The following is a 72,089-nucleotide window of genomic DNA, read 5'->3' as shown; positions in this document are numbered from 1 at the left end:
AACGAGTTGTTTTAAAGTTGTTTTTGTGTGTTTGTTTGTGTCTTAGGATACATTCCAACACAATGATGAGGATTTGGTTTTTAATTGCATGGCTATTAAAGAATGTTGTAAACATGGATGAAAGTTTGATTTACGCTTTGGTTTATGCTTGGTTATAGTTATAGTTTACAAATTCACAGTAATCACAAAGAGAAAATCAGTTTTTGTAACATGCTTGAAGGAAAAAACTCAAACTAATGCTACATCCCTGAGAGACTTGAGCCTAAAACGTTCTTTGGAGAGTATAAATCTGTGATTTTTGTTTTCTAAAGTCGTTGCATGATCTCATCATTCTTTGCTTGGTTGCTACTTAGAATGCATTTCATCATTATAGTTCCAAATACTAGAACTCATGCCCATTTCATTCAAAGCATGATATTGATTGCATAACATACAACAAGATGAAGTTGTTAGTTAAGCTAAAGCCAAAAAGCCTAACCCGTTTGCATATGTATTGTAGGATTACCTCTTTTGAGCCTTTTCAAGCCTATTTTCTTTGTTAGCCCCATTATCCTTACCTAGCCTAGATTAGGACTTACCATACCCTTGTTCTTAAAGGATAGTGAAGTATGACTTAGAATGGATTCCTTTTGATCAACATATTGCAGAAAACAAGTGTGGGGGAAGGTAATAGGGCACGGCAAAGGAAGAAAATAAAGAAAAAATTAGTGGAAAAATAAAAAGGAAAGAGAAAAGTTGTAAAAAGAAAGAAAAAGAGTTGAAAAATAAGTGAGAATGAACTCACAAGTGTTGATTGTTGAAGAAAGCGTCCAAAAGTGTGAATTTGACCCTAAATGTTGTATGAATCTTTCCTTGTGTTTAAAAGTTAATTTCTGCCATCAAAAGTGAGTTTAAGTGTCAATTTCATTACTTTGCTTCCTATTGTTTTAAGAACCTTTGTTTATCCTTTACCTTTCTTTGTTAGCCAATACCCTTAGCCCCATTACAACCCTCAACTTCTATCTTGATGTTATGTGTTCAATATGTGGAGTTTGAATTTGGTATGAGCATATGGAATCACTAGTTCTCATTCTATGTAGTAGCATTTCATTCATGAGATCATATACATATCATTGTTATACTTCCAGAAAATGCTTTCTTTGTTATAACATATGTGAGTGTTAGTCTCCATGTTTAAATCAATCTTCTCACATATACCTAGTGTAGGGAGTGTAGTTAGAAAATCTGTGTGAAAATAGAGAGTATTCTAGTGAGGAATTGAGGAAATTCTCTAAGGCATGTTACTACTTCCAAAACGTTGTTTTAATTGATTAAATGTGAACTAGTAAGTGGTAAGTATGGTTAAGTGTTTGCTCAAGTGTAAAGAAAGCTAAAAACCGTGGGAATGATGTTTTTTAATGTGTCATGTTCATTGGAAATCCCTAAGGTACATGTTGGAAGGTCTAGAGTTTGTTTTGTTTGTTTTCTTTTGTTTCTTTTGTTTTGTTTTGCTCGAGGACTAGCAAAAGCTAAGTGTGGGGGAATTTGATAGGAGCATATTTAGGTGACTTAGTTAGCTTGTTTTCTTACATTTAGGTTTTTAGTTCATAGTTATTTTAGTATTTTAAGCTATTTTCGTGTGTTTACAAGTTCATATGGCTAAGGAAGAAAAAAGGTGCATTTTGGAGCCTTTTAGAGCAAAATTGGACTTGGAATGGATAGTGCTTGGAGCAAAAGGAATGGACGGAATTGAAGACCTAAAGGTGTTAGGATTCCTAATCAAAGAAGGATTCCTAATCAAAGGAGGATTCCTAGTCAAAGAAGGTTTCCTACTTGAAGTAGGAAAGTTAAGCCAAGGTTTCCTATTTTGGTTTGACCTTTCCTAATCCTGAAAGCCCTATGTTCTAGCAACATTAAAGGATTCTCATGCATTTTAGGACACAAACCAAGCCTTCCTTGCAACCTAATTGCCCTTGCCGTGCATTCCATAGACTTCCCTTTCATTGCCGTGCAAGGGAAATGCATATTTCCTATTTTGTGTCACAAGATTACATTCCTTTTTCATCCCATTCTCAGCCGCACCTTACATACCTATTCTATCCTAAATCCTTGCCTAATTTCAGCCTTAAAACACATTCCTTTTCTTACAATTTATTACCGCAAGTTTCTTTCCCTTTCCCTTAGAATTTCTGACTTTATGTCTCCTTTTCCTTGTGGATTTGGGGTCTAATCCTTTCCTAAACTATGTAATAAAAGTTAGGATTCCTTCCTTCAAATAAATACCCAAAGCCGCACCCTTATTCAACCCTAATCACTCATCCATACAATCTGCCATCCTTCACCCTGTCTCCCAACCTTTGCCGCATCTTTCAACCTTTCTTCCACCATTCACAAACTTCCATACCTTTACCCAAACACCCATACATCATCCCTAACCTTTGCCGCACCACCCTACCAACCTAAATCCATTCACAACCCAGAAATCCATCCAAAATCACCCAAGAACTCTTGTGCCGCAGCTTTGCAAGGAAGAATAAGAGAATAAGAAGCCTTGGATGTTTGTGCATTCAAGTTAGAGTGTTGGAACGTTTTTAGGTGTAATCTATCTTTTGTTTTCAATGTTTAATTCAAGTTTTCTTTGTTTTGTTGTGAACATGAGAGGCTAAACTCGTTTTAGCTAGGGGAGGCTCTGAAACCATGATTATGTTTATGATATGAGTTGATTAATTCCAGTTGTGATTTCATAAATTGTGAATGTAATTTACTTAACCGTTTGATGGATAACTTATTCTTGTATGTTGATTAGGGAGGCCTACTTAATTTGCATGCTTGAATTTGGTGCTAGAATATAAGGGAGTTTCACATAATCGTTACAAACTTATATTCACAAGTAGTTAAGGTTGTTTTCACAATTATGTTAAGTAAATTCCTAGCATGAGTATCATGATGTCATAGTTACAAGTGCTTTGTCAATACTTATGATTTTCATTGAACGTAATGATCTTTGATTGTATCTCTATTATGATGTCATGTAGGGAACTTTTGAAGAATGCTTTGGGTTGTCGTATGATGTCATCCAATCCAATAACTAAAGGAAAATCTGAGGGTTAATTAGTGATGTCACGGTTAATCTGGAGTGTTGAGGTTCATGGTTTATCCAAAAAGCAACTGGAAATCAATTTGTGTTTGAATGTATTATGTGTGGAAAAGTATCCTCTAGCTATCTAATCATCCATCGTTTTTCTCAAATTTGTCCAAATTGCATTTAAGTCTTTTAGTTACTTGTTTTTCTCTTAAATTTGTCCAAAAACCCAATCCTCTTACTTACTTGTTTCAAATCTGTTCTAAAGTGTGTTTTTGAGTCTTTTGAGTCAAAACCAATTCTATTTTCGTCCAAATTGAGTCCTAGAGTCTAGATTGAGTCTTGTTGATTGTTTTGTGTTGTTTTGAGTCTTTTAAGTTTGTTTTGAGTCATATAAGTTTAGTTAAGAGTCTTTAAGTTTGTTTAAGTATTTTTAAGCATATTTTTGTATATTTGAGTCAGTTTTCATTAGATTAGCAATCCCTCCTAATCTCCAGCCTAGAACGATCCCTACTTATATCTATACTACAATTGTCAAAAAGAGGGTTTAATTTGAGTGTTATTATGTACCACATCGTATATAGCAAGTAGATGACCTGGGTCTTTATCTTGGAATTCCCTCAAACTGAGGCAGGTCTAAATGCCATGCACTCGCATTTGTTAAGGGCTGGATTCTAGGAAAGCTTCAAGGATGGAAGCAGAACCTTCTCTCCCCGGTTGGCAAAGAAGTTCTTATTAAAGTGGTGGCCTAAGCAATTTTGACTTACCCGATGAATATCTTCAAGTTATCAGTCTCCCTTTGTAAAGATCTCGACTCATGCTTACCCATTTTGGGTGGGGTCAGAACAATGCGGAACGCAAGATTTCATTTAGTTGGGTGGGAAAATTTGGGTTATCCAAAGAGTGATGAGGGTTTGGGGGTTTCGGTCTTTCAGGAATTTAAACTTAGCACTCCTAGCTAAACAATGTTGGAGGACAATTTATGAGCTTGATGCCCTACGAGTGTTGTTTTTGAAGGCTCGATATTTCCCCCATATTTCACCTTGGGCTTGGGCGAGCCTTCTTATGGGCCAGAATATCATTATGGGATGAGCCCATTGGTAGGTCATGAATGGGAAGAATATTAAACTCTGGGTGGACGGATGGTTACCTGCGCTTCCTACGGGACACCCAAGCCTTTTAGCGGGTGTTTAGTTTGACCAAAACCAAACGGTGGACTCCTTAATTTACCAACAATCCTTCTCGTTGGACTTAAAGAAAATTAGACTAAGCATTCTCTCGGCGGATCACTTAGCAATCCTTGAAACCTGCATTGGTGTTTCTTGGGGTTGTGCTCGCTTGCTTTGGCTTTGGGTTAATGGTGGCATGTTCTCGGTGCGCTCAGAGTACCACTGGAAATGTTCCCATGGGGTGCCAAGTACTACAAGGCCTTCTTCCATACCTCAAAAAGTAAGAGAGTTCAGTTGGAATGAGGTATGGAAGATGCATATTCCACCAAAGGTTAAGTCCTTTTTGTGAAGGGCTCTTAAGGGTGCACTGGCTACCAAGTTAGCCCTGTTCAAGCATATCTCCTCCCTCTCTCTGATTTGTCCTATTCGTAATAGGGAGGATGCGTCTGTGGAACATATGCTTCTTTTTTGTCCGAGGGTTGGGCCTATTTGGTTTGGAGGCTTTCTTAACTATCGGGTTCCCAGAAGCCGAATCACTTCCCTTAATGGTTGGCTTCAAGCAATGGCTTCAATGCAGGCGAAGAACAAGGAGTAGAGAGGTAGGGTGTTGTCGGTGATAGGTTTTACTTTTGGGAGATTTGGAAGGCCCTCTGTGTTGCGACTTTTGCTCAAAAACCTCCTACTCCAAACCATGTTATTCACTCTATTACCTGTTTGCAGATAAGGAACACTTTTGTGGCTACTAATCTTAGAGCTTAGGTTCCTTCTTATCCCGATGATATCCCCAACAACCTGATGCTACTTGGACCCCTCCTCCTTCTCATTTTCGGCAAGTTAATGTAGATACCGGCTGGTGTGTGGTGACGAAGATGGGATTCTTGGGGATTGTTATCAGGGATCACTCTGGGTGTTCGTTGCAGCTCGGTGAAGCCCAATTTTGGCGTCCTCGGTGTTGGCTGTGAAGGCACTGGTAGTGGCTGGAAAGTGTTTCTTGGCTCGGGAACTGGGGTTTCCTAATATAATGGTTGAATCAAATTCGAATGAGGTTATCTCCTCTCTGCTGGGCTCAATTCACCTTGGCGGCTGGGAGGCTTTCCCGACCCTTGCGAGGGTTGTTCAGCTGGGAGAGTCCTTTCAAGCCTATCATTAATCTTGGGCTCCAAGAACAGCCAACTTGGCAGTAGACATGGTTACGTCGAGATCGTTTCAGCAGATGGATGCTGGCGTTTGGGTCGTGAAACCTCCATTTTCTTGGGTGCATCTATGACGTCTACCTTGTCCTCCTTCTAGTTAATCCCCCTGGATTGTTGAAGGGGTGACGCTATGCACTCAATGCAGCGTCTAGGTCTCTTTATCCCCTCAACAATCCAGTTGTTGTTTGTATTATGTTATGCTCTCTATTAGCCACATGTTTTCGGCTTTCTTTCTACTCAATTGGCTTTAGCCCTAGCAATGAATTTACCAATTTCACAAAACTAAAAATAAAAATTTAACCTCATTGATTGTTTCCCTCTTGTATCTCCCGAAAGAAAAAAGGAAGAGCTTCTAGTCGTAAGAGCAAGATATCAAATATAATACATTTGATACCTTCAGACTTCAATGTAGTTACAATCCAAAGTTAAATAACTTTATTTTACCTTCTTATCTAATTATTAGTAAGAGCATGGAAACGTTTACTGATCTACACATATAAAGTATACAAATATACAAATAAACACACACATTTATATAGCAAGATACTAGAGAGACCAAATTTTTAAATCATCTTTTGTAGACCACGTGATGTGCCGGTTGATGATTGGACTCCCTTTTTGATGATCTAAAGAAGAAATACTCCAATCATGAACCACCACATTATATGAACTACAAAAAATAATCTAAAAATTGGACATTCCTAGCATTTCCTTCATATATATATATAGGGAATTGTTATTGGCACTCCAAAAATCTCATTCTACACTCCAAACTTTCTATATTTGGAAAGCAAAATATACTTATGAGAAGTGTGGAATGAGATTTTTAAAGTACCAATAACACTTCCCTATATATATATATATATATATATATATATATATATATAATGATTTACAAAAATTAAAACCGGATCCGAACCCAACCAAACCGTGGCTCAGGCAACTTGATGCCCACCTCGTAATTTACTGTCTAAGGTCTTTGCCTCTTTGTCTTGGTTGAAGCAGTAAGCAGGTGCTTGAGTGACTGTATCTGGTAACACTGCACCAACCTCAAATGTCATTACCTGAGAAGATATTCCTACAAAATAATCATACAAATCATCAGCAGTAACATATTGATGACTATTTATTTGAGTCAGGTTAATTAATTTGTAATCTAAAAAGTTGCATTAAAATCAATACTTCATACTAACAGTCTAATAACATAACAAATCAAACTGTCAAACAAGATAAATTTTTTTTTTTTTTTTTTTCAAAAGTTAAAGCAATTTAATCGATATAACCGTTGATTTCGAACTCCCAAAATATAATTGCTAGGGAATTAAGAAGAATGGCATACATACATACCATCATAGAAATCCCAACGAACTGGCCTCTTGGTGTAAACATCCTCATAGTACCAAATAAAATCCACCTTCTCCCACACATTGCAAAGAAACCCATCTGTGACTTCCGTCCCTAGATACTCTGCTCCTTCAAGAAAATCGGGCCTCGGAATGCCGACTTCAAACCCCATAACCTCACAACTTCCGTTGTCACCGACGGTGTAGTAAAATGATGTGCCGTTGTTCCACTCTATGTCGTACAAAACCTCACCCAGCTGCTTCTGAAATATGTTGACGTTCCTGCCTCTCGGCCAGTCGTACCAGAGGTCGCTGAGCTGGAGGTGTGTTGTGGTCAAGTTCATGAATAGAAGTGCATGGAATTGCAGTGGCCATGGCGACGGTGTTGGGTTCGAGTTTGAGCAAGTCAGTACCTGCAGTATTATGCAGGTTGTTAAGCATAGTTGCAGTGGTAGTTTGAGCTCCTGCATCTTGTCTCTCTCTCTCTCTCTCTCTCTGTGCTTCTTGTGGTGATGTTTATCAACTTGTTTCGGGAAGGATAAAACACAACTGAACTGAGCGGTTGAGAAACAAAGGCAGTAGTACTGCACCTGTCCCACCTCATATATGTGTTTCATTGTGATCAGAATACAAGTGATAAATCATATGTTTTTGTTTAAGTAGTGGGAAATTTTATGTTGGGATTTTCTAACTTTAATCCTTGAAAAATATAGAAATTTAAAATAAACCTGATATTAGATTACATATTGATTATAGCTCCCTGATGTGTCCTTAATTCAAAATAATTAATGTGTATTTTATTCAATGTCTTCCATTAAATATTTAAATTTATTAATATACACATTTTAATATTTTTTTTGACCAAACCAAAGTTTTTTTAATTTATTAATTTAATTTAATATTCTTCAAACTTGAAAAACTTAATTAATGTACCTCAATGTTAGTACCGAAATGTATTATATTGAGTTAATGTATTTAAATGTATGTATACAAATATATGCACTAAAATATTAAACTAATGTTGTGACAGCCCGTCCCGAATTAATTGTACCGTAGGTGTGAAATGACGATAATGCCCTTGGTGGGTATTTGCCATTTTGGTGTGTTGTTTTGTTGTTTATGGTGATTGACTCTACAGAACACACACATACACCCATACCATACACTCCCGTGACTCCCTCTCTCTTCTTTCTCTCGGATTTTCTTCCATTTCCTTTGCAAGTGTACGGACGAACTTCAAAACCAACCTTTCACGCACGGATCGACGTCTAGAAGGTAAGATTCGAACTCCTTGCAAACTCTTAAGTTCATCCGTACCATTTTTAGAACTTGAAACCCTCGAAAACCCTAGAACCCGAGAACCCAATTTTCATGCATTGTTCATGCACTAATCATTGCGAAAGTTTCAGTGGATTTTAAGGTCTTAGGGAGCTTTAGAATACTCACAGGAAGCTCGGGGAACAAGTTTGAAGGATTTTGGACATTGGGATAGCAAGTTCTAAGGTTGGCCAAATTTTGCGAGGTTTCTCCGGCGAGATTTCATGAATTTCAGGGCTTGAAAGTGGTAAGGTTTTGTTCTACTTGTTGTAAGCTTCATTTTGGTACCAATTTCATGGAATTTGGTTGAGAAATGAAGAAGATATGAAGTTTTGAAAATTTTTCAGTTTCCGGCGAGAATTCGAGTTGCAGACAACTGCGCTGACGGCAGCGGCCAGCGAGACTCACCGGAGAAGACAAAGAATATTCTCTCAATTTTGACGGAATATACTAACGGCATTACTAACGGCATCAAGTATATATAACGGTATATTCCATTTTTGGAAAGAATATTTCCTAACACCATTAGGGTTACCATACGTGTGCCAGGCATGTGCCCACGCGTGGCCGGAGCGTCTGGCCATGCCTTGGCCGGCGCATGGGAGGTCAAAAAATTATTTTAAAAATATGGGGATGTTCGTGAGGTTGAGTAGATCACGTTGGTGTATCCAAACACCCCATTTGAGCATTGTATGAGAAGTTATTACCTAGTTTTGGTTATGTGCTTTAAATTGACTTTTTTATAGTTGTTTCGCATATAGGTGAGACTTATCTTGAGGACGAGCGCAGTCACTCAAGGCTCGGGGGTTACGACCCTTCCACATACCAGTGAGTGGGCTTTTGGTTTTCCGTATATACCTATATACTTGTGGGTTTTCCTAGAAAATGAAATTGAATGTTTATATGTTTTAAATACCATGCATAGTTTTTGCCTACTTTAATTATGCATTAGTAGTTGCATATATTTATGATTGGTGCTACGGACGCACAGGTGATGCGAGATTTATACGCACACAAATTAAACCCTCTTTTTGACAATTGTAGTAATGATATAAGTAGGGATCGTTCTGGACCGGGGATTAGGAGGGATTGTTAATCACTTGGATTTGACTCAAAAACGTAAAAACACAATATAAAACACTATACTAGACTCAAAGAATTCAAAAATACTTTAAAACATAAAATAAACAGATTCTAAGCATTAAAGAACAAGAAAGTAAAGGGGGGGTTTGATTTGACGAAAATTGAAATAACAAAACAAGTAAATAAACTAAGCAGATTGTAAAACAAATTTGGATTTAATGAATGGAATGAAGGCTAGCTAAGGGGTTCTTCTCCACACATGTTACACTTGCGTACAAGATTGATTCTCAGTTGGTCTTTCGATAAATTATGAAACTCAACACCCTGGGTCAATTAGGTTCGCTTAAATTAACCGTCATGTTTTCCTTAAGTTAATGAATTGGATGGGTTTGCGCAACGCAATTCACAACATTCTCCAAAAGTCCTTTACGTGAAAAGCACAATAAAGATACAATCAAAGATCATTAAGCATTATGAAAACTATAAGTGTTGACGAGGCATTCGTTACTATGATGAGCATGAAACTCGTGCCAAGAATTCATTTAACGCAATGGTTTATAAGCAACCTCCACTACTTGTGAATATAAGTTCATAACGATTAGGTGAAACTCACTTATATTCTAGCGTCATATTCATGCATGAAAATTAAGTGCGCATTCTCAATAAACATACATAAATAAGTTATCAATCAAACGGTTAAACAAATTGAATCCACAACTTATGAAATTCCAACCAAAGATAATCAATTCATATTGCAAGCATAAACATGTATTTCGAATCACCCCCTAGCTAAAGGGGGTTTAGTTCCTCATAACATTGAAATCAAAGAAACACCTAAACATTCCAACAACTCAAACTTGAATTGTATGAACGTTTAAGCACTCTTTTCTTCCATTCCTCATACGTACAAAACAAAGAGAATTGAATTTAAACATTGAAATCAAAGAAACACCTAAACATTCCAACAACTCAAACTTGAATTGTATGAACGTTTAAGCACTCTTCTCTTCCTCTTTGTTGTGGCACAAGGTCTAAGGAAATGTTTAGGGCTTTAGGTGTATGTGGAATGGAGTGGGGAATGGTTGGAGTGGCTGCAATGGAGGAGAAGAAATGGTGCAAAAATGGAAGGGGATTTGCATGGCAAGGGGAAGTGTTTGTGTTGTGTGTTGTGTTGTGAATGGAATGAATTATATTGTTGGGAAAGCATGTGCAATGGCTGGAAATGAATGTGTTTTGGACGGCACAAGGGTGGAAAATGAATGTGTGGCTGCATGGTTAAATGATTAAGAGTGAATGCATGTGAGTGACAACTAGATTTGCTTGGTGGAAAGCTGGAAATGAATGGGAATGTGCACGGCAAGGGAAATGGAGAATGAATGTGGCTGCATGGTTGAATGATTAAATGGTGCATGTGGGTTGGAAATGTGGCTGCAATGATGAAGTGGATGCATGTGAATGCAAAGGGAGGCCACGGCAAAGGAAAGTGAATGAATGTGTGGCTGATTTGTTTGTTGGTTAAAGATGCATGTGGATGAATTATACAATGGGAAAGTATGTGATTGACAACTAGGATGAATGGTGGCTGCAATGATGAAGTGTAATGGCTGAAAATGGGATGGATTTGCAAGGGCCACGGCAAAGAATGGGTTTGTGTGCATATGGCTGAAATTGGTGGGTTATGCATGGGTTAGGCCCTTTGTTTTATGTCCTAAGATGCATACAAGGCCTTCAATTTCATCCAACACTTGGGCTCCAAGCATAAGCTATCCATCCTTAGCCCAATAGTGCTCCAAAAGACCCCAAAACACTCCACAATGCATCCTTTCGTCAAACACGTCTTATGATCCTGAAAACACACAAAAGAAGCATAAAGGACTAAAATAACTAAAGAAACATAATGTAAATGTACGAGAACAAGCCATTTAAGTCGCATGAATATGCTCCTATCAACAGGTAAGTGCCAGGTAAGTTTATAGATTATGGTTGTGAATTAGTGGTTATGTGAGATGTATTGAGAGCTCATAAACCTACACCCCGGTGTTAGTGCTCACGCCCATTGTAGGGCACAGTCCTTCACATGATGTTCACCTCCCGTACCATATGCTCATCTTGGATCCAAGTTAGGTGCACAGTCTTATCGTCACTTTAGGTGGTTCCGACTCGTAGGTGACCTGCAATTATTCGCACAGTCTTCACGTGATCGTAGCACTTAAGCGTATTTATTTACACCCAGTCCTGTCGTACAGACCACTTTAGGTGGTTCCGACTCGTGTGCAGGTGTAGTGATTGAGTTGTGGATTTGAGCTCTAGATTCAGCCGTACAGGTCACATTAGGTGACTCCGACTGACATATATTTTGCATTGATTGACATTACCTAGGTTACTTACATCATATGCTGAATTAGTTGATATGGCTTACATACATACATATTTGTGAATGTTGCTACTCTGAGCATGGTTGTGATATATCTATATATTCTATTTTTTGGGAAATTATACAAGTTTTACGGAGAGGGGTTAGAATTTTTGAGAATGAAATGATTTTGAAAAGTTTTGTTTTTTCCCACTCACACTTTCTGTTTTGCACCCCTCCAGGTTCTAGTTAGAAGTGCTTTGGTGGCTCACGAGGACTTGACGGTGGTTCTGACAGAACATCACAAATGTAGGTTTAACTTTCGGTGTTATGTAATCAGTATTCATTCTTCTGGACTGCACTTAGGCTTTTTGGTGCTCTGATTATGTTTATCACACTTGATCTTACACTTGTGTATTACTTTAACTAGTTTATCTAGTGGTTTGGTTTTTATTTATTCGTAATTGTTTTTATTATCTTGCTTCCGCACTATGCACATGGCTACATCACCCTCACATGATGGCCAGCACGCCTTGATTTCGGTCGGGGTGTGTCAAATGTACCTAAATGTATGTACCGAAATGTCTTATATTAAACTACTGTACCAAAATATATTATATTGAATTAATATACCTAAATGTTTGTATCAAAATACATGTACTGAAATGTGTGCACCTAAATGTATGCACCGAAATGTATTATAATGAATTTAATGTACCTAAATGAAGAAGACAATGTATATCGAAATATATTGTAAAATAAAAATTAGTTTATCTAAATGTTTACAACAAAATATATTAAGATGAATGAAATGAAAATGAAAATTATAATGAAATAAAATTAATACATTAAAATTAGGAAGAAAAAGAGAAATAATTAAAACATCAAAAATATAATTAATAAATGAGGTGAGTTGACACACCCCAACCGAGATTAGGGCATGCTGGCCATCACGTGGAAATGACGTAACCATGTGTACAGTGCAGAAGCTAATAAATAATAATAATAATAATCGTACGAATAAAATACAAACCTAGCTATACACAAAGTAATAACATACATGTGCAAGCGTAAGTTGAGAAACAAAGTTCAGAGCACAGAAGACTTAGTGCAGTCCGGGAGAAACAACACTAAATAAACACACCCAAAGGTGGTCCTACACTGGTGATAATCTGTCAGATAAGCTGGGAAAATCCTCTGGGGAGCCACCAAAAGAGCTAGCCAAACTAGAACCTGGAGGGGCGCAAAACAGAAAGCGTGAGTGAGCAAAAATAAAGCTTTTCAGAAATCATTTCATAAACAAAGTTCTAACCCCTCGCCGTAAAACCTGTATACTTCCCAAAAATATAGAATATATACATATATGTAAATCATGCTCGGAAATATGCCATGCCAAATGCCTCGAAATAAAATGTAAGTACTCAGGTAATGCCAAACAATGCCATGTAATTTGTCAGCCAAAGTCACCTAACGTGACCTGTACGGCTGAATCTAGAACTCAAATCTCCAACTCACTAACTATACCTGCACACGAGTCGAAACCACCTACAGTGGTCTGTACGATAGGACTGGGTGTATAATAAGTATGCTCAAGTGCTACGATTACGTGAAGACTAGGCGAATAATCGCGGGTCACCTACGAGTCGGAACCACCTAAAGTGGTCTGTACGACAGGACTGTGCACCTAACTTGGATCCAAGATGAGCGTGCGGTGCAGGAGGTGAACATCACATGAAGGACTGTGCCCAACCCTGGGCGGGAGCACTAACACCGGAGGTGCAGGTTATGAGCTCTTTATGCATCTCAAATCACTACTGAACATAAACATAAACCATAACTTACCTGGCACTTACTTGTGCGTCCACAGCACCAACGCATGTATATATATGCAACTAATAATGCATAATTAAATGGGCAAACCTAATGCATGGCATATAAACGTATAAACGTTTCATTTCACTTTCTGGGAAAAACATAAGTATATAGGTATATATAGAAAACCAAAAGTCCACTCACTGGTATGTAGAAGGGTCGTAACCCCCTTACCTCGAGTGACCGCACTCGTCCTCGAGATAGGTCTCACCTATATGCGAAACAACTATAAATACGTTAATTTTAAAGCACATAACCAACATTACGAAATAACTTCTCATACAATGCTCAAATGGGGTGTATGAGTACACCAACGTGATCTACTCAACCTCATGAACATCCCCATATTTTAAAAATAATTTTCTGACACCGCACGTGCTCCCACGCGCCGGCCAAGGCATGGCCACATGCGCCGCCCATGCGCAGGCATGTGCCTGGCACACTAACGGCGTCAATTAACGCCATCAAGAATATTTCGTTAAATCTAACTGATTCCGTTAATGCCGTTAGGAATATTCCGTCCAAACTGACGGAATATTCCATCATCTTCTCCGGCCAAACTCCGGCACCGTCGCCGGTGCCGGAAAACCAGGAAAATTTCAAAACTTGATATCTCACTCGTTTTTCAACCAAATTTCACAAAATTGGTACCAAAATGAAGCTTACAACAAGAGGAACAAATCCATACCACTTTCAAGCAATAAAACCCATGGAATCTTGCCGGGAAAACACCACCAACTCCGGCCAAACCTGCAACTCACGATCCAGACGTCCAAAACCTTCAAACGAACCATCCCGAGCCTCCTAAGGACCTCACCAAGCTTCCTACAAGCTTGAAATTCCCAAAAACACAAGAATTAACGTGTGCATGAACGGTGACCAAATCAGGGGATCCCGAGTTCGACATGAAAACGAAGGTATCCTTACCTGAAATGGGTATGGTTGGACTTCTAAGGACCTCACGAGCACGAATATGTAGTTTGTTTCCTCGATCCGTGACGATTTCAAGGGTTTGTGGTGTTGTCCGTACGAAAAGGATAGGAAAGGGAGAGAGAGAGTCTCGGGACAAGGCAGAGAGAGAGAGAGGAAATGAGCAGGGTATGTGTGTGGTCCAAAATCAACCAACCAAAGCCCAAAAACGACCACACAACGAAACAAACATATTAGGGGCAAAACCGTCATTTCATCCCTACGGTACGAAAAGTCCGGGACGAGCTGTCACATGATTAATGTATCAAGGGACTAAAATTAGATTTTGGTCTTACTCATGGTTTTAGTCTAAAAGTTATCTTTACCAAGTATTAAAATGAAGTTTCCTATTTTATGTTTTAAGTTATTAATTTTTTAACACATATATTCCACCATTTGTACAGTAACATGTGGTGTACCATCTCGTGTTCCAGTTACACTGAAAAATCTCTCTAACTATAGCTACCTCTACGCATAACATATATATGAATAAAGTTCTCATTTAAGGGACACCTTGTTTGCCAGGGGTAGTCATTCATTGTTTTTACCGACGATTGTGAGATTGTTTCCTCAATGGTGCCGTGACGGTAGTTTTCTTGATTGTAAGAGTCTTATTCTTCACTAGTGTCGCAATGATGCTTACCTAAGGTTCTCATTTTCAGAACATTTGAGGACCTCTTTTATATGAGTTTTTGGATTAATCTAACGGTAACTAAGCTTATTAGCTATAATAAGTCATTTTGTACCTAAACAAACTCTAGCACGGAACCATTAAAAAAAAGAAGGGATCAATCTCTTCCAATCAACGAAGAATAGGGTGCTATCGTTCACACTCTAGCTATAATAGTAATTTCCATTTTACTATTTAAATCGAACTTATAACGCTCGTAACTTCTTCTTTGTAGCTTTGATCTGCGAACGGTTTTTGCCTACGTGTTCATGGAATCGACATTCATTCGAAAACATTAATGTGACCTCGAAAAGTCTATGGATTTTAAAAATTAATTACGAAAATTCATACCTTGTAACTATACAATTCAAATTCTAAAATTAACGGAAATAAAATAAAAATAGCATAAATACAGAATTAATGTAAATAAGATACATAATTAAATAATGAAATACCGGGGACGAGATTTCACAGTTGTGGCCCACCACTTGCAAAAAAAAGAGTAGGGAATAAGGCACACCGAAAGAGAAAAATACAACTAATCCCACCGCAAAAAATACAGATTGTAAATCCAAATTGATTTTGGAGTATTTTTATCAAAATAACAATAAAGTAATTATGTATTGCCCTGCACTATTAGAAATGGAAAATATAGCATTGCACTACACATTAAAAATTAATAATTTGGAGGGCTATAAAAATGGCATAGGGGCTCCATTTAACCAAACCATTTGAGATGGCCTAATGGCCTTGTACTAGTAGTATACGTCTTTTCTCCTGAAATGAGTTTTAAATGCGAGATATTGGTATTAGTATGTTTGTTTTGTAAAAGCTCATGAACAACTAGTATTTTTTTACGAGACAACTAAAATTAGATTCTATTAATTTGGAGGGCTATAAAAATGGCACAGGGGCTACATTTAACCAAACCATTTGAGATGACCTAATGGCCTTGTACTAGTAGTATAAGTCTTTTCTCCTGAAATGAGTTTTAAATGCGAGATATTGGTATTGGTATGTTTGTTTTGTAAAAGCTCATGAACAGCTAGTATTTTTTTACGAGACAACTAAAATTAGATTCTATTAATTTGGAGGGCTATAAAAATGGCACAGGGCTACATTTAACCAAACCATTTGAGATGGCCTAATGGCCTTGTACTAGTAGTATAAGTCTTTTCTCCTGAAATGAGTTTTAAATGCGAGATATTGGTATCGGTATGTTTGTTTTGTAAAAGCTCATGAACAACTAGTATTTTTTTACGAGACAACTAAAATTAGATTCTATTAATAAAATATGCATGGAATATAATATCATGTTTGAGATTCGGTTTTTAGTGTTATCATCAATTTGAATTTCTTTAAAGACGAAATTGATATTATGTCCTCTGTTTTCTTTTGTTTTCAAAGAAATTACAAGTGGGATAGTAAATTAGACGAAATTGATATTATGTCCAACCATACATCTAGATTAAACATTTTTCAGATAAAATGTGTTGTTCCCGGGCATGTAAAAAAATGTAATTATACATTCCTACCCCATCCCTTGGAAGGAAAATGATAACAATGAGAAAACAGACCGAGATGGTGGTTTTTGCCTGCGAAGCGAAGAACATTCTCCTGGCACTAACACTTTGGCTGCATTAGGGGAATGGTTAAGTGAAACTCTTGATGTAGCCTCCCACTCGTTTCAATCATCAAAATGAAAAAACATGTTTATGTTTGACTAGTATTCTATTGAAAATTTTGTGTTGTAATGTTTTGTATATTTATTTTTTAAGTTGTGAGGCCAAGTTGTGAACTTTTCGTTATGAAGTTCAACTATAGTAAAACAAGTTAAGCTTTAGCAAAGTGATAGTCAATTTAATTCAGCTCGTTCACAACCTAGATTTTGGTGTTTAGACTTTCTTTCATCCAATTTGGTTACAAAATTTTACTCCTTCCTTTGGTGCTAGTCGGACCATTAACCTCAATGAATGTTTCCCTCTTGTATCTTCCAAAAAACAAAAATAAAAAATAAAAAATAAAGAAGGAAGAGAGAAGATATCAAATATATTATATCTGATACCTTCAGACTTCAAAGTAGTTACAATCCAAAGTCCAATAACTTTATTTAACATTTTTAACTGATCATTAGTCAATGCATGGACTACACGTTTACCATCTACACATATAATGTAGAATACTATAAAAATAAACGCACGCGCGTGCACATATATATAGATGATGTTAAAGATATCAAATTTTAAAATCATAATTTGTAGATCACATGATGTGTCGATTGACAATTGGACTCTATTTTTAATGATTTAAAGAATGGTACTAACATCAACCACCACATCCTATGAACTACAAAAAAAAATAGTCTAAAAATTTGACATTCCTAACATTTTCCTACGTATATATAATGATTTACAAAAATTAAAATCAGACCCGAACCCAACCGAACCGTGGCTCGGGCAACATGATGCCCATTTCGTAACTTAAAGTCTAAGGTCTATGCATCTTTGTCTTTGTTGAAGCAGTATGCAGGTGCTTGAGTGACTGTATCTGGTAACACTGCGCCAACCTCAAATGTCATTACCTGAGAAGATATTCCTACAAAATAATCATACAAATCATTAGCAGTAACCTATTGATGACTAATTACTTGAATCAGGCTTCTTCAGTAGCGAAAATATAATTGCTAGGGAACTAAGAAGAATGGCATACATATACCATCGTAGAAATCCCAACGAACTGGCCTCTTAGTGTAAACTTCCTCATAGTACCAAATAAAATCCACCTTCTCCCACACATTGCAAAGAAAACCATCTGTGACTTCCGTCCCAAGATACTCTGCTCCGTCAAGAAAATCGGGCCTTGGAATGCCAACTCCAAAATCCATAATCTCGCAACTTCCGTTGTCACCGACTCTATGTCGTACCACCTAGCTGCTTCTGAATTCTGTTGACGTTCCTACCTCTCGGCCAGTCGTACCAGAGATCGCTGAGCTGGTGGTGTGTTGTGTTCAGGTCCATGAATAGAAGTGCATGGAATTGCAGTGCCCATGGCAACGGTGTTGGGTTCGAGTTTGAGCAAGTCAGTACCTGCAGTATTATGCAGGTTGTTAAGCATAGTTGCAGTGGTAGGTTGAGCTGCTTCATCTTGTTTCCTTTCCTCTCTCTCTCTCTCTCTCTCTGCTTCTTGTGGTGATGTTTATTAACTTGTTTTGAGTAGTATAAAACACAACTGATCTGAGCGGTTGAGAAGCAAAGGCAATAGTACTGCACCTGTCCCACCTCATATGTAACTATAGCTCCCTCTATGCATAACATAAATATGTATAAAGTTCTCATTTAAGGGACACTTTGTTTGCTAGGGGTACTGCTACATTGTTTTTACCGACGATTTTGAGAACATGCGAGGATCTCTTTCATTTGAGATGTTAGATTAATCTAACGGTAGTAAGCTTATTATATATAAGAAGCCATGTTGTACCTAAACAAATTGTAGGATCGTAACCAATTAAAAAACAAAGGCTTTTTAGCCAAAATGGTCCCTGAAATTGTCTACCATCCATTATTTTGGTTTTTCCGTTAAAAACTCCGTTAAGTGTCGCAGAGCTCTTGGCCGAAAGTTTGGGTAATTTTCAAATCTTTGTAACTTAATCGTTTTTTAACCAAATTCGAGCCATAATATATCAAAATGAAGATAGGAAAGTGTAGAACAAGATTATACCTATTTGGAAGCCCAATGGTTACTGGAGATGGCTGGAAAAAATAGCCTAAAAGGTGACTGGTCTGTGGGAAAAATGGAAAATTCGCCGAAAACTAGGTAAACTTAAAACGTTCATAACTTCTTCAATACTCAATGAAATCAAGTGATTCGAAAACAAAAATCATACTTCTCAACGAGATGAAGAGAATGGTACCTTCCTCGACGGCTAATTCATCTTCTTTTTTTTTTTTTTTTTTCAGGAAAATGGCTCGAAAGTGGCTAACTCGAGACTAAGACAGCCAATTTCGAAACGTTTTCCAGCCAAACCACGGCAATTTAGCCGTCGAGAAAGGTACCATTCTCTTGGTCTAGTTAAGAAGTATGATTTTCGGTTTTGAATCACTCAATTTTGTTGAATATTGAAGAAGTTATGAACCTTTAAATTTTATCCAGTTTCCAGCAAGTTTTCTAGTTTTCCCGTGGATCAATTACACTTTAGGATATTTTCCGGCCATCTCCGGCAACCATTGGGCTTCCAAATAGGTATAATCTTGTTCTACACTTTCCTCTCTTCATTTTGATATATTATGGGTCGAATTTGATTAAGAAATGATTGAGTTACGAAACTTTAAAAATTACCCAAACTTTCGGCCAAAAACTCCGCAACACTTAACGGAGTTTTTAACGGAATGACCAAAATAATGAATGATGGACAATCTCAGAACCATTTCTATTAATTTTCAATATCAAGGATAAAGTGATGTATTATACAAATCTCAGAAACCATTTTAACTAAGCTAAAAAAACAAATGAAGAGTAAGCGAAGAATAGGGTGCTATCGTTCGCACTCAGTTGATGATGGCCAGCGTCGATCCCTTCCCCTCAACAATCCTTTCTCCACCTCAGTTTTTCTTTTTCTTTTTTTCTTTTTGCCTAGTAAAAATAAGGGCCGATTGGGATTTTCCATCGTCTTCGTCCGAAAATTTGAATTCTTGAATTGTTGAAGCAATTTGTGGAATTGGATTGGCTGGAATTGGTTTGTAAAGTTATTAGGGTTTTATGTAATTGGATTGTTTGGTTTCTTTGATCTGGTTCGTTCAAATTGTATTTTGTTGAGATACACGATGAAGACGACTGGGCTTTGTAAATGGAGGGATATGTGAAACCTCAGGGATATGTGAATTCTCCTTTTTTTTTTTTTTTTTTTTTTCAATTGATATTTTGTTTAGTTGTAACATGGAGTATTTAAAGTAAATAAGTCATTTAGTACTACGGTTTAGTAGTATTTCTCTTCACTTGTAAGTGAGGTCTTAGGTTCGATTCTCATCAAATGCGAGTTTGAACCACATTATTGCTCCCTCATTGTGAGGCTAAAACCACCTCTTTCCCTTTAATGCAAATAATATCGTTTTTCTTGAAGAAAAAAGAGTAATAAACCTAGCTACCGTTAGATTAATCTAATGACTTATATAAAAGAGATCCTCACAAGTTTTCACAGTGAGGACCTTATGTGAGCAGTACTGTCCTTGTTGGTTGTATATAAGTCCTCTATGGTGAGGAATTATATTCTATTTCCGATGAATTTGTAATTGTTGAGTTGTGAAGTTTTTTTAGCATATGGTAAGGTTTGATTTGAGGCCCTAGTTTGACATGCTTGTCCTATATCTTCAATATAATATGACGTAGGAGTTAAGAATCGGTTGTTCCCAAACTCCTAGGTCTTATTGTTCCCAGACTCCTAGTTTGAAATGCTTGTCCAATATCATTTAATGTGAGATTCATTCTTAACACGTCACCTCACGTGTGACAAATTTTCAAGCCTAACATGTGAACAACACAAAAGAGCAATGTGGAGTGCGTGTGGCCATTCGACTTCACACGTGGAACAACCTGCTCTAATACCATGAAATTTCTTAAGGGGCCTTAGGCATGTGCTAGCTAAGATCATCAAACTGCATACATTTGCCCCTGAATTGAAATTTGAAAGGCAAATCATGCTCCATTTCATGCACCACATATATTGTTCAAATTTAAAAAGGAAACCTCAACAGCAATATACCAAATCATGGCTCAAAAGCTGCGTAAACGCTGTCGTAGACTAGGTAGGATAAGCATTCCAGACCATCCCATATAGGCAATATGTAACTCTACATGGTTACAAGAATCTAGATCAACTGGTTACTTGTATACTCTCCAAGAACAAAGGAAACACTGTCCTTTATTGGTAAATATTACTACATCAATTATTTCTACCAAACAAAAAACTCGTTATCCTATTCTGCGTGCTTACAATACCGACTGGAAAAGCATCTCCGCAAGTTCCTGAAACAAACCCCACAACTTGATATTACAACGTATCTTAAACATAAATTACTAGGATTGCACCGAGAGTATGTTATCATCCAGATTTTCATCTTCTCCTCATAACTACTTGCAAGCTTTACACGTGCTACGAATCCTTTTATTCGTCCAAAAATGAATTTTATTTTTTTCTCTATATTTTCTCAAGGAAGCTGAAATACTGAGTACAACTTCAGGAGAGTGCAGACATAATAAGAACAATTTCATTTTAGACAATTTTTTTTTTCTTTTATCTTTTTCATACTTCTCAGATCTTCCATCGCCTATTTAGATTTTCATCACTGGTGTTAGAAATATGTATGGTCACCCAGAATGCAGAGATCATGATGCAGACATAATAAGAGCAATATGATTTTAGACATATTTCTTAATATATATCCTGAGGCGTTGACTCTTCTGTTTCGATTATTTCTATTATATATGCATCCGCAGTGCCAGTATTGAAGCAAATTTTCTGTGATTGTTCGGATATTTGATGCTAGGAGCTCAGATGAATGTTTCTAAACCAAGTATTACCAGCTTGGCAGAAGGAACTCTCGGTTCACCCCATCCTATGGCCTTCTTCTCAAGATACTCAAAATCACCCTTACCGGCCTGTTGAAGGTGCAGCCATCTAGGCCATTTAAACCCACAAAACTAGACATAGTGTTTGAAAGTGGTTACCTCTATAAGTGCCCCAATTTATGTATCGAAACTCTCATATCTTTTGCGAACAAGCTCATGCAGAGAACCATCCTTTGTAATTCAAAAATGAAGAGACATGGTATCATGATTAGCAAGCAGAAAAACAAAATCATAATTCATTGAGAAAGAGGAAGTCAAGCGCACACACACTACCTCAATCAGCTTCACAACATTACGGAGGCCACGGGCCAGGGTATCCATTCCGCTGATATGAGCAATGAACAAATCCTCAACATCTGTGCTTTCCCTCCATCTAAATATTGTTTAATAAAAAGGAAAAAAGAAACAATATAAGAAAACTTAGCTACCAGCATAAAAAGGATAATGCTAGGGAGACCAAATTTTTAAACCAAATGGTGTCGTGGTTGATGATTGGATTATTACTTGGTTTGCGAATTTGGTTTAAAAATTTGGTCTCCCTAGCATTATCTGCATAAAAATGTCACCATATATGCATTCACAATAAAATGGAAAGTCAATATAAGGAACTGACAATTTTGCATCAAAGTTGAATCCTCCTGGTGCTATTCCTCCCTGAGATAAAGAGAGAACAGAAATAGATAAGCTCATGAAATTGCATGCCCGACCAATCACAAGTTTTTAAACCTTAAAACAAGAAGCTGAAATTGATGTCATTTGTGGCATACATTCTTTACTACACTGTGGATAACCAGAGTTGCATCTGCAATATCTGTGAGAAACTGATCTGTATCCCACCCTGTGACAGTGACAAAATCACCGTTTATAACCTTCATTCATATATAGTTTCGGTTACAAAAAGATTTGAAGTATTACAATAACCAGTCTGAGGATCTCCAGTGTTTGCATCAACGTTTCCTAGTAGACCATTCAGTCTTGCAGTTTCAAGCTCATGATAGCAGCTGCAAAGTACACAATTGTTACAGATTTGGCGAAGGATTTCAAATTTTCTGATGTGCTCACACAACTCGAGGGAGAAATATAACGTGAGCGTTTGCTTATGAAGAACTTAAGGCACAAGCTGTGATTTACCTGTGACCAGATAGTGTGGCATGATTGCACTCAATGTTAAGCTTAAATTCGCCTACAAAAGAAATGGGATGACGCTGTTAAGTATAACTCCTTTAAAGTAAGAAAACTATATATGATTGAAAAATAGTTCTCAATATCTCTGCTCTTCCAGTTCAATTGAAAGAAGGCTAGCACACTATTGAGCAAAACTTTCACGTAAAGAATTCAAATAAATGGACTACAAAATGACATGTCACTATGAATGCAAAAACCAAATATAAAAACACTTACTGTATTGTATAAAATTTCACAACTTATCTCATTCATATAGCCAACTTTGGAGCTTAACCAAAAACTAATAGTAACAAAGTCAAGTGACTCGTGAATATAGAGGGTACGTGTAAAATTCACATATGAGGCCATACTTTCGCAGGAAATTTGCTGATGTTGAAGCATCCCAGTCATACCTAACAAAATCATGAGAAAACAGATGAGTGAAAACCATATTAAATTACTAATAATCAAGCAAGTAGCATACTGGTGTTTGGTAGGTTCTTGAGGCTTGGGTTCAATCAACAATGTCCCTGAATGGCACAGAAAGGAAAGAAAAACATAAGCTCGCCTGAGCAAAGTAGTGGATACCAAAAGAACAACAAATAAAAATTGAAGAGAAATGTTGAGAAACTAGTCACTCTGGTATAAAACTAGAAGTTAAGGTTATAACGGTATCAGGTATAAAACTTTGGTATAAATTTAGTACAAGTATACCACTGAATCCAATTTTCTTCTTGTCGGCAACAACCGCTTCAAGAAACAGGTTACACCGCTACAGTGATATGGTAGCATAAATACAGTGTATTCCTAGGTAGGTTTGAACTACAGTTGCTAAAGGAGGGTTTATACACAACAGGAAAAGGAAAAAGAAAATGAGAAATTGAAATGTATCACTGAAAGGAAGCTTATTTTGAAATAACTGCAAATGGAACTCACCAGATGATCAAGCTCTCTTCCCAAGTCAGTATTCAAGAGACTCTGGTAACCCTCACGGCCACCCCAGAAAACATAACTTTCACCCCCTACATAATGTGTAACCTGCAGAACGTGCAAACAATTACATACAATAAGTTGAGGATGCATGTTGGTGCTACTAGGTAATCTTTGGAACAAATATGTTTCCTTTCAGAATTTGTTCCTAAGATTACCTAGTAGCACCACCATACATGTAACGAGGATGCAAAAACAGCTGCGCTGTGCCCCATAAAGGTCGAATTTTGGTTCCCTACAGGGCATATGAAAGAATTTAATGTGCTTTCCTAAATACTTGGACATTTTAGTATTTTACATTTTCCACTTGACCTTGTTAGGAATTTATCAGAAAACATTGACTAGCATGGGGTTTTGGAGGCTGGGTATGATTGATTGGTCTCCCTTTCCATCGTAAAGTGACCAAAAAAGAATTGTCAGACAACCGATGAGCCATGCCTAAATTGCAGTGGGAGAATTAAGTATGACTGCACATGTCACATCTTGAAATCAATGTAACAGAACTTTCATTTGCATGAAAATAATTGCCTTCATGTATTATGTCAGTTTATCATATCATTCCGTGCTGCTGTACTTGTGCAGAAGTACCTGAAGCTCCTTAGCAAGGGCCACCACTTCATCCAAGTTTTTATTAGATTCCTGCAACGGGCAAAACAAGGTCAATGAACAATTTCCAGGTTCATAAGATCTTGTACTTTCCTTGAGAGAGCAATGCAATTTCCTATCTCCTAATTTGCTTTTTTCACATTCTAAAACAGTTATATAAGTAAACTAGAAAGTGTATCACCTCCAAGGTTTTGCCATCGAGAGCTATATCCCTGTCATGGAAACACCACCTATCAACTCCAAGCTTGTTTATGAACTGAAAGTTGGCTCTCACTGCATCATCATTTATTCAAGAATATGTATTACGTTAGCTCAATAATCATCAATCACAAATGCAAAGGATAAAAGTAAGAGTCAAAATCTCACTTCTTCACTTTGCCATAGCCACAGAATTAGTTCCATCCTCCCATGGCTAATTCTTTGTAGGTGCACCAAATGGGTCACCTCCTGTTCCACAGAATGTGTGCCAAAATGCAACACTAAACCTCATCCACTCCTATGGTTATGAAGAAACTTCGGTCACAAACCATTAACTGCTTCATAATTCAAATTTTATTAGGAATTAAACAAAAGAAAATTGAAAAGGTCTATCAAGATAAGAGTAGTGTTTCATAAGCCTTTACCTCATACTTAATTTTGGGAATGCCAGGGAAAAATTCCCCTTCCCATTCATCAGAATCACTGCACCCACTTCCAAGATCTGATGCAGGGCATGTTGGCGAATCAGCAATCTGTGTTCAATACAAAACCATTGATAATAAGAAAAGAAAATCAAAATTTAGTTGGAATTAATCTTTAAACAATATATGTATCTGTGTATTGTATGTATATGGAAATATTGTAGGTGGAGGAAGATTCGTTACCACTCCAAATGTAACCACATTCAAACAAAGAAGAAGCAACAAAATCCTCCCAGCCTTCATTTTCAGCGTCTCATGCAAATATAGCCCTGCCATATAACAAAATTGATCACATCCATCAAAGTCCAAATGAACACACATAATCACAAGTGTATTCTAGTGAAAACCCGTAATCGGATTCACGTGATACCTCTCTCTTTCACAGACACCAAAAAGCATACAGCAACAAGAGAAGCACTCTGTGGAGAGCTCAGCAATCAGTGACCAGTGATCACGACCATTAAATGAATTTACACACTTTTCATGAGCAATTACAATTACAGTAACACAGAGCCAAACAGAACTTCAATTTTACGAGATTACCAATACCCATCATCAAAATTACCACACAAAAAATGGGTTTCCATCAAAATATTCATTCATCAAAGCAGAAAGGTTCAAACTTCAAATTAACCAAAGCCTGATCACCACTAACTTTTACTAATTACCACATCCAAAATTATCACCAGCCTCCTTAAAAACAAAGACAAAAAATTGGGAACAAATAATCAAAAACCAAAATTACAACTTATCACGAACACAAATTAACAAAAAAGTTATCCAAAAAAAAAAAAAAAACCAAAATTTACGGCTTAAGGCTGACAGAAAAGGGGAGAGATGGAGGGAGAGACTTACAGAACGAGATGAGCTCTCCGAATATGATGATGTAAAATGGCGGTTCCCAGTGACTGTGTATAAATACCTGATTTTCCAAATTTAATCCACAATTTTAGTTTCAATTTATTGAATTGGATTAGCTGACGATCACCGTTCTTTTCCACAGCATCCACAGTGGTTCGAATTTCCAAACGATTTGGTACATCTATTTTATTTTACCATTTTACCCATGTAGGTGCGCATTTTAGTCTTTTAGAGCAACTAGAATGGGGGCAAATGTGTCACTTGACAGGATTATTTGTTGCCTATTATTTCGATCCAATTTCGCACCAGTTAGGATTAAGGATTATCAGTTTGTAAATGATAACTTTACGTGCGACGTGGTAACGTGCCTCACAGGCACAGTTTTATTGGAAGATGGTGCAGCTTACAGCCGTTTGATTGTTTGATTGTTTGATTGTCTGTTATCTCACTAAGTTGGAAATCACACGTGGCAAGGACTCAGCAGTGCGAATGGAGATATCAGACTGTCAATTACCAAAAGAGGACGTCCGTTAATTTACTTGAGAAAATAAAATAAAATGGTTTTCTTGTGAATAGTGTTGTAAAGTGGGTGTGAAGATCCGCGTAAACAAGCACGTAAAATCGAAGAATGAATTTCAAATTTGTAAGCTTCAATACTAGAAGTTTGGTATTTATTATTGGCTTTTTAATTAAAATGATCTCTAAGATTTGAATAACTCTTTACTTTTGTTCTTGAAATTTAAAATCAATATAAGTAGCCCTTAAGATTATCTATCATCAATCATTTTGGTCCTTGAATGAAAAATTATGTTAAATAAAGATCAAAATGATAAAATTACCTTAAACCCCTGAGATCTAAAATCAATATAAGTGGCCCCTAAGATGATTATCTACCATCAATCATTTTAGTCATTGGGTGAAAAATTATGTTAAATAAGGATCAAAATAATAAAATTACCCTTAATTTAATAAACAATAAGCCAAAGTGATTTGACAAAAATTGAGGATATTTTTGTCATATTACCCTTATTTTATGGAGATTTTTCACATAATGACCAAAATGATTGATTGTGGACAAACTCAGAGACTAATTTTATTGATTTCGAATCTCAGAGACCAAAGTGAGGAGTTATTCAAATCTCATGGACTATTTTAGCTAAAAGACCTGTATTATTTAGGTGTGTAGGATTTTAGCATGCAATATTTGGTGTTGTAGACTTTTGCATGTTAAGTGCTCAATACAAAGAGCATGCAAGTATGATAATAAAAACTTAAGAGAAGAAACAGAAGAAGAGAAAAAGAAAATAGATAAAAGGCAGAAGAGAGAGCAGAGAAAAATATTGAGAGTTATTTTTATACTTTTATTAGTTCAGATAATGAAAGAAAGTACTATTGCTGTTCTAAGGATGTAGCCACTCTCCCATAACATACAAAATCCCAGAAAGATCCATCGGTTAACTCAATCAAAGTCTTAGAAATACTGATAGACATGAAATTCATAGAAGTTGATAGTCGTGTTAACGACTTTTAAACTCTAACTTCCTGACCTCATATGCAAAACGCTTTCTTCATTCAAGTTGTTCATTATCCTCTTATCCATACGAAACTAAAATTTGGGCCATATCCAATGGTTTGATCTCCCTATAATTCTCAGAGATATTACTCTTTGATACATGACTACTGTTAGAAAAGAGAAAGGGAATATAGTAAACTAATATTTACTTTTCCCTTATTATTATTAATTTTGTTGTTAAAGTGAATAGTGCAGTATAAATACGTGATGGCATGGCACTGTTGCCCTTCTTATAATAACAATTATTATCTTTAACCTTTACTCATTCAAAGCAATTTATTTATAGTGGCGGGAATTACTACTCTTTGCTTTAGTTTATTTAGGGGTTTTTGAACATTAATCCTTGCAAATGATTATAATTTAAAATAAAACCCTGATGCTAGATTACAAATCCAATTGAACCCCTTAAAGTGTACTTTTATTAAAATTTATGTTCTATTTTTGTTATTTAATGTCTCCACATTAAAATTTTAATTTTAATAATATGCACATATTAGTTCTTTCAATTAAATGTGAACATAAATTAGAAAATAGTAAAAAAGAAATAGTGACACATAAATATATAAATACATAAGGGTACATGAATGACTGTACCAAAACATTTGTATCGACATATATATAATAAAATTCACATGCATGTACCGAAATTTATTATATTGAATTAATGCATCGGAATGTACATACCAAAAATATTATATTAAGAATTGAGATAGGACGGAATGCATGCATTGAAATGTATTATATTAGTAATTAGGATGGGACAGAGGAGATTAGTCGACTGTACCGAAATGTACGTACTGATCTATATTATATTAGTGATTAGGATCGGACAGAGGAGATGAGTCAAATGTATCGAGGAAGGGGAAAGGGGCTGAGCTTGCATGAGGACGAGGAGGCGGTGGAGACCTTTTCGCTGCTGAGCTTGGGCGGCAATCTGATCGAATCTTCGAGAGATTAGGTCGAGGCGGCGGCAGAGACCTTTCTGCGGCACTATTGAGTGAGTTTTGTGAAGTTTTTATGTTGGAATTCAGTCATTCTTAGTCAATTTTGGTGTATGAGAAGCCAAACTTAATTAAGCCATTCATGCCTTTTGGAGTTCAGTCATTCATGCATCCTATGCCCTTGAACATTTCCAAAGATACCAACAAGTATTTTGCACAATTAAAAGGCTGGTAAGATAACAATATTATCTGATCTCTTCTACTTCACTGTTGGAGTATATAACAACTGTTGGACAATGATCTAACTAATCTCTCTCTTTTAGTTCCACTGTTGGAGTGATTTTCCATCTCTTCAACTATTGGTTGTGAGTTACCTGGACTAGTTGAAATAGGTTGTTTGAGTTCAGCACGGCGTAGCTTGTTGAAAACTTGCAAAAAACATAGGCAACTTTAACGAAACAAAAGCTTCGTACTGTTCATTTTAACAAAAACTATACTTTTATAAATCAATTCACTTTATCCTTTATTTTGTCATTACCGTTAAAACTTAAAGTTTCCAAACCATTTTCATTAGTTTTTCTAAAAATATATGGGATGTGATATCCACGCATCTCATTTCACTTCTCACACTCATTTTTAATTTTCGACTGTCAGATCGGATGAATTTAAGAAGATCAACCGACCGAAATTATTAAGGATGTGTGAAAAGGAAAATGGAATATGTGGATAGCACATCCCAAAATATACGAAGAGAGCTATGAAGCAAGCAATTCCGGATATGAGAAAGAGGCCCCAAAAACTTTTAAGATGATGCTGGTCTGACGTATGTTCAGTGGTCTCTAAATTGCAAGCCCTTTGCCCTTGCTTAAGCCACTTATCATGGATCCGCTATCCTCTGATGGTTGTAAAATTACAGTTGGCATGTCAGCGGCTAATGGGAGAGTTCCGTCGAAATGCCTGTTATGGCAAAGATGACATGTTAAAGCTTTGGTTCTTATTAACATTCGGCTAACTTGTAAAAGATGTAATGCTCCTGTTTTCAAAATACGAATGTCGTATGAAAAAAAACTCACAAATTCCCATCCCTTTTTGGTGAATTTTGATCCTCCAACCCCAAATTTGCAACGCGGAGAGAGGAAGAGTTGAGCATAAGGGCCTTCCTCAACCACCGCAGCAAGACCTCCACCTCCGTTTTTAGGACCATGCCGGAAAGCCAGTGCATCTGCTTGAGGAGACTGAAGAGCACCAAGCCTGTTCTTGGGTATTCCAAGTTCCTCACTTGAATAATGTTGAACGAAGGAACCACCTTGATAACCAATTTACTCATCGTTATTTTTCAAGTTTTCAATTCCTTCAATATGAGAAGATAGGTCATCCACTATGAGTATTGATGTCAGACTAGAGGTGTACCATGTGCTGATTATCAAAACTACAAAGAGCCATATGATTAGCGCTAGGCGACCAGGGGTGCTCACAGTGTTCTCTCCTGTGGAAGAGGCGCAGAAGCGAGTAAAAAAATAACCGAAAATTTTACGTATTAGTTCTTTCAATTGTATATGAATATAAATGGGAAATTGTTATTGACATTTCAAAAATCTCAATTTACACTCCAAATTTTCTATATTTGAAAAGAAAAATACACTTATGAGGAGTGTAGAATGAGGAGTGCCAATAATACTTCCCTATAAATGAGAAAATATTAAAAGAAATTAGTGACACATAAATACGTAAATACATAAGTGTATAGAAATGACTATACCGAAATGTTTGTGCCGACATATATATGAACCTAAATGTATGTACCGAAATGTATTATATTGAATTAATATACCTAAATGTTAATACTGAAATGTATGTATCGAAATGTATTATATTGAATTAAGTTACCGAAATGTATATATTGAAATAAATATACCGAAATGTGAATTATATTGAATTAATGTATATATATATTTGTATCAATGGATATACAAAAATATATCAAATGAATTAATATACCTAAATGAAGATTATACAAATTGTATATTCCTATATTATATAAAAATAAAATTTAGTTTACCTAAATGTAGACTTCAAAATATATTATGATGAATCAAATGAAAATGAAAATGAAATGTAATTAACACATTAAAAATAGGAAAAATGAAAGAAATAAAATATCGAAATATAATTAGTAAATGAGATGATTAAATGTATCAAGACTAAAATTAGATTTTAATTTAGCACAAGGTTATAGTCTTAAACTCATCTTTTTTAAGGATTAAAATGAAGTTTTTTATTTTAGTTACTTAGGAATTTGTTAAGTTATTGTCAGAGTTGTAAGGGTATTATAGAAACTTTAGGTCTATTAATTTGTAAACCCTTATAAATATTATACTAGAAATCCTTGAATAGAAGACTTGATTAATGAAAAATAGTTTATTTGCCTTGTGCATTTGAAGAGAGTGATTTCTAAATGTTAATGCATAATGGAGATTTAGGGGGGTGTAGTCAAGTTAGGATTTGAGAAGATTTTAAAAGATTTTGGTAAGCGATGGATTTCATAGGATTATGTGACCTCTACAAAATCCATATGTGTAACAACTCGTCCCTAATTTTACGACTTTATTAATTTTAAATGTGTGAATGGACCAAGATGCCCCTAGAGGCGAGATTGTTGACTTTCATTGATTGTCATTTAGTGACGCGTATGAGCTATTATTCTATCGTATTCTCGTAATACTCGAGCGTACGAACTCGTGGGCACAAGCGGAATCGAAATCAGAGTTACGATAGAATTTTACAGAACAACAAAGTGAAGGAAAATTTAGTAAATTCACTATCCTAGATATTTCCTCATCATTTTATTTTATTTTAATATTGTTTTTGTTTAGTGGGACCCACACACAACCTCTCCCTCACTCTCTTGCCCCGTGGCACTCTTTCCCTTACACTTTTGGACTCTTTCTCTTCTCTCTATCTTCTCCTTCATCTCTCTCCTCTTTAACACTCTTCCTGTTTCTCTCTCACACTCTAACTCTCTCTTCCCCCAAACTTACTCAGACTCCCTCTATTCTTTGCTAATTACCGAGGCACCACCACTGGCCTCTCCACTATGGCGAGCTCAATCTAGGCCAAGGTTTCCTTTTCTCTCTCATTGCACAGTGGCACTGCCATTGTTCAAGACTTTCTCCGACGATTTATCACCGTTCCCAGCAAAGCTAAGCCTAAAAAATCCCCAAGATCTTCGTGGATTGTGTTTAGGAATACAATTAGGATGTTTGCGAGGTCGCAATTGTTCGAACTAGGAATTCGTGGATTGGTTATACACAACATAATGAAATTCTACAAAATCTTTAATTTTTTTAATACACCTAGATTTGCATGGATTCTAAAAAAGGAAAATTAATGAAAAGGGCTTGAAAACTTTGAGTTTTAATGATAAGGACAAAATAAAAGGTAAAGTGAATAGTACCAGGATTGACTTTTTAGTGTAAAAATGTGGTTTTTCGTTAAAGTGAATAGTACGGTTGGCTTTTCGTTAAAACTCCCTTCTAAAAATCCTTTAAAATCTGTTAGTTGACTACTCCAAGATTTTAAAGTTTTTTAAATCCTCTCAAATCCGAGTTTGACTACACCCTCCTTATAATCAAATTTATTGCATATGTGGCATATTTTTATAGAGTGTTGGGTCTTACATATGTTTTTGTAGGCCACCTATAAGTTTGGGGGCCAACAGAGAGTCCAGAAATCAAAATGGAACGAATTTTATAAGGAATAAAGTGGTAACTTTTGAGTTACAAGGGCAAAGTAAGATCAGAACGAAGTTCCAGGGGCGTAGCAAAAAATAAGCTATTAACTGACTCGAACTTTTTACACATCATTTACATGTTATGGCTTTGTCACCTTTTAGGTGTCGACTAGCATGCCTCGATTTCAGTCTCTACTTAAATATTCGGATTGGGGTGTGCCATTTTGCATAGCAGAACGCTAGTGCAAAAATTGCATCCACAAATTGGTGGTTTCAATGAGAATTTGAGTAATACTTAATCGTTCTTGAGGTAAGAAATTTTATCCGTTTCTCTACTTTTATTTGATTTCACTTTTTCGCCATTCAAATTCACTTTTGAATAAAATGGTGGAAACTTGACGAACAACTAGCAAGAACATGAACACAAAATTCTCCAGGACAAAGCCAAGAATTCCTCATGTACCACATGTGGGAGGGGTGCAATCATTCGTGCAATCACCCCTGCAATTCGTAACCATCATATCCACCATATCAGTTCTGACAATCAACGATATAACTAGGTAGAATAAGCCAGACAACCCAATAAACGGGTTCTTTCAACACAAAGCAACATGTTTGAACCAGAAGAAGAACTGTTCATCCCTAGTTTACAATTGGTCCTTATATATCCTCCTTCCCTCCCTCCCTCCCTCCGTAGCTGTCGTCAAAGTTGAAAAGGAAAATATGACGACCATTACAAATTTTGGTGACAAGAAGATAAACTTGACTTGGTTTACAAATTAAGTCTGACTTGTGTTTGTGGCTAACTTATTGGATCCAATATTTCAAGTCTCCTCGAATGCATGTGTACAAAATGGGATGACCGAAAGTCGCAAACGGCAAGCACATGCCGTAACTCATGACGTATTTTCTAATACACTCAAATAGTTTACTTGTGACTAAATAATAAACAACATATAAATTATTCATATTTTGTCCAATTAATATGCAATGGCTAATTAATAAAACAAACACGTACAGAATCCTCGAGAAAATTGTATCTTCGCCCTTCGCTATTAAAATTTCCAGGGACTTTGAAAGCTACATCCAAAACGATAAATGTATGTCCCAATTTCGTGTGTGCGTATATAGGTTTGTTGTGTTTGTGGTAGCTATTTAAGGGATCACCATTTATGTTTATTTGTGCAAATTATCTTCAAATTAATGTATTAATTGGTCGCCAAAAAAAAGTGTACCCATGTGACATATACTTGTTTATCAATGAAATGTCTCTATCGTTTCTTGTAAAAAACAATATATATGTCCCAGTTGTGTAATTGACTAGAAGATTAATTAACTAGTACATTGCATATGTTTTAGAGATAAAGAAATAAATGAATGAATTATGTTACCGAGTTACAATGCATTACAAAGTAGACCCTACATTTACATGTCAAAATATTTATTAAAAACGTGTGTTCCATCCTTCTTATATATATAGGTTTCAGTCAGTCTAGGTTGGATCCGGTTGAACCCAGATAGTCCTCTCACAAAAATCGTCTAGTGGTCTATCTCATGTTTCACATGTTTTTTTTTTTTTCGACAAAGTGTTTCACGTGGATTAATTTTCCATATTTCATTGCTGAAGTTCATATTTTCTTGGGAAGTGGATTGGGGGTGTGCTTGTTCGACATATATCGTGAAAATATTGTGCACACGTGTTGATTTTCAGTTCAACAAATGTTTGTATATTTTTCATTGTAAGATAGAATTACAAGAGAGGGCTTTTATAGAGAGGCCGAGCTAGGTAAAAGACCCATTGTAAAATTACAATCAACTACAAGAAAGAAACCAAAAGCTAAAGAAACTAGTCCTAGTTACAAGTTACACGAAGACACAAACCCTAGAATTAAGGGATTGTAACAAAAGCAAGTTGGTAACAAAAGTGACGGTTTAGTGGCAGTTGCAACTTGAACATTGATGAGCTGTGATGTGCCTTGAACACCTTCCAACATAGACCCAACGAGACTCTAGCATGCACATAACCGGTCAGTTTCAATACTCCTCCTCAAGTTGGATCAAGAGGGTTAATTGATCCAAGCTTGCTCAGCAATCTTTGGAATTGAGTAGAGCCAAGAGCTTTTGTGAAAAAATTAGCAAGTTGATCGTATCTTCGAGTGTACACTGTGTTGATAACTTTGGATTGGACTTAAGCACGGATGTAATGACAATCAATCTCAATATGCTTTGTTATCTCGTGAAAAACTGGGTTCGAACCTATGTGCATGGCAGCTTGGTTGTCACAAAACAAATTCATAGGTTCCTTGTCGACGTAGCCAAGGTCAACTAGGAGACTTTTTAACCAAATTAATTCACAAGTTGTGGCTACCATGGCTCTATACTCAGCCTTAGCACTTGATCGCGCAATCACAATTTGTTTTTTACTCTTCCATGTCACAAGATTACCACCAACAGATGTACATAAACCAGTGGTAGACTTGCGATCGAGGGCATTACCTGCCGAGTCAGCATCTGTGTATGCCATAATGTGATTTGAGCCATGCTTTTTCATGAGCAAGCCTTTGCTAATTGACCCCTTTAAGTATCTAAGAATCATTTTTACAAGCTCCGAGTGAATCAGTGTGGGAGAGTGCATAAATTGGTTGACAAGGCTTACTGAATAAGCAATATCAGGTCGTGTAATTGTGAGGTAGATTAGCTTTCCTACCATACGTTGGTAGACACTAGGGTTTGACAGTGGTTCACTTTGGACATCTAATTGAAGTTTGCTCACAAGAGGGGTACATGCTGGCTTGCAATCCAACATGTGAGCTTCATCCAATAGATCAATCACATATCTTCTTTGATTTAAGAACAAACCCTTGGAGGATGTGGCCATTTCAATGCCAAGAAAATACTTTAAGATTCCTAAATCCTTAAGAGCAAATTGTTGATGAATAGAGGATTTGAGGGCATTAATATCTCTCGTTATAATAAGATCATCAACGTATATAAGGATAATGAGCTTACTACTTGTACCATTGCGAACAAACAATGAAGAATCGACATGACTCCTCTTGAACCCTGCAACTTCAATAATTGAGCTTAACTTCGAGTACCAGGCTCGGGGGGATTGCTTGAGTCCATATTTAGCCTTGTGAAGCTTACAAACTTTATTATTAGTTTCGTTCTCATTTTGGTTACAGGAGTAAATATCTCCTTGTAGTCAATGCCATAAGTTTGTGTGAAACCACGGGCTACTAATTGTGTCTTTCAATACTGCCATTTGAATGGAACTTTGTCTTGTATATCCACCTACTCCCTACTAACCTTTTTCCCTTTGGAAGATCAACCACACTCCATGTTTGGCTGTCATTTAGTGCTTTGAGCTCTTCTTTCATTGCTTCCTGCCACATTTGAATATGAGCAGCTTCATTAAAGTTCCTTGGTTCAACATGAGTGGACAACTGATTGAGAAATGCTGCATAAGATGTTGATGGGATGTCTTGCATTGTATGTTATGTACTCTTGCATCCTTAATGGATGATGCCTGTCTTGGGTAGGATTTCTTCGTGGCTCCAAAGCAGGTTGTGAAGCAGGTTGCGAAGTTGTGATTGAGTTATCTTGATTAGGAGATGTTTCCTTACTATCATGTTGCTCCGAGTGAGGTTCGAGAGGAACATTTTGAGAATTGCATTCATGTAGGTTTGCTAAGGTAGGCAAAGGGAATATGCCCATAAGAATCTCCCCTTGAGGTTCTTCACTGGAACCTTTGTGAAAAAAATGGAGCAAGCTCATCAAATCAAACATCTCTTGAGACTCCAATCTTTCCATTATGTGGATTATAGTATTTATATCCTTTTTGAGAGCTCGAGTATCCCATAAACACACTTTTGACAGCTCTAGGTTCGAGCTTATCTCGATGTGCAACTTGAACATGAACATAATAAGTGCACCCAAAGGTTCTAAGGTGTGAGATGTCAATATTCCTTCCCTTCATTACTTCAATAGGTGATTTTGAATTCAAAACACAAGTAGGTAATCTGTTGATGATGTAAGCTGCAGTGAGAAGAGTCTGAGATCAAAACCTTCTAGGAACATGCATTTGAAACATAAGGGACCTCGTTTTCTCCAATAAGTCACGGTTCTTTCTCTCAGCTGCACCATTTTGTTGTGGTGTACCAACACAGTTAGTTTGATGTAAAATCCCATGATTGCTCAAATAATTGGACATGTTATTGGATGTGTACTTAGTGCCATTGTCCGATTGTAAGATGTTTAACTTAGATGAGAATTGGTTTGTGATTAGTTTATGAAAGTCTTTGAAAGCATCAAAAAAATTCACTCTTGAACCTCAAAAGGTAAACCAGGTGACCTGAGAGCAGTCATCAATAAACGTGACATAGTATTTATATCCATCAAATGAGTCTACACGAAAAGGACCCCAGATATCTGAGTGAACAACCTTAAACAGTTTACTGGTTCTAGACTTGGAAGAAACAAAAGGAAGTCTAGTTGCTTTGGACATTTGACAAATTTCACACTCATGTGGTGTTTTACAAAAGTTAGGAAAGAGTTTGGTCATCACAGGTTCTGAGGGATTGGCCAGTCGACGATGCCAAAGTTGGTATTCTTGAAGGAGACTTAGGTTGGCAATAGGGTGCTTAACAGACTCGAACTTCTTTGAGAGATAATAAAGTCCATTCAAGAGAAACCCTTTACCAATCTTCTTCCGAGTAACTCGATCCTGAAATACAACATTGTGAGGAGAGAATATGGCAAGGCAATCTAGAGTGGTTGTGATTTTACTTATGGACAAAAGTTAGAAGAGAAATGAAGGTACATACAAAGCTGTTGACTTGATCTCATCACTTAACAGTTTAAGTTTTCCTTTTCCTAGAATAGGTTCTCATTTCCCATTTGCTACAACACACTTGTAGATTTAGGTATATTTTGAAACTCATCTAAGCAAGAAGACTTGTTTGTTATATGGTCAGTGGCACCTAAGTCTATAATCCAACAATCATGTGTAATTTCATTGACTGTAGTGGAGAGAGCAGTGATAATACCTGAAAGATTGTCTTAAGTTGTGGTCTCAGTCAAGAAACTCGCGAATTTTTCGAGCATGGCAGTAGGATTCTTAGTGGTCACTTCTTCATCTTCAATGGTGCTTCCTCTTCTTTGAATAAAACTTGCAAATTCATTTATCAAATCTATTGGATTTGCAGTGAAGTTTCAAAATTTACTAATAAAAAAACTAGATGACTGGAGAGCCTTTGGAGTGGTTCCTTTCCCTTTTTTGATCATTCTTCCTTCCTTATCAAACCTTGGCTTTAACTTTGAGTGCAAGATCCAGCATTTTTCCTTTAGATTCCCTTTCATGTTGCAGTACGTACATTTCCAATTTGCCTTCTTTCCAGTGAATTTTTTTCACCAGTGTGTTTATGATTGCTAGTGAAAGCCCTAGCCTTAAAGTTAGACTTAGGCTTAATGTGCATGAGTTTTCTTCGAGTTTCCTCCCTTTGGACAACTTGACAAACACTATTAAATGAGGGCAAATAGGCTGTCATCAACAAATGACTTTGAAGATCTTCATATTCAGCTCCTAGACTTGCCAAAAGTTGGAACACTTTGTCTTCATCAGCTCTTTTAAGAAGTGCAGCGGAATCGGTTGTATGTGGATGGTACATGTCGAGGTCATTCCACATGGACTTCATGCTTCCAAGGTGTTGCATGAAGGATTCGTCACCTTGCCTTAGCCCCACAAGATCTTTCTTGAGTTGAAATATACGAGCAGCATTATTTTTGCTGCCATACATCTCTTTGATAGATTCCCACAAAATACAAGAGGACTCTGAGGAAAGATGGGTTTAAAAGTATCCTTATAACATTTTCTTCATTTATGGTTTCTTTGAGGAAAGATGAGAGAACACAAGCTCCTCTTTCTCTCTAGGAGGCCGAACACTATGGGTGAAGATTGCTACCATGTTCTTCATCCATAGTCACTCATCTTCTTCCTTCACCATCCTTGGTGTTGGAAATTAGAGGTATCAAACTTTGGAGACTTTTGGAGAATCTGTTCACCCTCCTTCTCCAAGAAATCATGGGGCAAAAAAGCAAGGAATGAAGGCCCTCTCTCTCGGGTGATTACTCTTTGTTTATGCAAAGAGGATTCAACAAAGGTATACAAGTTTCTCAACTCTCTTTGTGTTTTGAGTTGAGTCTTGGTTCACCACAACTACTAGGCTTTGAATTTCATGGTTTAAGTTTTGTTTTAAAGTGCATAGAAACATTTTTCAGCCATTTAATCGTTAAATGCATGTATTATGTTGCTTAATGAACTCAGTTTTTCACAATTTTCCCTTCAATGCCTAACTTATGCACTAAGGAACATACTACTCTAGAGAACACCGAAATCTTGAAGTCTGACCTCAACTTTGCCGAAGAACGCAGAGAATGTGCCCAAATCTGATTTGCAGCATATCAACAGCAAATCAAGTCCTACTACAAACAATGGTGTTAAGCGTCGAAGCCTTCAAGTTGGAGACTTGGTCCTAAGAGAAGTCCTTAAAAACACCAAAGTACCTAGAAAAGGCAAGCTTGGAGCAAATTGGGAAGGGCCCTACAAGGTCGTCGGAGTAGGATGCAAAGGGTTACAATTTGGTGCGCATGGATGGAACTCCGATCACCAATTGATGGAACATCGCCAAGCTTAGGTGGTACTATGCTTAAATGTCGCCGTCCACTCATAGACAAGTTCTTAAAAAACTCATCTCCTTATCACTTCACCATGGCCACTAATCAGAGATGATCCCCAATGACAATTTTTAGATTGTATCTCTTATACTGCACTAGTGATTTGATTCTCCTTCCCAGAGATATGTAGGAAGTCCTTTTTGGATTCAATCACTCCCCCTTTGTCAACACATATTTTCTTCAGTAAAAGAATTCTCAGAATTACTTGCATGTGCTACATGTTTGTTCGCTCTTTTCTTTTGCGCTACATGGAATAACCCAAAATTCCTTAATAACACAGTTTTGAAATTTTGCGCACTCACAAGTCTAAAAATTTAAAGTGATAGTGCCAGTGGAATCTCATTTAACCCACTCTTTAGTGTTCCAACCTAATGATTGTGGGTTATAACATTCAAACTTGTGCTTTATGCCATTTGAGTCCCAAGCACGGGTCTGTTTACTTTATCCTGGGCCAGCATACAAAGTCAAGTACATTCTGCAATCCTTGTCTTTAAGCAGGTTCAAAGGAGGACTAGACTAGGAGATCCTTAAGAGAAATTTTATTCCAACGGAGCTCCGATACTCGAAAGTGCCTTAGACAAGTTAGCTAAATGTAGTTTGATTAGAAGCTCAGGTCCAACACATATGGCAAAAGGATTCCATAAGTATTTCTAACCCACATGCAAATGACCAAGTCCTTAACGAACTTTTGTCTAAGACTCAGTAAGAATGGACATGCAATTCGAATTGAGAAGGAAACCCCTTTTCGGTAATATGTTGCAATCTTTAAAATCCTCAGACCCATAATGAGGCAAGGTGAATGAATGAAATGACATGCCATCTGGAAGAAGCAGGACTCGTCCAAGTCGAAGCTCCAGAGGAAATTCCGAATCAATGGAAATCCTTATGACACCAAGTTTGGGAGGTGCTATTTTTCCAAATCAATATTACCAAGGGGATCGTTAAGCTTTGTCCCGGGCTTACAAACTTGTTCTTGTTTTAGTCTATTACTCCTTGCTCCAAAGTTAGATTTACTTTTGAAAGATTTGTCAAATTAAAATATTATTCCGTTATTAAGAAGCAAATGATGAAAAGTTTTAAACACTTTATGGCTTGGATAAAGTTATATATTCCCATAAAACATATGGCTACATGCTTGTTATCGAAGTCCCATGAATAGGGAAAAAGGAGTACATATCTTGGGGAGAGACAAGCCTTCACATCTAGCATGCAAATTTTTCTAGGCATGCTACATGATTGACTTAACCAAGATCATCAACTCTGAAGAGGATCAATTTGTTGTCAAGCCACTTGGAAAGCTCTACTTCATAAAAGAACCCGTAGGCTCCAAGTTAGAACCCACTGAATAATTTCAACACCCTCTTGAAGTTGATCTCATATGCTAAGACTGCAATAAGGATGTTTTCGATGGTAAAGCAAAGGATGGTGACTACAAAACCTATTAAGGAAAGCAAGGCTAGTCATTAAAATGTTAGAGCTAATCCATACTTTATTTGATTCTTCTTGATAAGAATAGATAGGGATATAGAATGTTTCTTGGTTACAAATGCTAATCATCGATGCCTTAAGTAGAAATTGAGTTTGAAACCTGAAGCATGAAAAGATAGAAAGGTTCCATGACAAAGCTGGAAACTTAGAGGAAAGTGTTTAAAAAAACCAAGCCAAGGTTGGGCTATTTAAAGAGGCATTATTGGAATATTTAACTGTTGAATTCGAAGAGTCTTACCTAAAGATTCATGTGTTTGAAGGTTGAAGATGATCGATGATGCAAAGGGCCGCCCTTTGTTAAATGTGATCCTAAAACTTCCTCTCCTCGACTGGTATAAACACATCCTTCTAGGATTCATCTCTAGTAATGTAATTCGTGTTTACTTATTCTCTTGCCTAGTTCTTGAGTCTTAATATTGGTTACTAACTTAACTATCAGAGAGCCTTTGACTGGCACACCCCTCCTTGGTCTTTGGCTTGCTCATGACTGTTTGTTTTTTTTTTTACAGGTACTTGGATTTAAGTATCTTCACCCTCTACAACGGTGGGCAAATTTGGTTCGAACACTTATCTCAACTATTTTTCCATTAATTCAGCATTTTAAATCAAAACTTACACAAATGCATTTTTTTTTGTGGCCACTGACTCTGCTTATCGTTTGATCTGTGACACTATTGCATAAAAAGGAATATTAGTCTGTCATTTGTGTGATGAAATACTTTATATGTTAAAAAGAAAGGAAAAAGTATTTCCTTCTTCATTCAGTTTGAAAGTCCACATCAACAAATGTATTTGCATATGAGTAATGCTAGATAGAATAAGTTGAGAAAATTGTTGTAATGGTCCCTCAACTTTAACCCAATTGGAGTAATGATCCATCAACTAAAAATCCATGACCATTGGTTTCTTTTCGCTAACTCTGTCAGAATTCCGTCGAAATGAAATATGTTGGAAGGACCACGCTCACTCTGTAAGAATTCCGTCCAAATGAATTATGTTGGAATGACCATTGCTATAATTGGGTTAAAGTTAAGGGACCATTGTTACAATTGGGTGAAAGTTGAGGGGCCATTTCTCTAGTTGCATTAAAGTTGAGGGATATTGCTTCTCATTTGGTTTTCCATAGTTGCCCCTCGATTCAGCCTCATGTGTGTGTCACGTGACTCATTTTTACAGAAGTTTTAATGGAATTGATGAAAATGATCATAGCTGCATGTTTTAAGGAATTAAGGAATCAATGATTATGAATTTTTAGTTGAGGGACCACTACTCTAATTTGATTTAAAGTTGAGGGGTCATTGCTACAATTTCATTAGGCTAAATTTGTAGACTAAATTTGTAAATTAAATGATATGTCATCAATAAAATATAAACACATTAATCAACATGTAAATAATAGTCAATCATCAACATTCAGTCTCCCTAGCCCCTTTGCATAAATGACAAATCAATATTGTGAAAAAAAGAGAAACATGCATGCTTTATATAGTTACAAAATAAAATTGATCACCTGACATGTGGCCTGTGATAAAGAGACGAAAAAAAAAACAAAAAAATTCATACAAGTGGGAAAGCCAAGCTTTATGGACCAGACACATGCACGCTTTATACAGTTACAAAATAAAATTGATCACATGATATGTCCCTGTGATAAAGAGACCAAAAAAAAAAACATATAAATTGGAAAGCCAGGCTTTCTGGAAGACATTACTCGTCAGTTCTCTCTCTTGCAAATCCCCCCAACAGATCATAACGATGCGTATACAAATGAATGTTTATCCACTATTTATTCAATTACTTGTCATATATTACCAAATCACTCATTAATTAACACCTTTTCAACTTGAACTTGCTCAACTTGGTGGCTTAGTCACAAACAGTTCCTTAATCAGGTGGTTAACCTTTAATTAGATGGATTGTGGATACTAGATGTTGGTTGAACTCAGAAGACAATGGGTTGAAGAAGAAAATCTTAACAACTAGAGCAAAAGACCATTTGATTTTAAAGAAGTTCGAACTATAAGGGATTTTGATAAATTTGGTGATAATTGATATAGTATTTTAAGCCTTAAAAAATCTAGCATCTTCTCTTGATTTTTTTCTTTTCTTTGTATAAACAATATTGTCTACACTAAAAGGATGACGGAGTGAGCTAAAATTCACAATGAGCTAGCACTAATGTAGTTCAAATTCGTTTTTGACGAAAATCGAATATAAGACTTCTTACCTATAAATGAAGAGAAATACCATTAAACCGTAATAATGACTGTTCAGTTAATTGTTTAATGAGATGTTTAGGCGACATCGCCCACATGTAGGACCGTTGATTAAGTAAAACTCGTGGGCAATGGATACGTAAATTCTCTTTTTTAATTTTAAAAAAAATTAATGAAAATATTATGCTTTCTAATTTCCCGTGTGTGTGCGCGCGCGTGCATGGAAGATAGCTGTCATCGCACTCAGAAAACACACGTTTCCTGAAAGAATTGGGCATTTCTCAACAACACACATGTCACATGCAACAACCAATAGAAGATGGTATTGTTTCTATTGTACACGCATCTAATCGTCAATGCTGTCGACCAAAATAGAAAGGTCTTGCATACATTGGGGATATTATACATATTTTTTCCAAGTTGTTATTATATATGAGCAATTTATTATGCGCCTCATCTTTGTATTATGGAAAACGCTAAACAGTAAACACACATATCCATTTTAGTTTTATATGTACTCCTGTTTCATTTTGCTAGTTGTTTTTGTTTGAATTTTTATCTGACGACTCGAAATATAAAAAGGTATGTGAGAAGTTAAAATTGATGTATTACATGAGAAAGCCTTACATGAAACGAACTTACTGCCACCATAACGTCCCGTTCCAATAATACACAAATGTCACTGATTTAGTAGATCGGGATGCTACATGGCGGTGAACTTATTTCCATATATGTACTCTCCTATTACAGAGGTAATATAATGTGATTTATTAAAATCCGGTCTCTTTGGTAAATCACATTACCATTGTGGTGACCACCATCACCATCACCCACCACCATTATTCACCACCACCATCACCCACCATCATCATCACATCTCCACATCGCCACCACCACATACCGTTGTCGCCATCGCCGCTATTGGCACCATCACCAACCATCATCACCACCATCGTCGTCACACCACCACTACTAGCATAGTTTTTAACTGTATCTCTCATTTATATATTAATAACTCTATACATGTTGAAAAGTCTCATGGGCATTGAATGCCCACAATTCCATTTGTAGAAAACGAAAGCGGAAATTGCATTGTGTTGTCAGAAGACGCGTTACAAGTTTCAAAATGCAGTTAATGCATCTGTATGAAGTTGCTCTATAAATAGAGCACTCCATATGCTTTCATGTAACAGAAAAGATAAGAAGAAAGAAACCTAGAGAAAAATATCAGTAACATCATCTATTCATCTGCCTTTTATTTGTTATCTGCCTGTGCTATAGTTTTAGTGTGGCATTTTACATCTACCTTGCACCTACCATTAAAAGGTTATTCTCTCAAACTTTAACCCTTTTATAACACGTTATCAGCACGAGTCTCTATATATAATTATTCTCTCATCTCTCTTCGCCGAAAGAACGAAAGAAAAAAAATGTTTCCTTTAAGGTTTTTACTGTTCATCTTCTTCCTCTGCCTCAACTGCGCCGTGTACCCTCGCGACGAATTGTTTGCTCCGTGCCTGCTCATAGTCCTCCAACTAACGGTTACATACATCTTTGATTACTTGTTTGGTGTAGAGATTGATTACTAACCCAGTATTTATTTATGTTAATTCTACTGCAATCCAAGATGGTGCGGTACAATCGCCCATCTTGAACTGCAAATTTATTCTTACTGCGATCCAAGACGGTGCGGTATCATCGCCTATCTTAGACTGCAGATTTAATTTTACTGCAATTTTTAGGTGGAGCGGTATAATCGCACACTCTACCCTGCATATTTGAATTTACCTGCTGTTTAATTTCATTGCAATTTTATGTGGTGCGGTATAATCGCCCACGCTGCTCTGCATATTTAATTTTCCTGTTACTTGAGTGGTGCGGAATAATCGCCCATTTTATATTACATTATTTCAATGAGAATGGTGCGGTACGATCGCCCTTCTCATTCATCCTGAAAATCTCGAGCCAGAAGTTTCGAGTGCTTATCATTTTGGCCTGAAGATCAAAATGAAAAATTTGTAAGAACCAGAAGTTCTAACATCATATTCCTCCAGGAATACATATTATTGCAAGTTCTTACACATCTCATTTTCTTTCAGAAAAGAAAATGGCGAACTTGGCGAAGCTTGAATTTGCTGCCCTGGATATTACCGGGAAGTATTATCTGACCTGGGTATTGGATACCAAGATCCATTTGGAAGCAGGGAATCTTGGAGATACCATCAGGGAAGAGAGCAACTCATCCTCTCAAGATCGGGCAAAAACCATGATTTTCATTCGCCGCCATCTTGATGAGGCGCTAAAGAGCGAGTACTTAACGGTTGAAGATCCGTTAGCTCTCTGGAATGCCTTGAGAAACAGATACAATCACCAGACAACGGTGATTCTTCCAAGGGCCCGCTATGAGTGGACTCATCTGAGGATTCAAGACTTCAAGTCAGTGGCAGAATACAATTCTGCATTGTTCAGAATTACCTCTCAGATGAAGCTCTGTGGGGATATTATTACTGAAGAGCATATGCTGGAAAAGACTCTCAGCACATTTCATGCCTCCAACGTGCTCCTGCAGCAGCAGTATAGAGCGCGAGGCTACACTGAGTACAACCAGCTGATATCTGTGCTCTTAGTAGCTGAACAGAATGATGAGCTCCTGATGAAAAACCATCATTCCCGACCTACTGGATCTGCACCATTCCCAGAAGTGAATGCTGCCTCCCTCGAAGTGAATGCCACATCCTCTGGTGGTGATAATCATAAACGAGGACGTGGCCACAAGCGAGGTCGATGGAATAGGAAAGGCAAGAACCATGGAGTTCAGTTTCACAACCAGGTTCCGAGGCATAATTCAGGCCCGAGCTTCAAAAATGCAAGTCGCCACAAAGGCAAAGCTCATATGAATAATGCTCCTAGAAACCCTGAAGGAGCCTGCCATAGGTGTGGTGGCAATGGGCATTGGGCGCGTACTTGTCGTACCCCAAAACATCTAGTGGATCTGTATCAAGCCTCCCTCAAGGAGAAGGGTGTCGAGACCAACTTTCTCGACCAGGCTAGACCAATGGATATACCTGATCCAGTGTTCGACTTATCAGGGCAGTTGAACACAACTCATCTAGATGTTTCAGACTATATTGTGGAAAGGGGAAATGAAGTATATCGGTCTGATTGAATCATTAATGTACTTTTATTATGTTGAACTTGTAGTATTTTCAGATTCAATAAAAGTGGCATGTAAATTTTCTTGTTATAACTTGCTTTTAATTCTGATTCTCTTACTCAGAGAGCATGGATAAAAATTGTGGTTATTCTCAAAACATGAGAAATGGCGGAGATATTTGTCTTGCAGACAGTGCAACCACACATACAATACTTCGTGATCGAAAGTATTTCTCAAGCTTAATACCTACAAGAGTAGGGGTAACAACAATATCAGGACCTTCAGATGTAATTCAAGGTTCAGGGAAAGCCCAGATTATGTTACCAAATGGAACAATATTGTCCATACAGAATGCATTGTATGCTACTCGATCTACTCGAAATTTGTTGAGTTTCAAAGACATACGTCTAAATGGATACCACATTGAAACAAAAAGTGCAGAAAATGTGGAGTATCTATGCATTACCTCCAATGATACCCAGAAGCGTATATTGGAGAAGTTGCATGGTATGTCGAGTGGATTATATTATACATACATAAGGACAATTGAATCACATACTGTCATGAACCAGAAGTTCATTGATTCAAAGGTTTACATGCTTTGGCATGACCGTCTGGGTCATCCAGGATCTACCATGATGCGTAGAATCATTACCAACTCTAATGGACATCCATTAGTGAGCAGACACATTGCTGCCTTAAATGATAACCCTTGCAAAGCTTGTTCTCAAGGGAAGTTGGTAATTAGACCATCTCAACTAAAGGTTGATGCTGAATTCCCATCATTTCTGCAAAGAATTCAAGGGGATATTTGTGGGCCTATTCAACCATCATGTGGACCATTTCGATATTTTATGGTTTTGGTTGATGCATCTACCCGATGGTCACATGTTTGTCTCTTGTCTACTCGGAATGTAGCCTTTGCGAGACTTCTTGCTCAAATAACTAAGTTACGAGCACAGTTCCCAGATTATCCCATTAAGTCAATCCGACTCGATAATGCTGGTGAATTTACGTCTCAAACTTTTGATGATTATTGCATGACATTGGGCATTGATGTTGAACACCCTGTTCCTCATGTCCATACTCAAAATGGTTTAGCAGAAGCATTGATCAAGCGGCTTCAGTTAATAGCTCGCACTCTGCTTATGAAAACCAAATTACCAGTCTCTGCGTGGGGACATGCCATCTTACATGCTGCATCATTGGTTCGATTGAGACCTATAGCCAACCATCAATACTCTTTAGTACAACTCGTGTTTGGACATCAGCCAAACATTTCCCATTTACGAGTCTTTGGTTGTGCTGTTTATGTGCCTATTGCACCGCTGCAACGCACTAAAATGGGACCTCAGCGTAGACTGGGAATTTACTTGGGTTTTGATTCACCATCTATCATTAGATATTTGGAACCCTTGACAGGTGATATGTTTATAGCTCGTTTTGCTGATTGTCACTTTGATGAGACAATTTTCCCATTGTTAGGGGGAGAAAAGACCGTTCCAGAAGAACGGAAAGAGCTGACATGGGTTGTTCCCACCTTGTCTCATTTTGATCCTCATAGCATTCAATGTGAAAATGAAGTGAGAAGGATCGTTCATCTTCAAAGCATTGCCAATCAAATGCCAGATGCATTTAATGATGCTATGAAAGTGACAAAATCACATATACCAGCTGCAAATGCACCTGCAAAAATTGATGTCCCTGTTGGACAAAATAAAGTGGCAGCAAATGATTCATCTGGTGCACGCCTGAAGCGTGGTAGACCCCAAGGTTCAAAAGATTCAGCTCCTCGAAAGAGAAAGTCGAGGGCACAACTGAATCCAAATGAAATCATTCAGGAAGAGAAAATGAATGATACATCCACAATTCATCATTCTGGACTTCCAGAAAAAGAAAATGTCCTTGATGAGACATCTGTCCCTGAAGAGACAGAAGTACATGAAAGCAAAGAAATCTCCATAAATTATGCATGTACAAATGAATTGTGGGATCGAAATGAAATAATCATCGATGATATGTTTGCATTTGCAGTAGCCACTGAAATCATCTTAAGTGATGATATTGAGCCCCGTTCTGTTGATGAATGCAAACAGAGACAGGATTGGCCTAAGTGGAAAGATGCAATCCAGGCAGAATTAAATTCCTTGGAAAAGCGGAATGTTTTTGGACCAGTAGTCCAAACCCCGCCTAGTGTAAATCCCGTGGGTTACAAATGGGTATTCACAAGGAAACGCAATGAGAAAAACGAGATCGCAAGATACAAAGCACGACTCGTTGCACAAGGTTTTTCTCAAAGACCTGGAATTGATTATGAGGAGACATACTCTCCTGTAATGGACGCAATTACGTTTCGTTACTTAATAAGTTTAGTGGTTTCAGAAAGACTTGACATGCGACTTATGGATGTCATCACTGCGTATCTATATGGAGAATTAGATACTGACATCTATATGAAAGTCCCAGAAGGACTTAAGTTGCCTGAAACAAGTAATAAACCACGAGGTATGCTCTCGATCAAATTAAGGCGATCATTGTATGGTCTGAAGCAATCTGGACGAATGTGGTATAATCGTCTCAGTGAGTATTTGATCAAAGAAGGGTATATCAACAATGTTATTTGCCCTTGTGTGTTCATTAAGAAATCCAATTCTGGATTTGCTATAGTGGCAGTATATGTTGATGATATGAATCTAGTTGGGACTCCTGAAGAGCTCAATAAAACTGCTGAATATCTGAAAAGCGAATTTGAAATGAAAGACCTTGGAAAAACAAAATATTGTCTCGGCCTGCAGATCGAGCATTGTGCTAGTGGAATTTTGGTCCACCAATCAGCTTACATTGAAAAAATTCTGAAGCGATTTGGTATGGACAAGGCTTATCCACTAAGCACGCCAATGGTCGTTCGTTCTTTGGACATTAAGAAAGATCCATTTCGTCCAAAAGAAGATGATGAGCTGGTCCTTGGTCCAGAAGTACCATATCTGAGTGCAGTAGGTGCTTTGTTGTATTTAGCACAATGTACTAGACCAGATATAGCTTTTTCAGTTAATTTGTTAGCAAGGTATAGCTCTGCTCCAACAATTCGCCATTGGAAGGGTATCAAAGATGTATTGCGATACCTTCGTGGGACAACAGACATGGGTCTCTTCTACTCAAAGAACTCCACAGATGACCAGATCCTTGTTGGATATGCAGATGCTGGTTTCCTCTCTGATCCGCATAAAGCCCGTTCACAAACTGGATATGTGTTTAAGAATGGAGATACAGCAATCTCATGGCGCTCAACCAAGCAAACATTAGTTGCTACATCTTCAAATCATTCAGAAATACTTGCTTTACATGAAGCAAGTCGTGAATGTTCTTGGTTAAGATCAATGATCCATCATATTCGGAATTCATGTGGTCTAACTTCGAAGACAGACAATCCAACTGTCATCCATGAGGATAATGCAGCCTGTGTTGCCCAAATGAAGGAAGGATTCATCAAGGGCGATAAGACTAAACACATATCTCCAAAGTTTTTCAGTGCACATGAGCTTCAAAAGGCTAAAGTTATTAAAGTCAGACAAATCCGTTCAAATGAAAATCTGGCAGACTTGTTCACCAAATCTCTACCAAAGTGCACATTTCAGAAGTTAGTGCAAGGCATCGGATTACGTCGACTTACCAAACAGCTAAATTTGGAGAATGCGGAATCAGGGGGAGATACATATCAGGGGGAGTATCCATGATACATGTTTGTTGTACTCTTTTTCCTTCGATTAGGATTTTTCCCACTGGGTTTTTCCTATCAAGGTTTTAACGGGGCAACATAAGCATACTTGACACTATATCAACGATCCAGGAAAAGTTGTACTCTTTTTCCTTCGCTATGGTTTTTTTTTTTCCCACTGGGTTTTTCCAAGCAAGGTTTTAACGAGGCAACTCATGTTGATATGTGGGCATCCAAGGGGGAGTGTTGAAAAGTCTCATGGGCATTGAATGCCCACAATTCCATTTGTAGAAAACGAAAGCGGAAATTGCATTGTGTTGTCAGAAGACGCGTTACAAGTTTCAAAATGCAGTTAATGCATCTGTATGAAGTTGCTCTATAAATAGAGCACTCCATATGCTTTCATGTAACAGAAAAGATAAGAAGAAAGAAACCTAGAGAAAAATATCAGTAACATCATCTATTCATCTGCCTTTTATTTGTTATCTGCCTGTGCTATAGTTTTAGTGTGGCATTTTACATCTACCTTGCACCTACCATTAAAAGGTTATTCTCTCAAACTTTAACCCTTTTATAACAATACACACATTAATTTTCATAATATTCTTTTAGGTTAATGAAACAAGACAATTCACAAATAAAAAAAATAAAAAAAAAATCCGTCATTTCAGTTTTCCTGTATATATCAGACAACCCAAATTTCAACTTTGCTTAGTAATAAAATACTGGTTCCTTTTGTTGATCACACAAAAAATAAAAGTCAAGCTAGAAATATTTTCGCTTCAAATGATAAAGCAAAAGGCCACTAGTATTTCCCATGCATCTTCCCATAGAAAAGCTAGCTACCATCGGACGATTAGACCAACTCCAATGGTGAAGCTAAATTATCCTTCAAAATTTCCCTCCAAACCCACTCCAATCCAAGGGGAAATTTTGGGCTAAATGCGAAATGCTAAGCCAATGCCAAATTTGCCCCAAAATTTAGCCCAGAAATCAGAGTGGACTCCACCCAATATTTATCTGAATTTAAATTTTTTTAAATTAAAATATTCATAAAATTAATCAGAGTGGGCTAAAAGCTAAATATTTAACGCTTCAAATGATAAAGCAAAAGGCCACTAGTATTTCCCATGCATCTTACCATGGAAAAGCTAGCTACCATCGGACGATTAGGATTAAAGTAAATTTATAGCCATATAAATCTCTTTTCTTTGGTCATGTGGACAAAATCAAAAAGGAAAACGCAAAACGTTTGGTGTGCGATAGTTCTTCGTCAAACTTATCATTGACCAGTTCAGTAGTATTGACGATTGAGTCAAATTTAATTAATTTCCGGGTTTCCTTTAATTTCCCAATTGCATTGAAAAAAAACCATATCCAACCATTTCCATTAGTATGACTTCATTTTGTTAAATATATGACCCACGCTTGGTTGGGCGGTTGTATTTCCTTTGATAACAACGTTGTGTTACACAATTGTGTTTGGTTTTGCTCACCATCATTCTAATCTATGGGTCCCTCTTGTCCTTGACTTATTATCCATATGAAAACCTTTTATATTCCAAAATTCATAAAATCGATGTAAATTTGGGCTTGACCGAAACAAAAAAGATGTAAATTTGAGCTTAGATAAGTTTGCTAGAATAGTGTGCTCCACCAAGCTGCAATCAAGTTCAAATCACTTTCCGAGTTAAGATGAAATTAGAGTAATTATCTATCCTTATTGTTGTAATAATAATAATAAGGATAATATTCACACTTATTTTTTTACCTCTAACACCTTCTTGTTAATTTTTTGTCATTAATCTTCTTTAATTTATTCGACTTGACGCTAAATAATTGAGAGGATGTATGGATAGCACTAATAATAGTGAGGTTCATTTATAGTAGAGAGAGGCAATACAAATTAATTGCAATGTGACCTCACAAAAATATGATATCCCTAGCATTACGTGTCTAAATAGTATTCATTTTTTTATACAACTATTTGCACTACCAAGTTAAAAAGAATACTACTAGACTGTAGCATTAAGTGGTTGATAATTTTCTTAAATAAAAAAATAAAAGACAGAAATTTCCAAGTGAAAACCCTTTCTATATGGCCCCAGATATCAACGGCTACCTTCCATTCAAAACACGTTCACAGTTCATACCAACTAGCCAAGCCAGTCATTTCCATGCAGCGACTCTCTGTCTCTCTCTCTCTATCTCTCTCTCTCTGTCTCTCTCTCTCTCTCTCTCTCTCTCTCTCTCTCTCAAACTGCCAAACTGTCAAACAAAATGGGAAACTCTTCTTCCTTTGTAGCTAGCATTATTTAAGAACCACAACTAGTCACCGAAGTGTAGCCCTCATAATATCAAATTATTTAATGTCACCAATTCAGCACCATAAGTATGGAATGGCAGCTACTACAAATAAACGCGAACTACTTGCCAAGTTTGATTTGTTCCATTCAATATTCAAACAAGAGTTGCAGCAGCGGCGGTCATATAACAATTCAAGAAACATTTGCAGGAGATTTATTTAGGAACAAGAATAAATTGTTTGTTGGCATACAAGAAGCGGGAGCACGTCGCATTAGTTTATGATTTGGTTTCTCTGAGAATTCGCTTCAGAAACATGGGAGTTGCCAGCAACGTAGGGAAGTACCAGCTCGGGCGAACGATTGGAGAAGGTACTTTCGCCAAGGTGAAGTTGGCACTCGACAGCACCAATGGCAAGTATGTTGCAATCAAGATCCTGGATAAGCATATGGTGATGCAAACCAATCTCAAGAATCAGGCATATTTCCAAACCTTTCATTTTTTCTTCTTTTTGATTTATTGTTTTGGAGAAATTAAAGAAAAACAGAACAAATTGTTGCCCAAAATTACAGGTCCAGAGAGAAATTAGAACAATGAAGCTTCTCAACCACTCCAACATTGTTCGCATTCACGAGGTATGTATCTTAACGCGTTAAAAGATTATCGGTTGAACATATTTTGCATCAATTTTTTCTTGAATTAATAGTGATCTTTTTGTTTCTCAAAATTTTCACTTACAGGTCATAGGAACAAAGACAAAAATTTACATAGTTATGGAATATGTATCTGGAGGTCAACTCTCAGACAAGATGGTGAGATTAGTTTACATTTCGAGTCCGATTTTAAATCTGGTGATTCGGGTTGCTTTTGATTGAAGTGAACAAGTTTATCTAATTTTGTTTCAAACTCTTAAAAAGTTGTATGCCAAAAGATTTAGTGAAGGGGAGGCAAGAAAGCTGTTTCAGCAATTGATTGATGCAATGGACTACTGTCACAACAGAGGTGTCTATCACAGAGATCTAAAGGTGAGTAAAACCTAAATTTACAACATTTTTTTTCACAATTGGAGCTTCCTCAACTGACTATGCTGTCGTATACAGCCTGAAAACTTGCTTCTAGCCAGTAATGGAACGCTGAAGATGTCCGATTTTGGACTCAGCGCACTGCGTAAGGTAGCCGCATAAATCCTTATGTTCTCGAGCCGTTGTTCAGTTATTTTAATTTTACTATTGAAATCTGACGATTTGTGTTGATGCTTGCGCGAAACTTTGATGATCGACAGCCTGGTGACCTTTTGTCGACAAAATGCGGCTCTCCAAGTTATGTAGCTCCCGAGGTATGCAGGTTATAGATACATACAAAAGTCATACCCTGAGTTTCATTTCATCAGATGGTTTGACGATATCAATACTCGTGAACAGCTGATCCTGAGTAAGGTGTACGATGGAGCAGCTGCAGATGTTTGGTCTTCTGGAGTGATTCTTTTCGAATTATTAGCTGGTCATCTACCATTTGATGAATCTAGCCTTATGAGCTTATACAAAAAGATATCCAGAGCAGAATACACAATTCCGCGGTGGTTTACAGAAAGCCAGAAGAAGCTCATCTCCAGAATACTTGATCCAAATCCTAGAACGGTATAGCTCTGATGCTTAAATTCCACACTCTTAAGCATTTTGCGATAGCGTGTTGGGATTCATTACACGGCCTCATATATGTGTTCCTTTTATCAATGCAGCGGATAACGATACCAGAGATCATCGAAAATGAATGGTTTCAACAAGATTATGTGGCCACATATGGAAATGATAGTGACGAAAAAATCTACCTTGATGATGTTAATGCTGCATTTGATTCGATTGAGGTAAAAGCTCCGCATGATTGTAACACGGAGAAAAATGCTAGAATCTCACCTTCACTGCATATACATATCTGATTTTGTACAATTGTTATTTGTTCCTTGCAGGAGAACGTGGCGGAGACAAAAATTCCAAGATCCTCAAGTTTTATAAATGCATTCCAATTGATAGCCATGTCAAATGATCTCGATCTGTCAGGTCTCTTCGAGGAACAGGCAAGTTCACAATGGAGGAAAAGATATCCTAAAATATTTATAATCCTACTGTTTTTGTTTGTTTTCTTTTTTTCTCGCTTATAACGTGTAATAATGCTGAACCGTACTCTTAATTTAGGACGAGAACAAGCAGAAAACAAGGATTGGATCCAAGCATACCATTACTGAAACCATGAAGAAAATAGAAGCTGCTGCAACAGATGCGAGCCTTTCAGTAGCAAGAACAAACAACTTCAGGGTACACGGAAATCATATTCGATTGCCTCTTCATCTGCTTATCAAAGTTCTTTCCTGCCAACTAATGGTGATTTTTATTTTTATTTTTTCATCAGATGAAAATGCATGCAAAACAGATTATGACTAGATGCTGTAGATCATATATTGACATATCAGCAGAGGTAAGAAATTGCCATACATTGGAATGAGTCGTGAATAGAGGATTTTAAGTTCGATCTCTGACCATCCAGGCGAAAATGGCAGGTGATTGAAGTTGCTCCTACGAATTGCGTCGTTGAAATATCAAGATCTGCAGGGGAGCTTAGACCGTACAAAGAAGTATGATCACCATATCCGTTAGCTAAATATGCACTTATGATAAAAAAATGTTTACTTACTGAGACAATATTCTGTTGAAAATGATCTCAGTTCTGTAAAAGTTTATCAAGTCAGCTGACAGACAAAGCCGCTGCTTCATCACCGAAGCAAGAATCTGAGGCTGTCAACACCGATAGAGAAAGTATCGAAGAAAAAGAACGGTAAACCGAAACCATTCTGCAATGTGTCAAGAAAGATAACGGTATACCATAGATTGCTGCAGCTGGCTGACTAGTTGTATTTTCGATAATTATATGCAGCTCTGAGGAGACGAATTACAGAACAATCAAAGACTACCGCGGTTATTCATCGTCTTGACGAGCTTCTTTTTTTCCGTTCAAGACCAAGTTCCTGATGGATCGTAAAGGAAGATGTAAATCTAGAGTAGAAAAACCTGATTCTTTTGCAAAGCTTTCTCCTTGCAAGCAGAAAAGAAAGAAGAGGAACGTTTCTTGCTTGCTTCAAAATTCAAATTTTATTGTGTATTTAATTTTAACAATTTCCCATTCACCTTTGATACAAAATAAGTTGTCAAAGATGACAGGGGATCACAGTGTTTGTGATTCTCCATTTGTACTGTATTTGAAAGTAAATAAATATTAATTTTCCCGAAATTCTCCAGAGAGAGATTTCATATCCAAGCAAGGACATGTTTCTGAAACTTTCAAACGCAATCGATTATAGTAGTTTGGTACAGAGTTGCACGAATCTAATTCGCGTGGAACAGAATCCGTGTGATCTCTGATTCGTGCAACTCTGTTCCACGTTTGGCACCGCATACCCCTGAAAGTTGGAGTGTTCGTAAAAGTGCAACCTTGGGTGGTTATAAGCTGACAATGGCGGTAGTGGCAATGTCTACGTTTTCTTCCACGTACAGCTACGCTTTCCAACTCCCTTAAAATCTTAGTTGTAAACATCTCCTAAATCCCAAGATTTACATGCCAACCGTACAAAATTCCAACTTTTCCTTGAGCATCAACTCTAGTTTCTTATCCAACACACAGTGATTTTCTAACTTTCAGGAATTGTCTCTGTTGTCTGAAGGGTTCATTTGATAAGCGTTTTCGCTTTGAGTTTTTCATTTTTGTGTTGAGGTTGAGGGAAATACATGGGAGAAATGAGGGATATAGAGAACTGAAGGAATGTAGAGGAAATTGCACAAAATCAATCCCTCTTCTTCATCCATTGTTTTACCCATATACCTTCCTAATATCTCGAGCACCCAAAAAATGAAAACTAAGAACAAAATGGTAATCAAACGGACCTTAAGGTGGAGAGCCTCACGTTACAAGACCTTGTACATGCGTTCACGTAGGAGCTGACATTTCGGAACTGGCTTGAAACCATAGTGAAAAATTACACATCTCTGCATTTACATTTGACGTCAAATATACATCACATTACCTTCAAGGTGGGCAATGTACCTGATAAGCTTTATAAATGATAAAAATTACAATAAAGTAGCAGTCTAATCCGTTGTTGAATCGCCAATCAGAAAAACTAAAAAATAAAAACTTCTACAAGCCCTTAGAGAAGGAAGTAATCTATGATATGGAAAACCACATCCGCACCATCAGAATTCAACCAATAGCTCTTCACCTGTATGTATGAGGGAATAGATACATGTAAGAAAAAGAAAACACAGAACACAACACGCTTCTTTACGAGACTATGTTGTTACTAGTTACTAGTATAGCTAATTGGGAACTTTACGAGTATTAATGGGGCCAACCAAAACTTGCCTGAATGGTATTATGAGCGATGTATCGTTGTGTACTTTTTTGAAAGCTGACATCCACACGTTCCCAAGGTATCTGAGTAAGACCTCTAATCATCTCCTCTACACACAGGAAAGGACAAACGCTACTTAAAACTGAAAGTAAACTTTGAATATATGAAAATCATAATAAGAAACAATACTCTGTCACGAGGTCAATAATAAGGGACGCAGAGAAAATACTTGTAACAGCCATAAGATGCATGCTGGAAAGGAAAATTAATATGTATTCGGTGATGAATACATATAATAAGAAACAATACTCTGTGCTTCCCCTGACGACCACTCCTCTTTTTCCCTTATCCAAATAACTGCCAAACCACACTATTACTTTCCACCACCTTTCTCTTCCAATCCATAGAAGTAGCCAGTATGTTTTTTGGTTGTGATCGTAACAGAACACATAATAAATGATCCACGAATGTGGATCACCAACTATGATGCATATAGATAGTGTGTGCAACACATTTACGGAATGTTCAAGAAGTATCTATATGTGCCGACTGCTGACATAACATGAAGAGTATTTACATAACACACCAATTGCTAACAAGATCAACTTTCAATTTTTAAAGCACTGAGTCCACATAAATTGAAAACGTATGTCCTCATAACCTTGGTGGAAAGAAATAAACTTAGGATTCAACTAGTCCCCACTCATCCCTCATCACCATTTGGGCCAAAGCTCAGGTTGTAATTTTTTTCCAATAGTTACGCACAACTCAGAAGATAAGTTTGACAAACCTTCCAAGTCTATTTTTACGTCATGAGCAGATGAAGAAGCTTTCATATGAATATCATCAAAAGTTTCTCGCTTGATATATACGATATGTGGATATCTCTCATTGGTTACAAGTAGATTGGACTGCAAATAAGAATTGAAGGAAAAAAAACAGAACAATAAAATGGAGTCAGTTTGGAACCATAACAGATAGGCACACCTTGATAGGCAATTGAAGAGAAAACAAGAAGGCTTACCTTTGGAAGTTCATCTTGACGCCGGATTGATGATGTTCTCCACCCAACCATATCTTGAAATTAAGTCAGCATAAACAAGTTCAACTGGTTCCAAAGTGAAAATATGCAAATATACCATATAATCAGATTTTAATAGCAAAATAAACAGGAAAAAGGATACGATCATAATTTGCATTAGCATATGCTACACGGCGCTTAAATGCACGTAAAGCCGATCTGCACAGGCAAGAAAAATATATATTACCATCTAAAAATTATTATAATTCAATCTTTCGGGATATCATGGAGAATTATGGACATACTAATACTAACATGAATTTTAGGTCATCACAGTCGTTAACCATTCGAAGAAGAAGAGGAGGTCTGCCATCATCATCGTCTGTTAGGAAGAGATGCTTCCCAGATCTCCCAACAATAAAGTGTGCAGTTTGAGAAACTCTTCTCTCGAGAAAAGGAAGACCACAGAGAAAAGGGAGCTGCGGAAACAAAGTTAAAAAATTTACGTTCACAAGACTCCTTCCATATTTTCTTACAAGATTCTCTAATGTAGAATGAAAGTAATAAAAGGAATTCTTCAATTCGCAGCTACTTTTCATCACTACATTTTATATAGTCATCATTTGTGTGCGTAAATTGCTCAATTTTGTTTATCCATAGCAAATATGAAGAAAATAAGAATTTCCTGCCTGTTTATTTCCCCTTGAACCAAGATGTGGTGTTGCGACTGTTATAAAGTTCATTGCTTCCAGTCCAGCAATTGTACCATGGTGAGGCTGGTCAATGGATTGTGTCAACTTATTTGTATGCCCTTCAATTACACAATTACCATTTTGACCCGAGGGTTCTGATTTTGGAAAAGGTTTGTACAGCCTTCCGATGGCATACCTTGCAACCAAACCCCCCAAGGAATGAGCCACAAAAGATATTTTCCGCACCTCAGACCTCTTTCTGACGACAGCTAATACCTGCATTATTTTTAGCTATGGAATTTAACATTTGCCCAAAGTTTGAAATAAATAACTTTATAATATTGAGATTTATCTTTGCAGTTTTCTTATACACTGGTGAGTACCATAAGCATTTTATTATGGTTCAAAAAATGCCCACTTTGGTATCATAAACCAAGGCATGCTATGCTAAAATATGCGGACTAATATGCTATTACCAAATACCTCTTCAGCTAGCCTCTCACCCATCAAGTCAACACCATCAAATGTCAGTCTTGAAGAGTTACATTCACTACCTGCTGGGAAAATTCTAGGTCAGACAGATCATGTACTTTGGAAATAATATGATTCCTAAAGTAAATTTGCAGCAAACAAGGAGGAGCTTGCATATTTACAAGTTTCAATCACTAACAGATATTAGATACAAAAGGGACTTGGAAACAGGATTTTTAAACTTGACCCTCCCCGTTCAATAAATTTTACAAATTGGAAATATACTAAGATACTTAGGCCATCTCCAACCGAAGGGTCTAGAGGGTCAGAGGGCCGAAAATAGCCCGAAAACCATCTCCAACTGAGGGCCAGACTAGAAGGCTCGTGGGCCCCACGGAATCTAAAAGGGCCAAAGGGCCAACCGGTTAGCCCAATCCAGCCAGCCAGCCAGCCCTCAGTTGGGCTGGATTTCAAATTTCCAACGGCTATTTATTGATGTCAACTAGCCGTTATAATTTTTTATTTTTTTATATATTTATTTATTTACACAAATGTTTAAGTAAAGGTTTTGGGCCAAAATGTTTTAAAGAATATTTAATTATAGGCCCACAAAGTATGTTTAACTAAAGCCTTGGGTGTTCTTTTTATAAGCTTTGGAGGTTGCTCAAGTTTCTCCCACTGCCGATCTAGGACTGCCACCCACTTCCTTTGTTTTTTTTTTTACACTCCCCCGATGTGGGACTCCCACTTCTTTTTTATTTTTGTTTCCTACTTCCTCTCCCACAGCCGATGTGGGAATCTCCCACCCACTTCCCCTTTTTTTTTTTTTTAGTACTCTAAATAAAACCTCTCACATATGTTGTATTTTTTAAATTTTAGTTGTAGTTATTAAATTTAAGTTGTATTTTTTAAAATTTAGTTGTAGTTTTTAAATTTAAGTTGTTGTAGTTTTTAAATTTAAATAATAAATTATGTTTCGCTCTTTGACCCTCGGTTGGAGATGGTTTTTAGTGACAAGGCTAAAATGAGCCTTCTGGCCAATCTTCGGTTGGAGATTAAGACTCTTCGGCACACATGTAAGAAATAAATCATAAGTGAAAAGAAGCACTCACGGTGCACAATTACTTTATCAGGAAGCTTTTTCACAAACTGATCTGCGGCGTATCTCCAGTCTGAAGCACTGAAATCGTGGAAAAAAAATTTCACATGACATGCAAAAAAAGAAAAAAAAAAAAAAAGGTTTACAAAATGACAAAGAAAATATTTGTCAGGGAAGGACAAAAATAAGAATTTAGGTCTCGCTTGGTCTCTAGGATTGAATTGGAATAGATAACTCACTATATTCAAGGTATATTGAAGGTAGAGGTTAATGATTTTTCATTTCGAGGGCATTAGACATGAAAACTTATCCCTCCTAATCCTACCATTTTGGTTAATGATTGGAATGGAGAAATTTTCTTAATAAGTAATCCACCTACATTCAAGTTGGACAAAATTCATTCATTTCTTCCTTCAAACATACCTTCAATGCTGTGGGTTATCCATTCCAATAAGGTTCTAGACACCAAGCGAGGCCTTAAAATGAGAATATCTTCAATTAAATAGAGACTGATATTTGAAGAGAAGTCTGTCAAAAGCTCAAACATAGGAAGAATAACTATTTGAAACCACAGATCGGCACACAAAGTACGGGCACAAAAATGATTTAAGGGATGAGATTCAACTCTTGTTCATCTGCACATCCTCTTTGAGGGCAGGTTTGAGCGCTACAGCGTTTTATGTAGTTTTTGTTTTTATGCAAGGCTCTACTTATGTTAAACCAATGAGATTCCCAAAGAGGCAATGCAGAGGGGTGTAAATGATCTAAATCAAGCTAAGTATTGGGATGATTAGGCCTGGCTTGACTGAAGTACGCTGGAGTCAAGCTCGGGTTGAGCATTGCTTTCCGAGGTTGAGCTTGGTTTGCTTTGTATATAGGATGAGCCAATCCTGAGCTCATCTTGGCTTGGTTTGGACACGAGAAAACAACGATTCTTACAAGTCAAGCTCAATTGAATTATCCGTCACTCAAGTCAAACTAAAGTGATCTCGACCTGATGAAACTTGAACTGCCTATACAAAGTTGAGATTGATTTTAACAAGCTCGATATTTTGTTCGATTTTGGCGTATCTCTTTTGCGAGTTGAGCACAATACGAACCCAAGTTTCTGTATCGGTCTAGCCTAGTCAATAACATACATAAATCATCTTGCCATTAGATTTACCACAAATCCACTTCTCTACTGATATGGCAGCTCAATATTATCACATAATGTTACACTATAATTCTACACATGCATTTATTGAAAAAATTGGGAAGAAGAGGTACCTGCCGATGATTCCATTGACCATTATGACTAGATGTTCCGGCACGCCGCTGCCCTTGGGGTCGGCGGCAAATACATCTTTGCCGCCGCTATCGATCTCCACCTTTATCCCCTGGCGATCGGGGTCACGGACGCATCCTCCGGTAACAAATCGGCGGAGCAAGTCCATCCGGGTCCGAGTGATGCACAACCCACGCTCGGAGGAGCTAAAACTTAGGTGGTTGCTGGAACACAGGGGCTCGAAAGAGCAGTGCTTTCGGGTCGGGTCGGCGGTGCGGAGGGTGAGGATTGCGGAATTGAGCGGAGAATTAGCGGCGATCATGTGTTTTAGGGGAGAGAGAGAGAGAGAGATTTGGATTTTGATAGAGTGTTTGAGTAAAGGTACGACAGATTTGGAGATGAGCAGGGAAACGGAAGCTGCTGTCCAATGAATGAATCATGAATGTAGGCGCCGCGGGGAGATACCCGGATTTTTTTTGGCGGTTTTCTATTATTTGTGTCTGTCCCTTTTACGTTTTTCATTTTGTTTTCTTGCTAACATTTTGACACGTTTAATTACTTAATTAAGTGATTACTCTCTGAAATTTTTCATTTAGTATTTAAAAATTACAAAAAAAAAAAATCTAAAAATACGAAGAAATACGCAAGCAGCATATGGTAAAACGACCGGGGTGAAGGATCGGACTTCAAACAATTTGGATGGCGGATCCGTCGTGGTGGTCATCATGAACGGTGTCATCTTTGCCATTGAAGTGTGTGTAGAGGTTGCTATCCAACGAAATGACAATCAATAAATCTCATGAAGAAAAAACGATTCGAAGAAACGGAATACTGCTGCCAACTGGTGAAAAGTTGAGTAGGCGAATGAAGAACTTTATAATTATCCGATAGGGCGGCCAAGTACTCGTATTAGGTGCTCATCGAGAGAATTCATATTCACTTGAGATTGTGTGTATGTTGTTAACTCTCAAGGATTGGATATGTTGAACTAGGTGTTGCACAAGAAAATACGCTAAAGTTTCCATTCAAATTTTAATTGGTATACAAAAAATAGCAATACAACGATGGTGAAAAGATTGGGAGCTTTGCTCACCTTGTTAACCAACATCAAGGGAAAAAAAACTAAAGATGAAGAGTGCTAGAGTTTTGCTAGGTTTTCCTTGAAACGGACCTCCATACGATGCTCACGTATTTCTTCGTATTTTAGAATTATTTTTTTAAATTTTAAGTGCCAAATATAAAAGTTAACAAAAATATCTCTTAGTTAAGTCATAAGACAAGGAGGAGACACATAAAATGGCACAGCAGACTGCAACCTACTCACACATCTCTTTTTACCTTTCAAACACCATTTGTTAATTTTTGGTGATTATTTTTAATTCACTCAATTTGATTGCAGAAATTTGAGAGAGGCATTTGGATGGTACCACCCTTTGAATTTTAGTTTGTGTTTGTACTCTTTTTAAAGTTTGCTCGATTACTATTTTTGGTTATCATACAAGACTTGAAAGTTTTCAAAAAAACTGAAAACTGTTGTGGCCTATATTTAACTGACAGGGAGAGGGGACCGGTGGCATAGAGAAAATATAGAGAGAGATGTGTTACTCCCACTACACAGTGCCTTTATTTATAGTAATAATGGAGAGAAGAAATCCTTCTCCTCCAAGGAATACAAGTCCTAATAGGGAAGAATAACTAGAATCAAATCTAATCTAGGATTTACACAATCACACTTAAATAATAAGTTTATAACTCCCCCTTGAGTGTATAAATACTCAAGTAGATTCGGCATCATGTAGTAGTTGAGGAAGTCAACTCGTCGACACTGATTATGGGAACACGCTATTCTCAATAAGGTTGGAACTTACATAAGGAACTAAGTCTCAAAAAAAATAAAATAAAATAATAAAAAAATAAAATAAAAAAATAAAAATCCCTAAGGCTATGGTAAAAACCCAAGTAGGGAAAAAATCCATAGTCTAAGGAAAAATGGGTGAGTAATGCAAAGTCAAATGAAATGTCCACGGGATGTCATCAGGGATATGATCAACCAAAGGTGGGTGCCCCGTCAAAACCTTGTTAGGTAGCAAAAACCTAGTGGGAAAATGAACAAGCCCAAATCCATGGTACCCTTAAGGTAGCGAAAGATGTCTTTAATACCAGTCCAGTGTCTGCATGTTGGTGCATTACTGTATCTTAACAAAAGATTAACAACGAAAGAGATGTTGGGTCTAGTGCATTGAGCAAAGTACAATAGAGCGCCTATCGCACTTAGATAAGGAACTTTAGGCTCCAAAATTTCTTCATCATCCTCATTTGAACGGAAGGGATCTTGTTTTGCATCTAGCGATTGAACAACCATAGGAGTACTCAAAGGCTTCGCTTTAACCTCATTAAAGAGCCGCAACACCTTCTGGGTGTAGTTCGATTGATGTACTAAGATTCCATCCGAACGGTGCTCTATGTTGAGAATGAGACAATATTGAATATTTCCAAGATCTTTCATCTCAAATTCTGACTTTATGTGCGTGACAGTTCTCGCGAGCTCTTCAGGAGTTTTGATGAGATTCATGTCATCGACATATACTACAACAATTGCAAAACCGAAATGTGACTTCTTAATGAACACACAAGGGCATAGTTCATTCTTCACATATCCCTGACTAGTCAAAACTCACTCAGACGATTATACCACATTCTTCCGAATTGCTTCAAACCATAGAGTGAACGCTCAGTCGAATTGAGAGCGTGTTTCGGGGTTGGGAAATATTTGATCTAGTCAATGTAAGTCCTTTGGGAACTTTCATATAAATGCCCGTATCAAGATCCTTATAGAGATACACAGTTACTACATCCATCAGCTACATACTCAGTTTTTCAGAAACTACCAAACTGATAAGGTAGCGAAAAGTAATCACATCCATAACGGATGAATAAATTTCATCATAGTCAATCCTAGGGCATTGTAAGAAGCCTTGCGCAACAAGATAAGTTTTGTGACGCACAATTTTGTTCTTCTCATTACGCTTCCGAACGAAATCCCACTTGTAGCCAGCGGGCTTTTACATATGGCAGAGTAAGAGCTACAAATCCAAACACCTTATGTTTCGCAAGCAAATCGAGTTTGACTTGGATTGCTTATTTTCAGTTTGACCAATCAGTTCTACGTCGACATTCATCAACGGAATAGTGTTCAATGTCATCGCTCAACATGATCTCAGTAGCTACTGCCTTGGTAACCATAATGTAATATCAGGACAAGTCATGGTCTAAGTCCCTATTAAGCCCTCGTAAACTTTTTCTACTTAAAGATTTATCTCGGATGCTTCGATCACTGAATTAGACACTATGTTAATGCATCGTCAACGATCATCTCATTTTTACACTAAACATCATCCAAGCTAGCATAATGGACCGAAATCACGATTCTCAGGAGGTAGATTTGTCTCTTCAAGGACTATTCTGTAATCTAGAATTTCCTCATAAGTTGGATAGAATGAGTAGGCGACAGTCGAATTCATGGTAGACTCTTCAGGGGCTTGTGTTGTGGGTTTCCTCTTCCAGGGGTGTGTATCTTTTGAACCAAGTGGTCTGCCACTCTTGTGTGTAGGGGTAGATGATTGGCTTGCTGCTAATGTACATGGATTAGCCAAAGTGGCATCCCGGGCCTCCATGAGGGAAGTCGGTACATTTGGTACATCCATCTTTGCAAGCACATTCGCAACTAGAATATGTGATCATGTCACTTGCGCTAGATCGGTGAAAGCATCTGGCATGCTTTGAGCTACGCTTTAAAGATCTAATATGCATTGCACTTCAGTCTTAGATTGAGCAGGGTGGGGATCTAAATGAGACAAAGTGGGAGTCGTCCACGATAATTCGCGTCATTCTTCAGGAACGTTGACATTCTTATCTCCCCCTAACGACGGGAAGACTGTCTCATAAAAGTGACATTCCGCGAAACAAGCAGTAAATAGATTGCCTATCAAAGGTTCTAAGCAATGAATGATTGAAGGATAATCATATCTGAAAATAGATTCACATCCTTCGCTGATGCCCTATTTTTGTATATAAGGGCAGCGAAATTGGCACTTAGACCACATAACCAAAAATGTGCAGATGCAATATGTCGGGTTCGTATCCGGTAACCAACTGAAGGGCACTATATGGTTGCGTTGCAACAAGCCTCAAGCGGACTAACATGCCTGAGTGCAATATTGCATGGCCCCAAGCAACGATTGAGAGCTTGGTACGTATGACCAATGATCGAATAATCATTTGTAAGAGCTTAATGAATGCCTCTGCGACGCTGTTCTGGGTGTGAACATGGCGTACTGGATGTTCAATTTCAACCTCAACCGACATGCAATTGTCATCAAAGTTTTAGATGTAAATTCTCCAACATTATCTAATCGAATAGATTTGATCGAATAATTAGGGTGGTAAGCCCTGAGCTTGAAAACATGAGCCTAGAGTTTGGAGAATGCAGCGTTCTTTGTGGACAACAAGCACACGTGCGACCAACGTGTGGAAGCGTCAAACAAAACCTTAAAATATCTAAATGGTCTGCATGGAGGATGAATCGGTCCATAACTGTCCCATGAATCCTTTGTAGAAAAATAGAAGGATTCGAAGGAATCTTGTCATAAGAAGGCTTAATAATGAGCTTTCCCATGGAGCAGGTTTGACATGTGATTCCTTGAATCGAACCTAAACTTCAGGTTAGTGGATTCCTATGTGATGATTTGAGGATACGACATATTGCTGATAGTCCAAGGTGTCCTAAACTATCATACCAAAGTGTAATTTTGTGCGTGGTCCCAGAGGTAGGGCCAGCCACATAGTGGCTTTCTATATGGTGTATGGTCGTAGTATACAAACCACTCGGAACACGCTCTATCTTCTCTAGAATACGCTTCTAGCCATATTCGTAGGAAGTGATGCATAGAAATTCAACTCCGTTTTCTACATAGGTTTTAGTATGGTAATTATTATTTCTAATATCCTTGAAGCTCAACAATGTTCTTCCAGAATGTAGAGAATAAAGTGCCTTATCAATGGTTAAGATTGTACCATTGGACAACATTATACGTGACTTATTGTATCCTTCGATCAGGTTGGATGGGCCTGAGAGGGTTGTCAGAGGTGTATTCTTAGGTATGAAGTTAGTGAAATAGATACGTTCACGCAAAACGATGTGCGTGGTTGCATTATCTGCTAGACAACTAACTTTCCCACAAGTCATACCTAGAAATAAAAATTAATTTGAATCGGTCTTATGCATAAAAGTTCTAAAACAAATATCCATTCAAAATAATTTACGTATTCAAGGATGGTAATTAATAAAAACTTAATATCCAAAAACAAATCACCAACAAATAATCCAAACATAAAGGAAATTGTTCAAAATTAAACCAAAAACAAGGGGGGGATGAGTTGGCCACTAGGTGGAATTCGGCCCCATTATTCTAAAATTTAATTAAAAATTGTTCATGTCCAGATTCTAATCTTCCACAGGGTTGGTATCCTCCTGAAAGTCAAAAACCTCTATCTTGGTACTCTCTGGTTCTTCCACTTGCACAAAGTTTGATTCAAACTTCTTACAACAAGAATGATATTCAACTACAACCTTTTGGGGATCTCGGCAAACACAGGACCCATGGTCCTTTGAACCATAGCGATAGCACATGTCCGCATCCATGGTTTCAGATGCTTTGCCCTTATTCTTGAAGTTTGGGGCCTTATGAGTGAGGTTAAGGCGCTTCTGGGCTCGGTTTCCTCCCTTAGGTAGGCCTTGGCTTCGTTACCCTTGACGGGGTGGCTTTTGGCTGCCCCTACCATGCCTATGGAGGCGACACGTGTACTTTTGGGTGGAAAATGATAATATTATCCTCAAGGCGCACTGGAACTTCTACGCACAAACATCAGACAATCATGGTATAATCAAGGTCAAAAGTGATCAAAATAGGTATTTATTCAAAACCTATTTCATCCATCCTCATCAAATCCTCCCCACAAGGTAACCTTCAATTATTCATTCAAAATAGGATTAATCACCTAAATTAATTGATTAATTTCCTAATTAATTAATTAATTTTTTAATTGATTGCAAGATATTATGTTGACATAATATCTTGCAATTACAACCAAAAACCACCATATGTGGCCAGTTCTCATCTCTCCAAAGAGAGCCAGCCAAACCCCTATAAATACCACTTCATGTCTTTGAAAACCTAATTCCAACTCTCTAGAAAAATTCTCCAAATTTCTCTAAACACTTTTCCCTCAAATTCTAACTTTGGCATCGGAGGTTCTTCAGCCAAAGCCCCTCTTCATTCATCGTGGGCGAGTGAGGCTTTTGGCCTTGACCTAAAGTGTTAATTGTTTTGCAGGTGCATTTTTGTCCAAGAAGGAGAAGGCGGAAATTTGCATCCACAAATTGGTGCTTTCTGTTGGAAATGTGCCCTAAAACCAATCATATAATGGCACTTTACGGACATTTCACTTGTTAAAGTAATCTACTTTAATATAAAGGGCAAAAATTATTGTTTTAAGCCGTCTCATATAAATATTATGTGCTTAAACAATAAGTCCAAGGAATATGCAACTGGGAGAATGTGATCTAAAGAAGTTAGATACATGAGACCATTCTTTTTCGTATAAATATCCTAAACGTTCCTGATCATAGGATTGCCAATTGGGCATTGACAGTCCGTTAAGATCAGTATGTGCTATGTCTTCTCTTAGGGAGAGTGACTGGTCTCGAGTCATTGATGTGATTGACACCAAGACAAGCATGTAGGTGCTCAATAGAGAATGAGTCCATTGAACACGATCAATGAGGAGTTCTCATACTCATGTCACATGAAAACTCATGATTAGGATAATGCAAAGTAATCCTTTGACTTGAGGCATCATAGTTGTCTTGTGGTTAGGTCCTTAATCTTTGACTATGTCAAAGTCACTTCATCAGAGGGTGTCCATGACATAGTTGGGGTTAAGCCACTTAGCCATCGAGGCAAGTGAATGCGCAACAAGGGATCTCTAACCTTCAAACCGTTTGAGGAAGAATACTCTATTTAAGAATCTATAGTCAGAGTATGAATGAGATTTAGGAAGTCGTTCCAAATCACATTCAAGGTAATCATATAAGTAAAAGAATCACATTGGATAGTAGACATGAATAAACTATCAAGCCAAACAATGTGGTCAAGAGAATTGTATTAGAGAAAGACCGTATTGCATTGTAATCCTAAATTGAATAGGTTATCCACCTCTTCTGATTAGCTTGGGTAACCATGACATACGGCTAGGTGTCACTCATGGTTTGTGGAAGCCCTAAACGTGTATAATTACTAAAGGGAGAATTGAAAGTAAGTTTCAATTCACAATCGATATGAAGAGTTATAATCGCCCACTGCCTCGCTAAAAGGAACCTAATGGATCGTACACCGTGTAAGGTAGAGATTGAAGAAATAACGGAGATGAGGAAGGATAATTAAATGGTTTAATTATTTATGGCAAGGATTAATTAATATGATGATTAATCAAACGAATAAGTTCATTTTAGACTTCGGGTTAGTTTTGGGTTGCAAGGCCCAATTGGACTTGAATGTCAAGTCCAATAAGTCAAGTTGTATGACAACTTGAAAATACAAAGGGCTTGAAAGCCCTATAAACCTTTAAGGCCGGCCAAATAGAGAAAGAGTAGTGAACTTGCTTTAATTGCAAGTTTGCCACTACATTGTGAGGTGGTATAAGCGCAACTTTATAGCTATTTCATCCTTAGGGTTTTTTTTGGAGAAAAGATGAAAACAAAAGCTCTCTTGACTCTCTAGGAGGCCGGCCACCTTGGAAGAGATTACTAGCATCTATCTCTTCCTAGGTCACTCATCTCTTCATCAATGCTTTCCTTGGTGTGGAAAAATTAGAGGTTCTCTATTTTGGGAACTTGGAGAATCCTTTCAACCATCCTCCTCCAAGAAATACATGGAGCCAAGAAGCAAGGAATGAAGGCCCTTTCCTTGGGTGATTAGCCTTTGCTTATGCAAAGAGGAATCAACAAAGGTATAAGATTTCTCAACTCACTTTGTTCTTGAGTTGAGTCTTGGTTCACCCAACTACTAGGCTTTGAATTTTATGGGTAAAGTTTTGTTTTTGAGTGCATACAAGCATGATTACGCCTTTTAATTGTTAATTGCATGCATAGATGTTGCTCAAATGAACTAGTTTTCACAAATATTTCCTTCACTTTCATTGAGAGTTTGATTCACACGCTCAAAGAAGACTCTCGCATTCAAAGTTTCGTGTTTCTCGTTCTTTCGTAAATTTTTTCATACTTTCTTATTCCTTGAATTTTTTAATTCTTTGAATAGAGGTGAGGGAAAAAATACAGTGACGGGAAATCTGGAAACCACGGCGAACAGAAGTTTCTACGTTCAAAGATCCGCATCAAATGATGGAGGACGAAAATCAGCCCTACCACGATGATCCACAAGGCCCAATACGATGGCAAGATGAGCAAATTTGCTACCAAGGAGCACCACCACCATGAAGGAAATATTTGTGGAAGTTGATGTTTCTGAGCCTTTTATTGATTCCTTTAATCTTGACGTCCAACACAAGGAGGAAGGGGAAATTCCCCATTCTGTGGAAGTAAAAGTTGAGAATCAGTGTAAACCCCGTATTTGTCTTCATTGTAAAACGTTTGGTCATTTGGAACCCTCTTGTCCCCACAAACCTAAACCTACTCCTATTGAAATCCCCACCATTGCAACATCCGAAATACTGCCTACTACTGACCATGAAATTTTCAGAACCCCTAAGTTTAAAAAAGGGCGTAGAATTGGGAAGGCCTTGTTGCATGCGAATAATTTTGCTATTCAACCCCACTCTCCCCTTCTAGTCCTGTTAGAATACCCTTCCTTCAGAGGATGTTATGACAGTGTCAAATTCGTTTGAAGCCCTTGAATTTTTGGAAAATGTCTCTGAAAAAGCCTTTGATTTTTTGGAGAATGTCTTTGACTCTGAAATTCAGGCCACTACCACTTTGGATACATATCGTTGGCCTAACCGTATTCTGGGTAAGGGTATTGATGTTTTCCCATCCCAGAGATTTCACCATAAGAAGAAGAAAAAGAAGAATAATAAAAGTAAAGGTACAGCTAAGGCTAGTGGTAAGGGTTGTAGTGCCCATGATCGATCACGTTTAATCTCAAATGATTAATCTCGCTTGTTGGAATCTAGGGGGCTAAATGGGCTTCCTAAGCAACTCGAGGTTCGTAATTTCATCGATACAAATAAGCTTTGTTTGGTTGGTGTGGTTGAGACTAGAGCTTGTGTGAATAATATTGATGTTGTTGCTTAATCTGTCTTTCGGAATTGGATGACCATCAACAATTACAATTGCCATGTTAATGGTAGAATTTTGGTGGGTTGGAATCCTACCATTCTTTATGTTTCTCACTTGGTGGAGATTGATTAAGCTATCCATTGTTAGATTCAAATTCTTTTAACGGGCAAAGTTTTTATACTTCCTTTATTTATGGCTCCAATGATGAAAATCATTGCAAGGCTCTTTGGGCTAATGTTTGCTCCTTTAGACACTCCATTGTGATGCCCCTTGGATTGTCCTTGGTGACTTCAATGTTGCTTGATTCACTGGGAAATTAATGGGGGCTTTAATTTGAGGTCTAATGCTATTATTGAGTTTGGGTGTTGTTTACTTGATGTTGGCCTTGATGATTTGATATTTTTTTGTCAATTTCTTACTTGGTGCAATAAGCAATTCAATGGCATGGTAATCTATTTCAAGTTGGATCATGTCCTTGTCAACAGTGGTTGCTTATCTATGTTTCCCAATAGCTCTACTATTTTTTTGCCTCCTGGTGCCCCTGATCACTACCCAAGGGTGGTTCCTGTGAGCATTTTCCAAACTCAAAGAAAGTCACCTTTTAAATTCTTCAATTTCTATGCTAACCATGAGAATTTTTTAGCTATTGATGCACAAGCTTTTAATACTCATATCCAAGGTTTGCCATCAATTTTAGGTAGCTAAGAAGCTAAAGCTTGTTAAGGCCGAGTTGAAGAAGTTAAAATGTGCTCCCTCCCTTCATGTCTCTCTTACAGTTAAGAATGCTAAGGCTGCTATTGATTCTGTTTTTTTCTACAATTCTATTAAGAAGTGGGCTAACCGAAATTGTATTGCCCCGATTTGTAAAAATGATGGGTCTATTACTACTGCTGAAAGGGAGATGAAAGATGAAGCTGTGGGGTTTTTTCAAAGTCTTATTAGCTGTGACTTTTCTTTTCCGACCTCTAAAGTCAACCTTGCTACTTTTAACCTTGTCACAAGTCCTATTCCTTCTGATATGCTATGGTAAGAGAGGTTTCTGGTGAAGAAATTCGTAAGGTGCGTTTCAGTTTGAAGCCTAATAAAGCCTCAGGCTCAGATGGCTTTAATGCCCTTTTCTTTCAAAAAGCTTGGCCTATAATTGGTGATCAAATTATTCTTGCAGTCCAGGAATTCTTCAACTCCAACCAGTTACTGTGAGAGCTTAACACCACTATAATTACCCTTGTGCCTAAAATCCCTAACCCTTCTTCCATGGGGGATTTTCGGCCTATTTCTTGTTGTAACACCCTTTATAAAATCATCTCTAAGATTATGGCTAATAGAATTAAAGGTGTTCTACCTACCATAATTAGTGATACGCAATTTGCCTTTGTGGGAGGTCGTCGTATTGGAGATAATATTCTTCTTGTCCAAGAGCTTTTGCGTGCTTACCATCTGAATAATGGAACTCCCAGGTGAGCGATTAAGGTGGATATTCGCAAAGCCTATGATACTTTGGATTGGAAGTTTTTGCTTGGTGTTTTGTTAGCTTTTAACTTTCATCTAAGGTTTATTCAACGGATCTGATGTTGTATCTGTAGTACTTATTTCTCCGTGGCAGTTAATGGTGAGCTGGTTAGTTTTTTTCCTGGGAAGCGTGGTCATAGACAAGGGGATCCTCTGTCCCCTTACCTTTTTGTTATTGCCATGGAGGTCTTTTCCTTAATTATGCATGCTAAAGTGGCTGTTTCCCCTCACTTTTGATTCCATTGGAGATGTGATAAGATTAGACTTACTCATATGGCTTTTGCGGATGATTTGCTTGTTTTTTACCATGGAGACTTACTCTCTGCAAAGGTTTTAAAGGAGGCTTTCGATTACTTTTCTCACCTCTCCGGTTTAACTCCAAATGCTTCTAAGAGTAATATTTTTCTAGCTGGAGTAAAAACTAGAGACATGACTAGAATTGTGAGCTGCTTTGGGTTTCAAGAGCGATGT

The 72,089-nt window shown here is 37.3% G+C and overlaps 4 protein-coding genes and 1 pseudogene across 5 annotated transcripts; 1 reads left to right on the top strand and 4 right to left on the bottom strand.

Moving 5' to 3' along the window:
* Window positions 1-5,776: 5,776 nt before the first annotated feature.
* On the bottom strand, window positions 5,777-7,290 carry LOC103942148 (uncharacterized protein At4g14100). The gene is made up of 2 exons (XM_048577487.1): window positions 6,771-7,290; window positions 5,777-6,501 (listed from the first exon to the last, which is right to left on the bottom strand). Exons 1-2 carry the CDS (start codon window positions 7,234-7,236, stop codon window positions 6,359-6,361), a joined length of 609 nt encoding a protein of 202 aa, XP_048433444.1. The 5' UTR covers window positions 7,237-7,290; the 3' UTR covers window positions 5,777-6,358.
* Window positions 7,291-17,357: 10,067 nt separating this feature from the next.
* On the bottom strand, window positions 17,358-18,221 carry LOC103942151 (annotated as a pseudogene).
* Window positions 18,222-20,792: 2,571 nt separating this feature from the next.
* On the bottom strand, window positions 20,793-26,104 carry LOC125474064 (xylose isomerase-like). Of its 2 annotated transcripts, none has more exons than XM_048577497.1 (15): window positions 25,947-26,104; window positions 25,275-25,360; window positions 25,035-25,142; window positions 24,778-24,907; window positions 24,593-24,684; window positions 24,394-24,444; window positions 23,752-23,853; window positions 23,187-23,345; window positions 22,783-22,834; window positions 22,573-22,652; window positions 22,428-22,489; window positions 22,265-22,305; window positions 21,925-22,024; window positions 21,751-21,822; window positions 20,793-21,048 (listed from the first exon to the last, which is right to left on the bottom strand). In XM_048577497.1, the coding sequence occupies exons 8-14, from the start codon at window positions 23,239-23,241 to the stop codon at window positions 21,769-21,771; spliced, it is 444 nt and encodes a 147-aa protein (XP_048433454.1). In that variant the 5' UTR covers window positions 23,242-23,345; window positions 23,752-23,853; window positions 24,394-24,444; window positions 24,593-24,684; window positions 24,778-24,907; window positions 25,035-25,142; window positions 25,275-25,360; window positions 25,947-26,104; the 3' UTR covers window positions 20,793-21,048; window positions 21,751-21,768. The 2 variants fall into 2 exon arrangements, with proteins under 2 accessions (XP_048433454.1, XP_048433453.1); XM_048577496.1 differs by having other exon boundaries at window positions 22,419-22,489; window positions 25,947-26,102.
* A 25,991-nt stretch (window positions 26,105-52,095) lies between these two features.
* LOC125474062 (CBL-interacting serine/threonine-protein kinase 21) lies at window positions 52,096-55,090 on the top strand. Its single transcript, XM_048577494.1, has 14 exons — window positions 52,096-52,286; window positions 52,381-52,443; window positions 52,549-52,620; window positions 52,726-52,833; window positions 52,909-52,980; window positions 53,091-53,144; window positions 53,230-53,445; window positions 53,547-53,672; window positions 53,775-53,882; window positions 54,001-54,120; window positions 54,215-54,280; window positions 54,363-54,437; window positions 54,528-54,637; window positions 54,737-55,090. Exons 1-14 carry the CDS (start codon window positions 52,125-52,127, stop codon window positions 54,792-54,794), a joined length of 1,410 nt encoding a protein of 469 aa, XP_048433451.1. The 5' UTR covers window positions 52,096-52,124; the 3' UTR covers window positions 54,795-55,090.
* A 735-nt stretch (window positions 55,091-55,825) lies between these two features.
* Window positions 55,826-61,249, bottom strand: LOC125474063. The gene is made up of 10 exons (XM_048577495.1): window positions 60,760-61,249; window positions 59,504-59,571; window positions 58,404-58,474; window positions 57,918-58,196; window positions 57,544-57,707; window positions 57,392-57,447; window positions 57,232-57,284; window positions 56,998-57,118; window positions 56,219-56,316; window positions 55,826-56,075 (listed from the first exon to the last, which is right to left on the bottom strand). The coding sequence occupies exons 1-10, from the start codon at window positions 61,077-61,079 to the stop codon at window positions 56,004-56,006; spliced, it is 1,302 nt and encodes a 433-aa protein (XP_048433452.1). The 5' UTR covers window positions 61,080-61,249; the 3' UTR covers window positions 55,826-56,003.
* Between the last annotated feature and the right edge of the window lie 10,840 nt (window positions 61,250-72,089).

This window comes from the organism of the source record quoted next, unplaced genomic scaffold, assembly GCF_019419815.1.
Source record: "Pyrus x bretschneideri cultivar Hongxiangsu unplaced genomic scaffold, Pyrus_bretschneideri_v1 Contig117, whole genome shotgun sequence".
Classification (NCBI taxonomy): Eukaryota; Viridiplantae; Streptophyta; class Magnoliopsida; order Rosales; family Rosaceae; genus Pyrus; species Pyrus x bretschneideri.
Note: the sequence above shows the minus strand (reverse complement) of the source record. Positions and strands in the feature narration are given on the sequence as shown.

Coding starts and splice junctions, on each gene's coding strand:
- LOC103942148 (XM_048577487.1), bottom strand. CDS start 7,236: ATGCAGGAGCTCAAACTACCACTGCAACTATGCTTAACAACCTGCATA. Junction 6,502..6,770: donor TCGTTGGGATTTCTATGATG/GTATGTATGTAT, acceptor ATTATTTTGTAG/GAATATCTTCTCAGGTAATG.
- LOC125474064 (XM_048577496.1), bottom strand. CDS start 23,241: ATGATTTTGTTAGGTATGACTGGGATGCTTCAACATCAGCAAATTTCC. Junction 22,835..23,186: donor TCAGCAAATTTCCTGCGAAA/GTATGGCCTCAT, acceptor TTTCTTTTGTAG/GCGAATTTAAGCTTAACATT. Junction 21,823..21,924: donor ATGTTGTGAAGCTGATTGAG/GTAGTGTGTGTG, acceptor TGAATTACAAAG/GATGGTTCTCTGCATGAGCT.
- LOC125474062 (XM_048577494.1), top strand. CDS start 52,125: ATGGGAGTTGCCAGCAACGTAGGGAAGTACCAGCTCGGGCGAACGATT. Junction 52,621..52,725: donor GTCAACTCTCAGACAAGATG/GTGAGATTAGTT, acceptor ACTCTTAAAAAG/TTGTATGCCAAAAGATTTAG. Junction 52,834..52,908: donor TCTATCACAGAGATCTAAAG/GTGAGTAAAACC, acceptor TGTCGTATACAG/CCTGAAAACTTGCTTCTAGC.
- LOC125474063 (XM_048577495.1), bottom strand. CDS start 61,079: ATGATCGCCGCTAATTCTCCGCTCAATTCCGCAATCCTCACCCTCCGC. Junction 57,285..57,391: donor TGCTAATGCAAATTATGATC/GTATCCTTTTTC, acceptor CTTAATTTCAAG/ATATGGTTGGGTGGAGAACA. Junction 56,317..56,997: donor CGTAAAAATAGACTTGGAAG/GTTTGTCAAACT, acceptor TCCTGTGTGTAG/AGGAGATGATTAGAGGTCTT.